Consider the following 63520-nt stretch of genomic DNA (forward strand, 5'->3'; position numbering starts at 1 on the left):
AGGACTCCTGACCTGGAGCCAGACCTCTGCCTGGCAGCTGCCCCCGGGCTCCCCAGTGCAGCCTTTGCTCCAGATGTGGGGCTCAGCTTAATTAGATCTTGTACCTACTCTTCAGGGAACTGCTGGGATCTAATGGCTCTTGGCTAATTGCAAAGGGAGTGCTGTTAGGTGGGTGTCTGTATGTGCAGTTATGTCTCCATTTGAGCCAGAGTTTGCTAAAGGCACCTCTGCCTCAGTCCTGAGGTGTCTGCAGGCCCGGTACACGGCAGACACATTCTACACCAGCGCTGGCTGCACCCTGGTGGCTCTGAACCCCTTCAAGCCCATCCCTCAGCTCTATTCACCAGAGCTGATGCAAGAGTACCATGCTGCTCCTCAGCCCCAGGTAAGACTCACCGCTGCCTGTGGCCTCAGGGCTCCCCCTCCTCCCCTAGGCTACCTTGCGGCTTCCCTGTCCTTATCCGTGTATTCACCAGCCATGTAGTCATTCAAAGGCTACTGGTGCCATGGCCCTGCCCACCAGGAGCTCACAGAAGTTTGGACATATACCAGTAGGTGCAAAGTTGGAGATAAATATTTGTTCAACTGATTTTGGAACTTAAAAGAGGGACATTGGTGATTTTTATCTTCTTTGTGAATTTATTAGTAGGAGAGAATTTACAAGGGTACATTTGTATATTTAACAAACCACTTTTTTGGGAAAAGGGTAAAATTACATGTGATGAGGATTGCCCTAGAAAATTCAGCACGTGTTCATCTCCACTGATTGGAATGCCAAGTAACTTCTTTTTTTATAAATGTATTTATTTTATCTTATTTATTTATTTTTGGCTGCGTTGGGTCTTCGTTGCTGTGCGCGGGCTTCCTCTGGTTGCGGCGAGCGGGGGCTACTCTTTGTTGCGATGCGCGGGCTTCTTACTGCGGTGGCTTCTCTTGTTGCGGAGCACGGGATCTAGGCTCGTGGGCTCAGTAGCTGTGGCTCGCGGGCTCTAGAGCGCAGGCTCAGTAGTTGTGGCGCACGGGCCATGTTGCTCCGCAGCATGTGGGATCTTCCTGGGCCAGGGCTCGAACCCGTGTCCCCTGCACTGGTGGGCGGATTCTTAACCACTGCACCACCAGGGAAGTCCGCCAAGTAACTTCTTGTGGGGGTGAGGATGCAGCTGGTGCAGGCAGGGAATAGACCAGTTGATGTTAAAGTGCAGGGAGAAGCAAGAGCAGACTTGCTGGCCAGAGGGAGGTATTGCAGAGAGAGGCAGGAGGTGAGATAAGCCAGGACTGTTGAAGGGTCTGATGCACCACAGCAGGCAGAGTGTCCACAGAGGTTCTTCATCAGGCGTGGGGGTGGGGCTGTGAACGGAGCCGACTGGGGGGATGATTACCTTGGAGGTTGGGGCAGTTGGGTTCAGGAAGGTGCGACAGGAGACAGAGAACACTTGGAGGCTTTGTAACAGTCCAGGTGGGAGGTGGATGGGGTGAGGGCAGGGGGAGAGAGGGATGGGTCTGACACCATCCAGAGTGATGTCCGCTCCCTTCGAGAAGCTGTAGGTAAGCACTCATATCTGGCCAGGTGGTGCTGCGCAGGCTGTGCATTGTGCAGGTGGCCTGGCTCACGCGTGGTTAGTGTCCGAGTGGAAACCAGGGGAGGCCTGGCCAGAGAGCCCATATCTTTCCGACTCGCTGCTTCCTCAAAGGCAAAGCCATGTCCTAGTCCCCTCTGTTTCCTCAGTGCCCAGCACACTGAGGGCAATTAATACTCGTTGATGGAAAGGAGAACAGTGACTTTGGAATTCAAATCACATGGATGCACTTATTTGCTGTGTGGACTTATTTGCTGTGTGAGAAGGTTATTGAACCTGTCTGAACCTCAGATTTCTCATCTATAAAATACAGTTAGCTATCCAACTAATGTACAGACTTCTTCTGCAATACCTTGTAAGAAAGTTCTTGCAAATTGTAAAGTACAATAACATAAAATAACACATAGCAGAATAAGACTGTTGAGGTGAGATAAGATGGAAGGATAAAGTGTTAATGTCATAGACTAGTCAAGGCCAGCACTGTTTCCAAACTGAGAGAAGAGGAATGGGTAAAGCCCACAGCTGGGCCTAACGTTGTTACTTCCAGGAAATTTTTCTAGACAAAACCTCTGCCACTGCTGTGGGCAGGCTCCCCATCTCAGCCGTCATTGGATCAACCACTCCTTGAAGACAGGTGTTTGCTCACAGGACCTTTCACCCCTTGATGTTTCAGAAACTGAAGCCCCACATCTTCACTGTGGGTGAACAGACCTACAGGAATGTCAAGAGCCTGATCGAGCCAGTCAACCAGTCTATTGTCATCAGTGGAGAGAGTGGTGCTGGAAAGGTAAGAGGGCCTCTTTCCCACCCTGTCACCTTCGTGACTGGCTGGACGGGCAGAGAGACAGAGGAGGTCACTCCCCTTGGAGTCGGTCTGCAGCCGTGGGCAGGAGCTGGGCAGGAAGTCCAGAGGCAGGGTTCCAGCCCAGGCTCTTCCCCCAGCTCTGCTGTAACCCTGGGTGAGATTCTTTTTTCTCTGAGCCTTCATTTTCTCACTGAAGGACTCTCTCAGCTCTGACACCACTGGAAACGAAAGTCAGCTGTTGGGGGTTCCAGCATAGTGCTTAAGAGCACATCAGAAAGATACTTAGCTTTTGTAAACCTCATTTCTTTCACGTGTAAAATGGCAGGGAGGAAAGACCGACACGTAACTCATGGGACTTCTGTGAGAGTTAAATGAACTAGTGCGCATAAGGCACTTGGGGGCATGCTGGGCACGTGGCCGCACTCCTCCAAAAGTAGTAGCGTTCCAATAAGGAAGTAGCCCCCCTGCATCTCTGGGTTGCCCTTGATGGCAAGGGCAGTGCATTGGGCCAGCTGTGGGGAAGGACAGAATCTCCTGATGCGGTCGTATGGTCCCTAGGTGGCAAAGTCTTAGTACGTGAGACAGAATGTTGTCCAGGGATGAGTGAGGAGTTGCACGGCTGGTCAGAGGAGGCTGCTGGCCCAGGCCTCGCCACCTCTTGTCGGGCCTCACCAGCCACCCCACCCCTTCCTCAGCATTACCTGCACAAGGGATTCTTTGGACCGTAAACCCCCTCTGCCTACACTCACATGTGAAAGCATTGCTGAGCACTGAGCACCTGCCAGGTTCTAGGCTCTGGGCTAGCCAGTAAGGAGTGGCAGGGGGAGGAACAGAGGAAAAATGCAACGTCTGGCTTTCAGGGGGCTCTTGGCTCACTGGGAAAGACAGACAAGGAAGCAGATGGAGACAGCAAACTGCAGGGATGAGGGCTAGGACTTGGGTGAAGAGGGGATCTTTGAGAGCTATATCAAGGTCGCCGGTGTAGTGGCTGATGCCCAGCTCCTGGATGAGCCCGTTGTCCTCCAGAATTGCTCTGGGCAGCTGAGGCTGGACCTGACCCTGGACCCATGCAACCGGAGCTCAGTAACCCTTTATTGAACAGCCACTGTGATCATGGGCTGGGCCTGGTATCTTTTTCAATTTTAATTTATTTTTGATAAATAGTAACAGTGACATAGCTCAAAAATCAAGCAATACTACAAGGCTTACATAAAAAAAAACAGCAACCCTGCCCCATATCTCTCAACCCTATGCTTTCACATCTTTTAGCAGTTTGTTTGGATGTCTCCATCCATATTTCTAAACAACATGCTTATATTATTAGTTATTGATTTTTCAGTTTTGACCTTATCTGTTCATTTCCTACTTTGATGAGGATTTAGCCCTGGTTCCCTACCCCCAAATACATATGTAATTATATCGCGATTTCTGGGTAAGTTAACATATAGTACTTGTAATTACAAGTATGTATGTATTGTTCCCAGCAGAGCCCTGTAACATACTATGATTATATTTCTTTTCTTGTGTAATTTTTACTTTGGCTCTACTTAATAATTGCCCCCACTTTTTCACTGTTTAGTTTCTATATACCTATTATTAATTCATTATCAAACTTGTCACCAAAACTGGAAAACACCTACCCAACAGGTGCTTTTTTTTTTTTTAATCGCACTGCTTCCAGGATCTTAGTTCCCCAAGCAGGGATCGAACCCGTGCCCCCTGCAGTGGAAGCACAGAGTCTCAACCACTGGACCGCCAGGGAATTCCCTCAGGTGCTTTGTTTTCTTGGCGCTGCCCTCCCTAGAGCTCTCACATCTCCTACTCGCATCCAGACTGGTGGCTGCCAAGGGCTGCTGCCACACAGCTATTACCTGGGAGCTGTCTGCCTCACTCTGGGGATCCAGATTGTCCTCTGTTCTATGATAAATCTCTTGTTGTTGGAGCCCAGTGGATTCCTCTTCATCCTTTACTGCCTTGTTTTTATGGAGCATATTCTTTAGTAGCTTCCCGACAAAGGTTACTTGGAGGGCGTATTTTTGACTTGTTGCACATCTGCAAATGTTTATTCTGCCTTAATTTGACATGTTGGCTGGATATTATAATTTCAAATTGGAAATCATTTTCTTTCTGGATTTATAAGTTATTTTCTTATATATTCTTTTGAGTGTTGCTCTTGAAAGTCCCAATCCATAAATGGTGATTTGTGTTTTCTTTCCAAAAGTTTTTAGGGTCGTCCTTTTTATCCGTAGGTATTGAAATTCACAGTGGCGTGTCTTTTCTCACTTGCTGTTCTGGATACTTTATGTGGGTCTTTTTAACCTTGAAACTCATGTCCTTTAGTTTGGGAAAATACTATATCTGTTGATAATAATTTAATAATTTACTCACCTTGTTTTCCCTTTCTGGAATTTGTATTAGTAGGAAGTTTGATAAATTGTCTAATATCCTGTTTTCCTCACCTATTCTTCTATCTCTTAATATTTTGTCCTGTCTTCTGGGAGATATTCTCTACCCTTCAACCCTTTTGAATTTTGAATTTTTATTAAAAATTTTAATTCTAAGAGTTCTTTCTTGTTCTCTGAATATTATTCTCCCCCCAGCATCCTGGTCTTATTTCTTCTCTTATCTTTGAGGATATTTCATGATTTTTACTTGTCTTCTGTTCCTTTCATTTCTGTTTCCAAAATTCATTTCTACTTCCTTCTAGTTCCTTTTCTTCCTTTGTTGTGATATTTGTCATTCATGTAAAAGAAGTTTACCAAATAGTTAATGATCCTTGAATTTCTGTTCATACTTCAGAATAAGGCATTAAGCAACTGATTAGAATCTCTTATGTTTATGGACAGGAGGCCTCATCATGGAAAACTTTCTAAACTGGTGGGACCCTGAATGTTCATAACTTGTCTTATGAGCTTGTCAGAATCTCCAGAAAAGATTCTTCCAATCTCTTCATGAGAGAGGTGGAAACTATAGTTAAATGGAAATGATAAAAGCATGAACAACTCTTATCAGCAGACTAGACATGCAGAAGAATACATCAGTGAACTTGAGAGTGAGTCAGTAGAAATCAAAAAATAAAGAGAAATTTGGGGAATTCCCTGGTGGTCCGGTGGTTAGGGCCCATGCTTCCACTGCAGAGGGCACGGGTTTGATCCCTGGCTGGGGAACTAAGATCCCACATGCCACATGTTGTGGCCAAAACAAAACAAAACAAAAAAGAGAGAGAAAATTGAAAAACAAAAAGAAAAGCGCATTCAGGAGCTTTGGTACAATAACAAATGGTTTACCATACTTGTAATTGATGTCCCAGGAGAAGAGAGAGAATGTGGGTCAGAAGTAATATCTTAGAAAATTAACAAAAGATAACAAGCATAGATCCTAGAAGCTCAGGAAACACTAAGTAGGATGTATACAAAGAAAACACACCTATAGGCACATTATAGTCAAATTGCTGAAACAAACATAAGGAAAAAATCTTTAAGGAAGCAGGAAAATATACATAAAGAGGAACAAAGATAAGAATGATACGGACTTCCCTGGTGGAGCAGTGGTTAAGAATCCGCCTGCCAATGCAGGGGACATGGGTTCAAGCCCCGGTCCCGGAAGATCCCACATGCTGTGGAGCAACTAAGCCTGTGCACCACAACTACTGAGCCTGTGCTCTAGAGCCCGTGAGCCACAACTACTGAAGCCCGCGCACCTAGAGCCCGTGCTCCGCAACGAGAAGCCACCGCAATGAGAAGCCCGCTCACGGCAACAAAGAGTAGCCCCCGCTCGCCGCAACTAGAGAAGGCCCGCGTGCAGCAATGAAGACCCAACGCAGCCAAAAAACTGAATGAATGAATAAATAAATTTGTTTTAAAAATCATTCATTCTAAGGTGAACATAGTAACAATTTATTGTAGAGGTACAATGGAATCATAAAAGTACTCAATTCAACCAGAGGCAATAAAAGGAGAAAAAAGTAACAAAGATCACGTGGAACAACTCAGAAAGAAATAATAAGATGGTAGATTTAAACCCAAACATAGTGATTATTAAATTAAATGTAAGTGGACTAAACTCTTCAATTAAAGACAGAGGGGCTTCCCTGGTGGCGCAGTGGTTGAGAGTCCGCCTGCCAATGCAGGGAACACAGGTTCGTGCCCCAGTCCAGGAAGGTCCCACGTGCCGCGGAGCGGCTGGGCCCGTGAGCCATGGCCGCTGAGCCTGCGCATCGGAGCCTGTGCTCCGTATCGGGAGAGGCCACAACAGTGAGGGGCCCGCGTACCGCAAAAAAAAAAAAAAAAAAAAAAAAGACAGAGAATGTCAGAGTGGCTTTCTTTAAAAAGGCAAGACTCAAATTATATAATGTCTTAAAGAAACCCACTGTAAAGATATAGATAGGTTCAAAGTAAAAGAATAGGAAAAGATATATACCATTCCAACACTAATCAAAGGAAAGCTGAAGTAATTATATTAATACACAAAGCAAAAGCAATTGAAAGAAATAAAATCAAAATTAATAGTTTGATATTTGTGCATTCTTTTCAAGTACACATGGAACTGATATGGGCTATCTTCTGAACCACAAAACAAATCTCAATTTGAAAAGATTAAAATACAAACTGTTCTCTACCCTGAGTAGAACTGAACTAGAAGTAAATAACAAAGATATCTAGAAAATCCCAAAGCATTTGGAAATTAATACCTTTCTAAATATCCTTTGGGTCAAAGAAGTAATCACAAGGGATATTAGAAAACACTTTGAACTGAGTGAAAATTAAAGCAAAACATATCAAAATTTGTGCTTAAAAAAAAAAACAGTGCCTAGTAGGAAATTTGTTGTAACGTTGAACGCTTATATTTGAAAAGAATAAACTCAAGTAAGTGACCTGAGCCTCTACCTTAAACTAAGGGAAAAAGAATAAAGGAAACCCAAAGTAAGCAGAAGGAAATAAACTTAAAAAAAATCCAGTAAAATAGAAACAAAAATAATAAAGCAAGTGAAATCAATTGTTATTTCTTTGAAAAGATTAATAAAATCTAATCAAACTTAGAAAGACAAATTACAAATGTCAGAAATGAAAGAATAGACATAACTAAAGATCCTACAGATAAGAAATTTTTATTAACTTTATTACAATAAATTCTACAATTTAATAAAATGGAGAAATATTTTGAAATACACAAACTGCTGAAGCTCACATAAGTAGAAACATATAACCTGAATATCTAAATCTATGAGACAAATTTAAGTCATCGTTAAAAATCTTTCCTCAGGGCTTCCCTGGTGGCACAGTAGTTAAGAACCCGCCTGCCATTGCAGGGGACATGGGTTCGACCCCTGGTCTGGGAAGATCCCACATGCTGCAGAGCAACTAAGCCCGTACACCACAACTACTGAGCCTGCGCTCTAGAGCCGGCGAGCCACAACTACTGAAGCCCGTGTGCCTGGAGTCCGTGCTCCACAACGAAGAGTAGCCCCCACTTACAACTAGAGAAAGCCCGCGTGCAGCAATGAAGAGCCAACACAGCCAAAAATAAATAAGGGAATAAGACACAAACACAAAGAGAACAGGAGAGACATGAGGAGTGAGAAGTAACACAGCATGGATATCCAGGGGGCCCTGAGTCTTTAAAAAAAAAAAAAAAAAATTTCCTCATAGAAAGCTCCAGGCCCAGGTGCCTTCACTTTATGGATTCTACCAAGTATTTAAGGAATTAATGTTACCAGTTCTATACACATTCTTTCAGAAAATAGCAGAGAGGGAGCACCTCCCACCTCAAAGGGAGACCTAAAAGAATTTACCAAAAAAAAAAAAGAAAAAGAATTTACCAAAAAAGCTACCAAAAAGACCCAAAACCAAACAAAAACAAAGCTAAAAACTTGTAGTGAGGTGTAGGGAGTTTATCAAGGTGACAGGATAGTCAGTATATTAAAATCTATTGTTTCTCTGTCCTAGCAATGAACAAATGGAAATTAAAATGAAAACAGACCTCATCTCAGGTGATTAAAAACAAAACAGTGAGAATTTTGTAACTAGGTTGCCTGGGTATAAATCAGAGCCCTATCATTTACTAGATATGTACTCTTCAATAAAGTTTAAATTTTTTCTATGCCTGAGTTTCATCATTTTGAAAACAGGTAGTATGTAATTGCATCTGCGTCTGTAGGGTTGGCAAGAAAATGCATGGAAAGTCTCAGGTCAGTAGCCTGCTCAGGTCAGGGTGGGTTGTCCTCCTCTGCCCCAGCCCCCCTCATTTCTTAAATGCATCCTCAGGAGCTAGGAGAAGCAGAAGTAAGTGTCCCCATTTCACAGACGGGGAAGTGCCTTGCCCAAGGATACAGCTGAACTCAGCATTCACCCTTTGGTCAGCCACATACATGGTGGAAAAGAGGGCTGTAGCAGACAGGCTCAGAAGTGGGAGGGAACGTGGACACAGCTCCCACAGGGCTGTTTCTGCCACAGACATGGACGTCCCGCTGCCTGATGAAGTTCTACGCTGTGGTGGCCGCGTCACCCACATCCTGGGAAAACCACAAGATTGCAGAGAGGATCGAACAGCGAATCTTGAACTCCAACCCTGTCATGGAAGCTTTCGGTGAGCTTGGTGTCCTCGGCACAGTACCTCAGTCCCATTTCCTCTGGGATTTGCCACCTTCCAGGGAAAGGAGCAGTGTTCTCTTTAGGAGAGGGGTGGAGGATAGTTTATCATTCACCGCCATGGATCCCCAGCTTCCTCCCAGGTACCCTTAGCCTCCTTCCGGTAGAGGTGACGTCACTCTGTCGTCCCCTCCCTCTAGCCTAAGCAGGTGTAGCAGTGGTGCTGGAGAGGACCTTCCGGCTCACCCAGTCCAAACCCCCTCCTTCCAAACAGCTTCCTGAGCTTGTCTGAGGATGCGCAACAATTAGTGTCCACGTTGGCACTCTAGATGTTGTGCCTTCCAGTCTGCCTCAATAGTAACAGCTTGTGTTTGATCCTTCTCCTTCAAAGAAAATAGTCCCTGACTGCCTAGATTGGCTCTTTCCACTTCATTGCCAGGAAGTTCTAACTCAGCTGGATCGCATTTGCTAAAGCCCGAGTGCCCAGTCCATAGTCCTGTCCCTTGTGACATAGAGACCAACAAAGGGGCCTTTAGGTGACTTGAGGATAGAGACCTGGCCCCAGCAGACCTGAGGCCACCTTAGCCCCTGGGGACTCTGTAAACATAAGGTGTGATCTGTAGGGAACGCGTGCACACTGAGGAATAAGAACAGTAGCCGCTTTGGGAAGTTCATCCAGCTCCAGCTGAACAGGTAATCTCTGCTGCCCGTCTCTGTGCCGGTCTGGCTGCTGGGGGCGGGGGAGTGTGAAAGTGGCTGGGGCAGTGCCCAGCCTGGGCCACCCCTGTAGGCAGAACTCAGCTCCTCCTGGCATGTTTTTATGTGTGATAAGTGAACCTGAGGGTGACCTTTGAACCTGGAGAACCCTAACTACTCCCGCCTGAGGGACCCTGGGGCAGTATGCTTGTGCAGCCCATGTGTTCTGACGTCTACCCTCGCTCGGAGACTTCTAGCTAAACTGCCACCTCTTGGCCACACCTCTGAGCTTGAAGCTGGGGCTCTGTTCCTGCCTCGGGATGGGGCAAAATAAAGTACAGAGGCCCTGGTCCTGCCCCTGAGCTGGTTGGAGGGCAATGTCCCAGACCCCCAACCAAGGACTTGCTGAGTGGTCGGTCCCTAGTCCTCACAACCCCCATTGCCTAAGTGGAAGAGTTGGGGGAGGTTACAGTCTGGCACTCAGTAAGTGCCCAATGAATGTCCATGGAATGAACAGGCAACTAATGGGCTGCAGCCTGCTTGTACCCAGGGCCCAGCAGATGAGTGGAGCTGCAGTTCAGACCTACTTGCTGGAGAAGACTCGAGTGGCCAGCCAGGCCTCCAGCGAGAGGAACTTCCACATCTTCTATCAGGTCTGTACCGGGTGGCGCCCACAGCTGCCCAGATGCAGGGCAGAGATGGGTCTGTGCCCCTAAACCTTCCCCTCCCTGCCTTGCTTCATGCCTGCCTGTTCACCTGGTTTCAGCAACGCCACCACTTACTCCTGCAAACTTCATGTAACACTTCTGCCACACGCTGGATCTCGGCTCCCGGGCTGGTTTTGGCATGGGAACGCGCTTGCCTTCTCTGTCAGGTCAGAAGGTCCTTGAGGCTGGGACTGTCCCCGCAATGGAAACTCTCACTCTCAGATAGAGGGTTGTCCTCGAATGGCAACTGGGAACAAGGACTTCCCTAGACTGTGCCTCCTCCATCAGACTGGGGGACCCCCAAGGCATGGATACTACGTCTCCCTGCTCTCAGATTGGGACTGGGGGTCCCCCAGGTGGAGTTTTGCTTTCTTCATCATACTGAAGACCCCCTCAGTGAGTTTCTTTGCATCAGGTGGAGACGCCCAGAACTGTTTGCTGCTGCTTTTGCCCCCCTGCCTGCCCTGGGCTCTCTACGGGAACCCCTCAGTCTTGTGACGTTGCTGCCGTTTCTCACTGCTCTCGTCCCAGCCCCAGGCTTACGCAGGCCTAGGCTTCCCCAGCACCCCCAGCTCAGCCCTCGTCCCCATCCCCACAGATCTGCAAAGGAGCCAGTGCGGACGAGAGGCTCCAGTGGCACCTCCCTGAGGGAGCCGTCTTCTCCTGGCTGCCCAACCCAGAGAGGACCTTGGAAGGTAGGGGGAGCCTTACCCAACACCCTGGGCCGGCCCGGCAGCACCCACCCATCCCGACAGGGCCTGCCTCCCTCACCCCTCGCTGCCTCTGCTGACCTCTGGTCCTGACACTGGGCTGTGACTTGGATTCCTTTTCAGAGGATTGTTTCGAGGTGACCAGGGAGGCCATGCTTCATTTGGGCATCGATGCCCCCACCCAGAACAACATCTTTCAGGTCAGAGGAAAAGCCACACCACTGACATGTGGCAGCAGTGGTGGGCAGCCCCTTGCATAGGGCCCTTCTCTCAACGTGTGAGACTCTTTTCCTGAGAATCTAGGACGTTAGGCCCCACTGCACAATCTCCAAGGAGTCGCCCGCCTCTCTGTGAGGCTGAGCCTGGAGACTGGGGGTCAGGGTGGACGGGGGCAGAGAGGACAGTGGCAGGGCACTTAGTTCTATAGAACAGGCCAGCACAGTGACCCACGGAGGTCAAAGGGCAAAGTGCCTGGGTCAGTTATTGCTCCATTAATCAGAATAGAGAAACGATGCTGCCATGTGGTTGTCTAGTGTGTTAAAAGTTTTTAAATCATGTTCACACCTCTTAGCTCACTTGGTTTTTTTCAACAGACCCATGGGTGTGGAGATTATTCCCATTTTAGGCTTGAGAAAACTAGAGACTTGCCCACGGCCAGACAGCACCGAGTGGTGCAGATAGAGTTTGTGCCGGACGTAGTGATTCAGACTTCCCACCCGCTTCCTCTTCCTCCTGGGACACCGCTCACCCAGAGGAACTGGGCCCCCGCTCATCCCCACGGGTGGTCTCCCTTTTCCCGTCTTTCTCCTCACTCCTGCGGAGCGGTGGGAGGGGATCTGTAGGATTGGCTGGCAGCAGAGACAGGGATGCCGCTGCAGGGAGATGGCAGTGCAGTGGAAAGAGACCTCCACCTCCAGAAGGGGGCTGCTCAGGCTGTAGGGGGAGATCACAGCCAGTATGGGCACCGCCAGCCAAGAGCTTGGCCAGAGGGACAGCACATAGGACAAGGGGACAGCACATAGGACAAGTGGACAACACTAGGAGTCTGGACAGCAGTGCTGACCTGTCCCAGCCACACTGCCCATCAGCACAGGAGTCTTCTCCTGAGGTGGGTTGTGGCCTGAAAGCCAGTAGCATGTGGGCACACCCTTTCTGGGACCGGACAGGGATGGTGGGAGAGGCCCTGCACTACCGATACCAGGTCCAAAGGTTTCCAAGTCGCTGGACCCAGGGGTCCCCTTTCTACAGCCCCGGGGGCTCATCCATGTGAGTCACTGAGTGCGAAGGCAAGGGAGCACCCACTGGACAGAGACCAAGATCACAGATCCTGCCCTAGACTGGGCTGTCAGAAGCCCAACAGTGCTGAGAAAGAGCCAGAAGGAGCCAGAGCCAAGCCCCCACCAGCCACACAGAGGTAGGGCCAGTCCATGAGGAACAGGAGCGGCCTTCCCACACAGTCTGCTCCTGGAGTCGGGGGGCAGGGGGACAGACTGGGGGTGACGGGGCGGCCCCAGTGGCTGCCCCGGGAGGGGTCTGAAGTTGGATTGCCGGGGTTCTCATCCTGCCTTTCTCCTTTACCAAGTGTGTGGCCTCGGGCTTGTGATTTAACCTCTCCCCGTCTCATCTCTATCATGGGCACCGCCATAGCACATGCTTCATTGGTTGTTGAAAAGATTACCGGAAGTGATGCATGTAACTTGTGTAGAATTGGGCCTGGCCTAGTCGTGGAGTAAGTGGGCAGTAATTGAGAGCTGTTATTATTCTGTTATCATAATTATCATATTCAGCAGGAGAGAGACCCTTCCCAGGCTGGGCTCCAGCCCTTGAGAAGGGGCCCACTTCGTGTCCTCTCCTGCCCCCCCAGGCCCTAGCGGGACTGCTGCACCTTGGCAACACCCGGTTTGCTGACTCCGGGAACGAAGCCCAGCCCTGCCCACTGATGGACGATGCTAAGTGTGAGTGCAAGGATGGGGGGCCTGCACCTCAGGCTTTGGTCAGACGCCCAGGGAGCAAGGCAGGCCCTGCCGGAAATGAGGCAACATTTGGTGGCACCGGGTGGGAGGGAGGCCAGAAGGTGAAATTTGGAATCAGTGCCCTTGAAGCCATAAGCTCTAAGGCTCTGCCCTGGAGAAGTTACTCCTGACCCCACCTCTGCTGCAGCAAGTAGCATCACCCGCATCTTACAGATGGGAAGACGAGAGTCGGAGGGTTTACAGAGTGGTTTATCCCACTCGTGGCCGTGTGGACTGGCACACAGAAGCCCTGGGTTCGAGTCCTTCCTCTGCCTTGGCCACGCCTCCTCACCCACCTGCACCTGGGTTCACTCTGCCCCACCGGGTGGGTCGTGGTTCCACTGTGATGACTTCACGGGGCCTTGTGCAGAGGGGTGTTTGGATGGAGGGTGTTTATGCCTCCCAGGCTCTGTCAGGACATCGGCCTCACTGCTGCGGCTCCCAGAAGACCCTCTGCTGGAGACGCTGCGGATTCGAACCATCAGGGCAGGCAGGCGGCAGCAGGTGTTCCGGAAGCCCTGCTCCCGGGCCGAGTGTGACACCCGCAGAGACTGTCTGGCCAAACTGGTGTATGCACGGTGAGCGCTCTGGGCCCTGCCCTCCTTCCAGGCCCCCCGTCTGGAGTCGGAACAGACCCATTAGGCAGTACGGCTGGGCCCAGGTTGAGGGCTGCCAGGTGAAGCAGACGGGTTCCCTGCCCCGCGCCCCAGACCCTGCGGGGCAGGAGGGAGTGGCTCCTGGGCTTTCCCCGAGCAAGGCCCTTGGCTTGATTCCGGACTACTCTGCCTGGAGAAGTTGCCACCTGGCCTAGATTCAGCATGTTATTAAAGTACAGGAGCCTGCCTTGACCTTGGCGATAGGTGAGGAAGGCCTGCCTGCCTCTGCTGGCAAGGCCGGCCCCAGAGGTGATGTGGGTCCCTCCCAGGTCCAGGTGCAGACCCAGGGTGAATAGGCTCCTCTGTCTCTGTGTGCCCTTGTACTCTTGGTAGTCACCTGGGGAATTTGATAGATGGTGGTAGAGCCAGAAGCTTTGCCCACAGTCTTGAGCAACACTGTGCAGCTAGTGGAGCCCAGAACAGGGGGAAGGCGGGGGTCCTGTGTTTTCCTGTTGGTTCTGTGGGCATCTCTACCCTTTGGTCGTGTGGTTAAGGAGTGGTTTGTTACTCTGGGTTCTGAGACCCTTTGGGGTGCCATTGAGGGTGTCTGGGGGCCCAGGATCCTCTGAAATTGTGGGACAGAACACGTATGTGTGTGTGTGTGTGCACGTGCATGTGCGTGTGCACATGCTTATAGGAACTTGAGTACCTGTGGAGAGGGTCCCCTGGTTTCACGAACTTCTCAAGAGCTAAGAGCCTGAGAAGCTCTGCTAAGGGCATAAGATCCTCTGAGTGAAAATGGCCCAGGGCAGCTGGGCCCAGACTGAACCCAGTTCAGCAAGGTACTCTGTTCTCACTCCCTAGAAGCGAATTTCAGGTCAGAATTTGAGGCCAAAGATCTTTAAAGCTTTTGTGTCATATCATTGCAAAATGAGCAGGTAAAGTGTGATGATCACAGACACAGTGAGTCTCTAATCATGGATCATTTTACACACAGCAAACAGGTCACTGTATCACTAGGTCACTCATTTTTAGTACCTCAAATGGGTATTTGAAGCCCTTGTTGCAAAAATAGGAATCATTTACTGAATTGAAAAAAAGTTGCAGAGCGATTACTTAAACGAATGGTAAGGAAGAAACCCTTATATAGTATCATATGTGTCACCACGTTATACAGCAACCATCCCGTCATCTCAGGGGCGACGGTTCCAGAGTGCAGGATGCCATTGTCCACCTCGGGTGACTCGGGGCCCCCTCGTGCAGGACGGAGTAGGGGGATGTGGTGGGGCCTTGAGCTCTGGCCTCCGCAGGCCGAGGTTTGCAGGGGAGTCCAGTGAGCTCAGTTCTTCACAGCCCCAGCCAGAGCTGCCTGTCAGCCCCTTGTCATCAAGGTGCAGCTGGGTGTCGGGCCAGGGGAATGAGGCAGACCCACTCCCTGTCTAGCCCCAGAGGCTATACTGGACCTCAGTGGTATCACAGGTTCAGTTCCAGGCCACCACAATGAAGTGAGTCACACGAATTTCTTGGTTTTGTGGTGCATAGCAATGTTATATTTACACCATACTGTAGACTGGTAAGTGTGCGATAGCTTTATGTCCAAAAGAACAATGTGCATAACTTAATTTAAAAATAATGCTGTTGGGAAAATGGCGCTGATAGACTTGCTCGACGCAGGGTTGCCACAGACCTTCAATTTGTAAAACACGCAATAAAGCAAAGCACAATAAAAAGGGATGTGCCTGCAGTTGGTCCCGTGCTCAGTCTTGCGGACAGGCCAGGTCTTCGTGTGCCCGGGAACGTGCATGACCACAGCCTGCATGTGTAGTAGGTCACGACAGGATGGGCAGGACACGAGAGGAGAGTGTTTACCCCTTGACCTGTCATGCTCAGAAGTCAGGCCCTGCAAGGTGTGGCCCCCGGGCTGGAGGGACTCCTGCCGCCCCTCGGGCACAGCCTGACGCCTCTCATCAGAGCCCACTCCCCCCGCCCCGCCCCAACAGGCTGTTTGACTGGCTGGTATCGGTGATCAACAGCAGCATCTGTGCGGACCCCGACTCCTGGACCACTTTCATAGGTAGCAGGGGCTCACCCTCCTTCAGGAAAAGGACAGGAGGGCCCGGCGCAGGGCGCAGAGCCCCGGGTCCACTGCGGGGCTCCGGGCAGCTCCTCTCCCTCCTCTGCACCCGTCTCCTCACCCTCCGCCAGTGTGTGGGCGAGGTCTCTGCCCTCCGGTGCCCGCATCTGACCGTCCCTAGCTCTCCAGGCAGGCTCAGCTGGCGGCCAGGCCACGAGGGCCCCTCCTCTCCCCGGAGACCCAGCTCCGGTCTCAGGAGAGTAGTGGGGGACGGTGAAGGAGCTAGATTAGAAGGGACATGGGGGACGTGGTAACATCATGGGCACCTGCTAGGGGAGGAAGTAAAGCTCAGAAGCGTCGGTGAAGTTTGCTCACAGAACGGTGGAATTCTAGGCACCGACTGAGCGCGTGAGACTCAGGCCGTCCAGACCGGGCTGGACACACGGCGTTCCCCGGGACCTGGTCCCCTGACGCCTCATCCGGCCTCTTCCTGCTCTGAGCTCTGAGGGGACAGGAGGCTGCCCTGGGAGCCACGCTGGGGGGGAGGTGCTGTGCTCACCGCTGGGTACCGTGCTCGCCCCGCCTCAGCTCCGGGCTGCCAGGCCTGAGGCTTCACCCCGGGCTCCTGCCGTCCCGCGGGCCCCGCCGCCTCCTGCACCGGCCCCACGGGGTGTGCCCTTCCTGCCAGGCCTGCTGGACGTGTACGGGTTCGAGTCGTTCCCCACCAACAGTCTGGAACAGCTGTGCATCAACTACGCCAACGAGAAGCTGCAGCAGCACTTCGTGGCTCACTACCTCAGGGCCCAGCAGGTGAGCGGTAGGGTGTCCTGCGTCCTCTCTTTGTCCCTGGCCCCCAGCCCCAGCCCTGGGTCTGACCAGGCGTCTCCGGTTCCCTCTTTCACACCACTCTGGAACGCGCTGTGGTGCCGAGGCCAGCCGTGGGGTGGCCAGCTGGACCTCAGACCGCAGTTGCCTTCTGCCACCCGACTCCCCCTCTGCCCCCAGGAGGAGTACACAGCTGAGGGCCTGGAGTGGTCGGCTGTCAGCTACCAGGACAACCAGCCCTGCTTGGATCTCATCGAGGGGAGCCCCGTTAGCATCTGCTCCCTCCTAAACGAGGTGGGGGGTCAGCTAGTGTGCGGAACACCCGAGTGGGGCTTTGGGCTTCTCTGGGACCTTGAAGACCACCCTGTGCCCTCTGTGTGCCTCTTTCTCTCCATCTGCATAATGGGTTTGCTAGCCCTATCACCCCTCCTTTTCAGGGTCACTGTGATGCTCCCATGGGCCCACAGGGTGGGGACTGTGAGGGTTGTGAGCCCCTCTCACTGTGTGCTGACCACCTGTCCCGTCCCGGCCCACACAGGAATGCCGCCTGAATCGGCCAAGCAGTGCGGCCCAGCTGCAGACACGCATTGAGAGTGCCCTGGCGGGCAGCCCCTGCCTGGGCCACGACAGGCTCAGCCGGGAGCCCAGCTTCATCGTGGTGCACTACGCGGGGTCCGTGCGGTACCACACCGCAGGCCTGGTGGAGAAGAACAAGGTGCGGGCTGGGCCGTGGCCTGTGGGCCCCTGCGTGAAATGAGATGCTGAGTCATCGCTGCATGTGTGTGGAAGCTTCTATCGTGCGTGCGTCCTCCCCTCCTGAACGTCCTCCCGGATCCAGGGTCGCCTCTTGGGCCCTCCTGTCTGAGGTCTCTGCTCATCAGGCACAACCTGCCCAGAAGTGACTGCATTTCCTGGCTTCTAGGCACCCAGTAGACCAGCTCTGAGTCTCTTGGGCTCAGGCCCTGCCCTTCTGGGGCCTGGGTGAGCAGGGCTGGCAGCCCGTGGGCAGCACCACGCCTGCTCTCACCCTTGTCCTTTCCCCCATAGGACCCCATCCCCCCTGAGCTGACCAGGCTCCTGCAGCAATCCCAGGACCCCCTGCTCAAGGTGCTGTTTCCTGCTGACCCTGAAGAGAAGTCCCAGGAGGAGCCCTCTGGCCAGAGCAGGGCCCCTGTGTTGACCGTGGTGTCCAGGTTCAAGGTGGGTCTGGTGGTGCTGATGTGACGTGCTTGGTTCACTCATCAATCTCCAGTGCTTACCAAGCACCTCCCAGGATCAGTGCTGTGTGCTGGGAGCACTGAGGAGTCAGGTAGCCGTGGTCCTGGTCCACGGAAGACAGAAACCGGAAACTGACAGAGGGACTGTGTGTGTAGTTGATGTGACAGGAAGCCTAGGGCCCATGGGTGGCAGTGCGGCCTTTCGCCCACTGCTGATGGGGTGATCATGGAAGAGCAGTAGTTACCTGAACCTCTGTGACTGGCCCACTGCCAGTTCCCTAGCTTCCTGCTCAAACTCTGTCCTCGGCCAGAGCAGACTTGTCCCCTCCTGCCGTCTCTCCGCCCTTGCACGTACCCCTCGGCTCCACCCTCACTCCCGCCCTCCACGCCCCTTCTCTTAGTTTATTCCTCGTCCTCCTTCCAACCGCAGCCTTCTCATCACCTCCCACAGGAGGCAACCAGGGGAGCCCAGGTTTGGTTAGCCCTTTCCTGCCCAGCCTCAGACACACCACTGAGAGAGCCCATCCCACGTCTGCAAGGCCTGTTAGGCCCTGAGCTGTGAGGCGACGACAGACGGCCATGTCGTAGCCCTGGCAAGGCTTCCAGCACACAGGACGGGCTTAGTCGCCCGAACAGCTGTCGCCCGAACAAATGGCAGGGGGTTCTGAGATGCTTCTGGAGAGGTTACTCTGGTGGGGGGCGGCTGAGACCAGATGCAGGGAGACCAACTCGGTGGGGAGGGCCACAGGTCAAGAAGGGTCCCTGGAGGCGGAGGTGAGGAGTGGAGTGTGCTTTGGGCACACCCAGTGAGAGCCGCCAGGAGTCATTCAGGGCGTGTGAGGATCCAGGTCTCGGGGCTGGGAGGGCTGCTTGGAGGTGTCACTAACCAGGGCCCAGCCGGTGCCCCCCCAGCAGCCTGACCCATGGTCTCTCCCCTCTGCAGGCCTCCCTGGAGCAGCTTCTGCAGGTCCTGCATAGCACCACACCCCACTACATTCGCTGCATCAAGCCCAACAGCCAGGGCCGGGCGCAGGTGTTCCACCAGGAGGAGGTAATTCACACTGGGCCAGAGCTGCTTTGTGGAGGGTCCCATTCAGCCAAGACCCTGGAGGGGTAAGGGGCAGGACGTCTGCTCCAAATGGAGTGACATTAGGGAGGGCTTATCTCCCCAGCCGTGGCAGGACAGTCATGTACAGTTGTGTGGTCTGTGTACTGCACGGTGGCCCAACCACAGGAGGCAGATAGGGGCTACGCTGCATCTTGCTCTCTGCTCACCAAGCCATGTGCCCTGACAAGATACTGAGGCTGCCCAGAGGAATGGGTGTCTTCTGTGATTAGCTGAAAGTCTGTGTCACCTTACAGACCAGACACAGTGCACTGTTTCTGATGGAAGGATAGTTTCTAAAATTTGCACAAAAGCACTCTGTGGCCAGCAGCCGCTCTTTGCCCTTTGGAGGGATGTGGTAGAGATATGAGAGCTGGACGATGCTGGAGAGTGTCCCACAGTCGACTGGCAGGTAGGACCTTAGGGTTCAGTCAGGACCCTGCTCCGTGGTAAAGACCTTGGTTGGGTCCCGGAAGCATCTTCACAGTATAACCTCCCCCGCCTCTTAGCTGTGACTCACTCTGTTGACTGCAGAATATAAAATAAATAAAAAAGAGGAATTGGATTGGGCTGCATTGTGAGGCAAAGACAGGAGCAGTGAGATAGCCAGGATTAGCATTGGCCTCAGTTGTACCAGAAGCCAGGCTTCAGATAAGGGGACCTGGGGCCACCAGGACCCTTTCTAACAGGGAGATTTTCTCAAGGTCCCTTGGTTTCTCACTGCCCCAAAGACTGTCTGCCCATCAGGAGAGCCTGCAGATCCACACCAGCAGGGCCATAGGAAGGGTGGCATTTGGGACCTGCTGGCCCCATGCTGCAGCCCTGTCTCCCCACCCCTGCAGGTCCTGAGCCAGCTGGAGGCCTGTGGCCTCGTGGAGACCATCCACATCAGTGCCGCCGGCTTCCCCATCCGGTGAGTGGGCCGGTCCATCCAGTGCAGGGGGCAGGGCCAATGCCAGGGTGGAGCTCAGGGCGCAGGTCAGACGAGATCCTAACCAGCCCAGAGCAGGATGTGGAGATGAAGAGAAAGAGGCAGGTCCACAGAAGTTGGCCTGGAGCTCTAGGGCTGTGCTCACTTTCTGTGGCCTGTTTTGTGGAGGCACCGTGTCTGGTGTGTATCAGTGAATGAGAAAGGTGAGTCTTGCCCTCTTGAGGTGTACATCACTGTGGAAAGGAACAAAAAGTGCCGTTCGGGGCTTCCCTGGTGGTGCAGTGGTTGAGAGTCCGCCTGCCGATGCAGGGGACACGGGTTCGTGCCCCGGTCTGGGAAGATCCCACATGCCGCGGAGCGGCTGGGCCCGTGAGCCATGGCTGCTGAGCCTGCGCGTCTGGAGCCTGTGCTCCGCAACGGGAGAGGCCACAACAGTGAGAGGCACGCGTACCGCAAAAAAAAAAAAAAAAGTGGCATTAGGTGGACAAATGGGGAAGGGGTCAGGACTGCTCAGGGAGGGGCCCTCTGAGCAGGCCTAAGGAAGCGAAGCCAAGGGGCCGGCCTGGGAAGACTTGGAGGAGGGGAGAGTATTCGAGACCCAGGGAACAGCAACCCCAAAGCTCCCAGGTTAGGACCTGAGAGACGCTAAAGTGACCGGAGCGCACACAACAGACGGGGCGAAGCGGGGAGGCTCTAGGCCACGTGGAGACTGCGGTCTTCCTGAGGCCTGTGGGAGCCGCTGGGCGTTGTAAGCAGGGCGCGCTGCGCGCTCGTTCGTGTTCCCTGGCTGCTGTGTGGAGGCTGCCCTGGGGTCAGGAGAGGAGGGAGATGAGCGGGCGGCTGTTGCAGGTAGAACAGGTGTGATGGTGGCCCGGTGAAAATGGAGAGAAGTGGGTAAAAGTGGAGTGTGGCTTGCCACAGAGATGGGACTGTGAGTGGATAGACCGTGGCGTACCGGGCAGGGGAGCAGCTGACTTCCAGGCTGCAGAAGCGACGTCCAGGCTTCCATGTGAGGCAGGTGGGTGAATCGGGACACAGGATGGTCTGGGGAGAGGGGAGAGTCCGGTTCGAGACGCAGGGGCACGGGAGGGCCTCTCCTCGGTGACCGAACACCGTGAGCAGATGGAGATCACGGGGGGAGAGGGAGGTCCGAGGCCATGCCCTGAGGAGCGCTCACGGTTAGAGAGGGTGGAAGACGAGAAGCCAGCAACAACTTGGAGGGCGTCGGGGTGAAGGAGGAAGCCAGGACCGTGGGTGTCCTGGAGGCTGAGAGCGAGCTCTACAAGGGAGAGGGCTCAGCTGGGCACCTGCTGCCTAGAGGCTGGTCAGAGCACTGACCCCTGGAGTTGGTGGCCACGCTGGTGCAGTTGTGGGGACAGAAGCCAGACTCAGGAGGAGGAAGTACCGCTGTGTTGAGAAGCGCTGCCGTGACGGGGAGCCGAGACCCCGGGAGGCAGTGGAGGGGGCCGTGGCCTCAGAGGGGAGACGTGCTGAGCCCCTGTGCACAGCAGGAGTGACCCAGGTGTCTGGGGAGAGGCTGGCGAGCCCCTTCGGGAGGGGGCGGGCTGCAAATCCCCTCCTAAAAGAGCGAGGCTCCGTCTGGGTAGGACCAAGGCTGCAGCAGCAGGAGGCCCAGCACACAGTGGTCTCCACGGGCTTCCCGCCAGGGCCTAGTAATGCCATCCGCTCAGTGGGCACAGTCAGGGCAGCACCTCGCTGGGGGTTGAGCAGATGAAACAGTGACTCCTGGCTCACGTCCAAAGTCACTTCATCTCTCCTTCCACCTGCTTTGGCTTCCAGGGTCTCTCACCGGAACTTCCTGGAGCGGTACGAGTTACTGAGAAGGCTCTGTCCTGGCGCAGCCCCCAGCCCCCATGGCCCACCTCCAGATGAAGGGTGCTCAGGTGAGGCGCCCATCTGCCAGTCGCTTGTTCACCCAGTGTCCCGAGCACCTACCTGGGCCATCTCAGGGCGGGGGGCTGGGGCTTCAGAGGTGAATAAAACACAGCCCTGCCCTCATGGCTCTTGGCTCAGTGCAGGAAACAGACTAAAAGAAGACAAACAATGGGGAAAGTGGAGACACAGAGTTAGGAACAGGATGCTGTGGGTGGTGCTAGAGAGGTATGAATCGGGAAGGCTTCCTGAAGGAGGTGGTGTCTGAGGCTAGATGGGATTAGCCAGGTGAGGGGCAATCCACAGGCAGGGACAGCAGTGTGTGTGCGAGCAGCTCCAGGCTGTTCAGTGTTGCTGGCTCATGAGGGCAGAGAACAGTAGGCGGTGAGGCTGGTGGGGGACAGGCAGGCCCACTCGTAGAAGCTGGACCTTCCCCTCCAGGCAGATGGGAGGCACTTCGGGGGAGGAAGGGAGTGGCGTCAGCCTCATGCTTTCTGGAGGTCACCGTGGGGCGCCCCGTGGTTGGCCAGAGGGGAGAGAAGCTAGAGATGTGGGCACAGCCGGGAAATGTTGGAAAGAAATTGGCCAGACTTGGCAAGTGTGTGATTCGATGTAGAGGGAGCGGAGAGGAGAGAATTAGCCACGTCCGGCTGGTGGGGAAGAGAGGTCGGGGGAGGCTGCCGGGCCCTGCCCGGCCAGTGGAGACATCCGCAAGGTACCGGCCGGCTCCACCCCAGGAGAAAGGCCTGGTCTGCTGGGGTTGTTGCATGTGGCGTCACTGAGGCTGTGGGAGTCGGTGAGAAGGCCTGGGCACAGGTGGAGGGAGAAGAGGCCAAGGACAGGGGACACAGACACACACACACACACACACACACAAACATGCACACACACAGAGGATAAGAGGCCAAGGACAGGACACACACACGCAAACACACAAGGAGGGAGAAGACGCCAAGGACAGGACAAACACGCACGCACACGGAGGGAGAAAACACCAAGGACACGACATACACACACACACACAGAGGGGGAAGAGGCCAAGGATAGGACACACACACAGGCACACACACATGGAGGGAGGCCAAGGACAGGACACACACACACACGGAGGGAGAAGAGGTCAAGGACAGGACACGCACACGCACGCGCACACACACACACACACACGGTGGTAGAAGAGGCCACGGACAGGAGACACACACACACACACACGCACACCGAGGGAGAAGACGCCAAGGGGACACACACACGCACACACCACCCCACACCCAGGCCCAGCAGGGCCCAGGCCCAGTACTGCTTTTACTTCCCGCTGTTGGGCACGATCTTGGCACTTTCCTGTCGTCCTCTCCCCCTCCTCTCTCGCCCCCTCTCTCCATGGTGTGCTCTTCTGTTCTGTCTCTTGCCCGAAGCCCCTGGCCCCTGGCCCCTGGGTGATTTTGCTGCTGTTTCTCGTCTGCGGCGTTTCCTTTGGCAGCCTCCAGAGAGGCACTGGGCAGCTAAAGGTGGTCAGAGCCCTCAGGTAAATCCTCCCTCTCCAGGAGCCGGCCCTGCCAGGTGTGGGAGGGCAGGCAGGGGGACCCGGCGGGCCTCCGTGGGGCTGGGATTTGTTCCCCCTTTTCCCATCAGTGGCGGGAGGGCTCAGGGGCAGAGGGAGTGGCCCGGCTGCCCTGTTTGGTCCTCAGCATGTTTGGGGCCGTAGAAACAGATGCTGGCTCAGCAGCCTGGGAGTCCACGTGGGAGTCAAGGCACCCGGTGCCCTCTGCCACCCTGCCCAAAGGGACCCACAGGAATGGAGGCTGCAGGCCAGTCCAGGGCACAGCCTCAAGTGGGATTTGGAGATTCCTCAGAACAGCCAGGGACCTGAGGGACAGTGGGAGGCCACCTCTGGCCTCCTCTCGAAAGGAAGGAGGTAGAAATGGTTAGAGGCAAGAACAGCAGGAAAGAATCCTGTGGAATGTTCGGGAGACCAGACCGGTTTCTTAAGGCCACAGAAGTGTGTAGACAGCGAAGCACTGATGGGACCTCTGTCTCCGTCCCCCAGAATGGTCTCCACACTCGGAGCAGGCCTCGCTGCAAGCCCTCCTCCAGGACATCCTCCACACTCTGCCCGCCCTGGCTCAGGCACCAGCTGAGGCCACGCCGGCCCCCGTGCACTGTGGCAGGACCAAGGTGTTCATGACTGACTGCACGGTAAGCTGGCCTGGGATGAGGAGCGGCCACAGCCACGTGCTGTCCTTGCAGGACAGGGTCTGGGCCCTCCTGAGGGCAGGGGGAGGACCTCAGTGGATGCCCCTTCTCCCAGCTGGAGCTTCTGGAACGCGGGCGTGCCCAGGTGCTGGAGCAGTGTGCCCGCCGCATCCAGGGTGGCTGGAGGCGACACCGGGGCCGCAAGCAGGAGAAGCAGAGGCGGGCCGCCGTGCTCATCCAGGCAGGTAGGACAGGTGGGGCCTGGGCCGGCGGTCTTCGCTCCTGGCCGGCAGGTGGGCCTAGATGCGGCCACTGTCTGCAGCTGCACATAATCCAGCCCACGTGATACCTGTTTCTTTCGAAATGCTGCTGCTGGAGTCCCCACAGACCAAAGCTGACTGTGTCCCAACCTCAGGAGGTTAATTGCATCTCTGTGGTGCACTGGGATTCGAATTCCCTGTCCAGTTCACCCAGAGCATCTCCAGTTCAGTGCAGACCAGGCCACACCACAACTAAGGGTGCTTTGTAGGTAGCAGAGGCTCAGAAGTTGCCTTTAATTCCCCTTCGCCAGTCCTAGATGGCTGTTTGTGCCACCTTTTTCCCCTTTATGACAACTCCTACCATTACCTGGGCTCCCCAGCGTGTTGAGTTTAATTAAGAAGAAGGTAAAAACTGAGAAGATCTGATTAAGGAAGCAATGTATGAACCATGACACAGCAGCGATACCAGAAACAACCCAAATATCTGACAGTGGTGGAGTCATGGCTACATTATGGACGATCCTTATCTAGCTAAGAAGTGTTTTTGAAGAATATTTTAAATCTAATCTACTGGAAAAACATTTCCAACATGATGTTCAAATGTGAATGCTGAACTACACATCAAGGTGATGCCACCTTCATAAGGTGCGTTTGCGTGTATAGGCCTGAAAAAAAAAAAGGAAATACTGTAGAACTATCTGGGTTGGTGAGATAATAGGTGACTTTTATGCGTCTTTAAACGTTTTAGTTTTTCAGAATCCAAATGTGTTTGTTAGTATTTAGTCGAATAGCCCATTTTCTGAATATGATTGTACCAAAAAGAATCAGAAAATGCTGAAATTTCAAAAGAAGAAAATGAAAATTGCCCCATGATCAGCTCCCCATCCAGTAGTTATTACCTTCTCCAGTGTGTGGCTGTATGCTGGTGTCGTTTGTGGATTCATAATGCAGGCAAGCAAATTCAATTAAGAGTTTCCAAAAAGACGGGTAAAAGATGCAGACAATTCAGACCGCTCTTGTTCCCTGGGCATTACCTCAGACTGAGTCCGAGGTGGGAGGTGACCCCATGGCAGCTGCCCGTTTGATGTGTAGGTATCTATCTCCAAGTCTGGGCAGTCTGAGCTGTGGTTTGCAGAGCCAGGTCTGCTTCACGTGTTGACTTAGTCCCTCACCTCGTGCAGTGGCACAGGTGGCCATTCATTCAAACGTTTACGGCTGCTCTGGTGTTGCTGCAGCCTGGTTCCCGAGAGCTCTGACGAACGTTTACTCTTATTTCCTGTTTCTGGACAAACCCCTCAGCTGTTCGTTCCTGGTTGACCCGGAAGCACATCCAGAGGCTGCACGCAGCGGCCACGGTCATCAAACGCATGTGGCAGGAGTGGAGAGTGAGTACTGACCCGAGAAGTCAGGGTGGGCAGTGATGGACCCAGGCTGGAGTGCTGGCCCCGCCACTGCAAAGCGGGCGGCCTCGTGTCCTCATGAATGAAGTGGACACGCCGCCACCTACACCGCAGGACGGTTATGACACGGTAGAGTGGCACAAACAACTTTGGGAATATGCTAAAAACCATGGAACTCTATGCTTTAAAAGCATGAATCTTATGGTATTTCAGTTAGATCTCAATAAGGCTATTATTTTTTTTCGATTAATTTCTGCTTTTATTTGCCAGTATAACTACAGTAACCTGCAAACTTTTTCATTCTAAAAAGCACATTTTACATCACAGTCCAACAAACACATACATAATGTGTATACATATATAAAAGTGAAACAAAGGTTTTGCCAAAAACGTCTACCCTGAGTGTTAATTCTTTTTAAGACTTTTTTTTTAAACTAAGGCTGAACTTCAGCACTGACACATCATAATCACCAAAGTCCATAGTTCATCTTAGGGTTCGCTTTATGAAGTGAATAGTGTTGCACGTTCTATGGGTTTGGACAAAAGTATGACGACAAAATCATTATAATGTCATACAAAGTATTTTCACCGCTCATAAAAACTTCTGTATTCTATGTATTCATCACCTCCCCTCCCCCACAAACTCCTGGCAACCACTGATCTTTTCATTGTCTCCATTGTTTTGCCTTTTCCAGAATGGCATATACATGGAATCTTTTTTTTTTTTTTCCCTTGAAGAGAGGGGTTCAAAGCCTTTATGCCTATAACACCACTCATGGCCCAGCCACACGTGGACCGGACAGGCTCCAGGCGGCAAACACCCCACTAAATACTGTCGCTTTCCTTCCAGTACTGAGCCCTGTCCCACTGGCCCTGCCCAGCAGCCACGTGCAGGTGAAGGGGGGATACGTGTTGGGTATCTGTTCATAGGAAGGCCACAAGTTTTGTGCCCCTTGTCACAATGAACCCTGATTCCTGTTGGGTGTGTTGTATACAGACGAGCCATTTCTTCAGACCCCCTGCTCGGAGCACACCCCAAAGACTTATTTTTTTTAAAGCAGCGTATGTAAGGCCTCAGCACAGCTGCCCTGGGTATAAAGTTGTGCCACATCAAACCAGGTGCCCTTCAGTTCACCTTGTTAAGCTGAATTATTAAAGAGACTTTTGGATTCTGTTTTGCATTAAGAGAAAGCTATAAAGTTGTGTTCTCTTTTTAAGATTAGAATGGCCTTCCTTGCTTCTAAAGAACTGGATGGTGTGGAAGAACAACACTCGTCTCAAGTCACCTGTTCCCCGAGCTCCTTGCCACTTCCCCAGGCACAGACCAGGCTCCTGGAGGCAGTAACCCGCTTCTGGCCCCTGGGACTGGTCCTGGCCAACGCCGCTGTGGGTGCTCGTGGCTTCCGGAGGAAGCTGGTGGTCTTTGCCTGCCTCCCGCTCCCCGTGGGCAGCCCCAGCAGCTACACTGTCCAGACAGCACAAGAACAAGCTGGAGTCACGTCCATCCGAGCGCTGCCTCAGGTGAGCCGTGTGACGGGCTGGCCGTCCTGCCGGGACGGCTCGAGATCCCTCACGCCCCACTGTGGAGGGCGGGGGGCAGAGCCCGGGAGTCACAGCAGGAGCAGGACTGAGGCTGCGAGGAGAGCCTCCTCACCCTGCTGGGGAGACCAGAAGCCTGCACGTCCCAGCCGGCCGCAGGCTGGATTGTTCGCAGCGTGACGAGGAGTTTTCCAGAGCCCTTTCACTTTTTAAAAGCTGCCTCTAAATGATCTAGCGTCTCCTCTGAATCATCTTTAAATTAGCCCAACTTCCAAAACATTGTGGTTGTGATGACAGCAGCTTTTTTCCCTCCAATGGCGCTGGATTTGGCACCACGTTCTCCCCAAGTTGTAGTCTTTGGTTTATCCTATTCCAGCCGAGGAAATGACAAGCACGTAAGTCAGTGGTCCAAGAATTTATATTATGAGCATCCAGGGAAAGAGCCAGCCAGCACAGAAAAGGGCCAATACCAACCTTTTACAAGGATTAGGTGACACTGACAAGGCAGAAGGAAGGAAACACTGAATTTCCTGCCAGAGGAATTCCTATAGGACATAATCTAGATAATATCTCCACGACAACAGACAGGCCAGCCAGAGTGTAAGGGAGTGCAGTTCTTTGATCTTTGATCTTCCAGCTCTAAGCAGGCATAAGGACGTGACAGGCCAACTCCTCGTAGGGGGAGCTCCCTCCTAGCGTTTCCTCATCTGTCTCGCCTTGAATGGATGTGAAATTTTATATTTTAATACTGTTGTGGACTTTGCCACTGTTTTAGAATAAGGAGACACAACAGCACTGACTCACTCAACCCTGCTACTGCTGTGACTCTCACTTGGGTGCTTACTCACCTGTCCCCGCCTCCCTGCATTTCTAGCGTTCACTCCGGCAGGTACCTTTGGCCCTGGCACTCCTGGGAGCTGGGGTTAAGCTGCGTCTCTTTCCCCAGGGCTCGGTAAAGTTTCACTGCAGAAAGTCTCCGCTGCGCTATGCTGACATCTACCCTGAACCTTCGCCCAGCAGTGTTACTGGCTTTAATCAGATCCTGCTGGAAAGACACAGGCTGGGCCACGTGTGATCTCTCCTCACGTTCCATCCTCACCTGGCTGGGCCCTCCCTGGTGCCTTTGTTTCTCCAAGGCCTTTTCCTGCCAGCTGCCTTGCCAAAGACATCTAATCAACACACAGCTGCCAAACAACTCCCACAGCGACTCGGAGCACACGTCGGGGAGCCACGGCTCCAGCCTGCAGGCCAGGCCGGGGCGGCAGCTACACCAGTGGCCTGGGGCGCCGATCTACGCCTCCAGCCCTGACAGGGCTGGTAGCTACCAAACCTGGATTAAGAAACTTCAGGGCCTTCACAGACCCCACTCGGTGGTGCTGGACAGTGGACAGCAGGCACCCCGCTCCTCCAACCCCACAGGCTAAGTCAGCTTGCAATGAGCTCTAAATTTTGGCTGGCAGAAATTTTGCCTTTAGTTCCTTTAAAAGGAACAAAGCCTTACTATTTAAATATTTGTTGTTTAATGTAATTTCAAGCAACTAGATTATGAATCAAGAATGATGAGCAATGCAATGCACCACAGAACCACCACACTTTAATTTTATTTTGAAACACTGATCAAGTTTTAACTCAAATGGGTGTGAAAACCGTATCATTTATGTCTTAATTGTACCGAAAATAAAACATTTAAAAACAACCATCTGAATGTCAAGTTCTCTCTCCATGAAGGGTTTGCCACCTGGAGCACCTCCATCCGCCTGCACCCCAGCCTGTAGCAATGGACATAAGCATGTGCAGGACCTACCCGAAGTCAGCCGCTCAACGTCCTGGAAAGCGCCGCCCCTGCTTAGGGCCCCACGCGAGCTGGCCTCCTGGGAGGAGCAGGCAGCACAATAATCCACCTTAAGAATCCTCGTTCGGGGACGGTTCCACGATCCTTAAACAGCAGTCAGCAAACTCCAAAAACAAAGGCTCCTGCATGCAGGCTCGCATGAGCTTTGCCTTGTCGTCTGCCTGATCGAGGCTGACCATCAACTGTCTAAGGTGTGGACTGAGCAGTAAGCTCCTCAGCGCTGCAGACTCCCCTTAAAAATGAACAGGGATAGAGCCAAGCTGAGTTCAAGTGGGAACAGGCAGAGAGAGCTGAAAGCCAAATGTTTCAAATGTAATAAATACCAAGGACGTGGCTTCCCCTTAACCCTTTAAACCCACAAGTTAGCCCAGCACTTCACATAAGGTGAGATCAGCGTATCAGATGATTTCCAACTTAAACGCTATGAGATTCTTATTCTTTGTATCTCTGTAAATATTTTAACTTAATTTTTTCTTAGCTGAAATGGCATTATTTTACCAGCACAAATACAAACAATAGCAGCATGCTGGCATGTTTTCTCTCTATAAGCATGAAGGTTCTCAGCGACAAGGACAGTTACACCAAATCTCTGAATGGTGTTTAAGTGTGTGCTTGATCCAGCATAAAGCAGGATGAGTAGCAGTGAACTGACACTAACGTGTATGGTGCTTTACAGTTTACAAAATCATTCACACGTACACCCAGCTCAGCTCCTACCTCAGTCTAACTAATCACTCCCGTGGGACTGGGTACAAAGCACCACCTCTGTGAAATAGGAAAAATGAAAATAACACCACTTTTAGGAATTACACTGGCCTGTTAATTATACACATAATAGAAATGCAGTCCTACAAAAATGCTGGGCATTATTAACACCGTGTCCCTCTGAAAAGTCAAATCCTGGGATGACCCAGTCTGCATGAATGACTGGACTGTAAAGTGAGCACTGGGATTGGGAATAAACGGAGGCCCCTGATTGGTGTGAGAGAGACAAACCACCACAGAACGTGGGGGGTGGTGTATTATTACAGGGCACCAGGGGAAGCTGAAAAAGTACCTAATTCTGAGAGTAAGACAAAAGGTCAAGAAAAGTTAAGCTGAGGAAAGGAAATTTGAACCAAGCCTTGAAAGAGAAGCAGAATTGGGCTTCCCTGGTGGCGCAGTGGTCGAGAATCCATCTGCCAATGCAGGGGACACGGGTTCAAGCCCTGGTCTGGGAAGATCCCACATGACGCGGAGCAACTAAGCTCGTGCGCCACAAATACTGAGCCTGCGCTCTAGAGCCCATGAGCCACAACTACTGAGCCCGCATGTTGCAACTACTGAACCTGCACGCCTAGAGCCCGTGCTCAGCAACAAGAGAAGCCACCACAACGAGAAGCCCGCGCACTGCAACAAAGAGTAGCCCCCGCTCGCCGCAACTAGAGAAACCCCATGCACAGCAACGAAGACCCAATGCAGCCAAAAATAAATAAATAAATTTATTAAAAAAACAGAGAGAGGAGCAGAATTTTTGCCAACCCACAAAGTTGGTAGGATTCCAGGCCAGAGAAAGGCCTTATAGGCAGGCTGGGAGGTGTAGAAGGCCTGTGTGCCTACAGAATCACGTGGCCGGAGGAAGGGCTCTGCCCGCCATACTAAGGCATTTAATAGCTTTAAAAAATCACATTCTGGACTTCCCTGGTGGCGCAGTGGTTAAGAATCCACCTGATAATGCAGGGGACACGGGTTCGAGCCCTGGTCTGGGAAGATCCCACATGCCGCGGAGCAACTAAGCCCGAGCACCACAACTACTGAGCCTGCGCTCTAGAGCCCGTGAGCCAGAACTACTGAGCCTGCGTGCCACAACTGCTGAAGCCCGTACGCCTAGAGCCCGTGCTCAGCAACAAGAGAAGCCACCACAATGAAAAGCCTGCGCACCGTAACGAAGAGTAGCCCCCGCTTGCTGCAACTAGAGAAAGCCTGCGTGTAGCAACGCAGACCCAATGCAACCAAAAATAAATAAATAAATAAATTTATTTAAAATCACATTCTATACAATCCAATGTATCTCAATGGTTGACAAAGTAAACAAGCACAGCACTTACCTAAATTCTTTAAATTCTGCAAAGAAACTCTGTCCTCTTCCTCATCACTATTGAGAAAATCAGCTACAGAGTCGTCATCATCATCTGAGGAATATAACACAACTGCTTACGACTGAAAAAGAAACCTAGGTGCCAGGTTTTAATAACTCCTCCAATAGATAAAAAATATATGTGCACACATGCGACAGCAACAGAGATATGCAAGTGGGTACAGAGAAAAGTAACCTCTTCTCTGGAATTTGTGACTAAACCAACACTCCTTTTAGGAAAGCAAAGAACTGGTGACTAACGAACGCATCCTAGTGTTCACACGCTTACTCTGTTTCCCTGTGGTCTGGGGGCTTCAGGGCCTTATTTTCCAGTTCTTGCCACCCCATCCCCCCTCACCATGGCGGCTCCAGCCCTGCCATGGCCAAAAAATTAGATGCTCTGGAAAAACCCACTGACATGATTCCCCTGTGATTTCAGCATGGGCAGAAATTTCTGAACCCAACAACAGTTTCTCAAAGGGCAGAAATGGGCCATCCCCTGGCTGTGAATGTTCAATGCCTCTTTGGTGGCGCTGGGAGGGGCTGCTTCCAGAGCCTGGCATGGTGCATCGCCTGCAGGAGGCATTAAAGAAAGGCCAGATGAATGCAGAGGATGACAGCCCACTCCCGCTGTGAGCTGTGAGGGCCCCAGCAGCAGCGAGACCAAAGGCAGCACCCCGCCTAGGCCCAGCTCAGGTGAACCTACAGCCCCAGCCAGGCCCAGGGACGGGGACCCGAAGCCATGACTGGAGGCGGCTCCCGCCAGCAGTGTCCACCACTCACCCCCAAACCATGGCGATGGCCTTTCTCCCCCTCTGCCTCCTGACCCCATCTTGCTTCTCTTGAACCGTCAGGCGGCTCTGTAACATCACCCGTGGTGACGTGTGCCCCCAGCCCCAGTGCTCAGGGCTGAGGAAGCTGCTGCTCCCTAATGAACTTGACCCCTGGCCCCAGCCCAGTCTCCTCTCCTCTCTCCTTTCGACATATTCTATTTGAAACCCTTCTCTAGGTTTGTTTGTTTGCAATCAACCAACCCACCTGTGTTTTCCACAGGCTTTTTAGTTTTTGCAGTAACATGCGATCTTATTTCTTTCTCGACAGGACGAGTTTCAGGGTTGCACTGCTCTGAAAAAGACACAAATCTCAGGTGCACATCACCTCCACTTGAGGGACAAGGCTGCACACGCCACCACCAAGCCAGCCTCTAGGGGGAAGCATATGCATGGGCTAAGGGACTTAGGTGGGGGTGGGGATGAAGGAGAGGAAGTGAGATATCCAGTCAAGGGCCAGTAAAAGCCTGAGCCCGGCAGGAAGGCTGAGGAAGCAGGCCTCGTGCACCCCCTAGGGCCTGACTCCAACCTCCCTGCTGGCCGAATCGCACAGGGCTTTCACCACGATTCAGTAGCACACTGACTTCAATCAGCATCAAACTGGGTTCTCAGCAGTTTCCGATACCAAATTTGCATGTACCACATGCCACTGGGGACACAGAGATGAAAGCCATCAGCCCCTTGGAGGGGTTTAGTCGCACCGATGACAGAGATATGGACAAGATAAGGAGAGTCTGATCCAGTCACCTGAAAGGGCGGGGAGATGAGTGGGGAAGGTGCTGCCAGGTGGAAAGGGCATGTGGGGCCGAGGGAAAGGTCCATGGCTGGACCGGACCCTTGGAAGAGTACGCAGGTGCAAGGAGATGGTGATGAGCAACCGGCAGCTGATGGGCAGGGCAGGCCTGGCATGTGGCCAGGGCACAAGAGGAGGATGCCACACACAGGTCTGCCTGTCTTCCCCAGACCAGTGTCCCTCAGAGAGGGCGCTACTGTATTCAGGTTGGAAAGATCTTTAATGGTGTGGGATGACCTCACACACCCCAGGCTGTTTCTGTGAGTCAACACCAATTACCAGAAGTACCACCATCGCCACTACTGTGAGAACAAAAATACTGTGACCACGTGTCTCTAGGGAGAGCAATACCCAGGTTAAGAACCACTGCCAAAAGACCTAAATAGACAGTCCTCCAAAGAAGACATACAGATGGCCAACAGGCACATGAGAAGATGCTCAACACTGATAATTATTAGAGAAATGCAAACCAAAACCACAACAAAGTATCACCTCTCACTGGTCAGAATAGCTATCATCAAAAAGTCTACAGGGCTTCCCTGGTGGTGCAGTGGTTGAGAGTCCACCTGCCGATGCAGGGGACATGGGTTCGTGCCCCGGTCCGGGAAGATCCCACATGCCGCGGAGCAGCTGGGCCTGTGAGCCATGGCTGCTGAGCCTGCGCGTCCGGAGCCTGTGCTCTGCAACGGGAGAGGCCACAACAGTGAGAGGCCCACATACCGCAAAAAAAAAAAAGTTCTACAAATAACATGCTGGAGAGGGTGTGGAGAAAAGGGAATCCTTCTACACTGTTGGTAGGAATGTAAGTTGGTGCAGCCACAATGGAAAACACTATGGAGGTTCCTCAGAAAACTAAAAACAGAATTACCATATGATCTAGCAATCCCACTCCTGGGCATATATCCAGACAAAACTGTAATTCAGAAAGATACACGCACCCCTATGTTCACAGCAGCACTATTCACAATAGCCAAGACGTGGAAACAACCTAAATGTCCATCGAGAGATGAATGGATAAAGAAGATGTGGTATGTATATACAATGGAATACTACTCAGCCATTAAAAAGAATTATTCCACTTGCAGCAACATGAATGCAACCAGAGATTATCATACTAAGTGAAGTAAGTCAGAAAAACGAATACCGTATGATACCACTTACATGTGGAATCTAAAATATGGCACAAATGAACCTATCTGCAAAACAGAAACGGACTCACAGACATAGAGAACGACTTGCAGTTGCCAAGGAGGATGGGGTTGGGGGAGGGATGGAGTGGGAGATTGGGGTTAGCAGATGTAAGCTATTATATATAGAACGGATAAACAACAAGGCCAGACTGTATAGCACAGGGAACTATATTCAATACCCTGTGATAAACCATAATGGAAAAGAATATAAAGAAAAAAGAATTTTATATATACATATATATATGTGTATAACTGAATCACTCTGCTGTACAGCAGAAGTTAACACATTGTAAATCACTATACTTCAATAAAAAAAAACATAAAGACCACCAGACATTATGCACCTTCTATAGTCATGCCTAAGACCACCTGTAGTTTTGCCAGAGAGATTGACCCTGAGCTCTGATCCAATCTCTGATCTGTCAATTTCTAAGAAACAGAGGATTGAGTATGCCTAACTGCACCATGAGCTCGCAATCAGCAAAACCCAGACTGTGGGTAACTGTACAAGTCAAATGGCTTGAATTCTTCAACAGAGAAATTGTAAAGAAAAAAAACAAAAAACAAAAAAAAAGGATGGGGGAGGAATTTACAGATTAAAAGAGACTTAAAACAAATATCAGGGGCTTCCCTGGCGGCGCAGTGGTTAAGAATCTGCCTGCCAATGTACAGGACATGGGTTTGAGCCGTGGTCCAGGAGGATCCCACATGCCACGGAGCAACTAAGCCCATGCTCCACAACTATTAAGGCTGCGCTCTAGAGCCAGCATGCCACAACTACTGAGCCCGCGTGCTGTAACTACTGAAGCCCGGGTGCCTAGAGCCCACGCTCGGCAACAAGAGAAGCCACCACAATGAGAAGCCCGTACACCGCAACTAAGAGTAGCCCATGCTCTCCGCAGCTAGAGAGAGCCCACGCGCAGCAACGAAGACCCAATGCAGCCAAAAATAAAATAAATAAATAAATATCACATTTTTGGGGAATTCCCTGGTGGTCCAGTGGTTAGGACTCGGCACTTTCACTGCTGGGGCCAGGGTTCAATCCCTATCCCTGGTCAGGGAACTGAGGTCCTGCAAGCTGAGCAGCATGGCCCAAAAACAACAAAAAAGAAAGAAAGAAAGAAATATCACCTTTTTTTAATGGGCAAGACTAAATGATACGCTTTCAGGACACATACTTACATAATGAAACTAAAAAAGCAAAGAAGTGATTACTATAAAAGTCAGGACAGTGGTTACTTTTTTTTTTAAGACTTTATTTTTTTGATGTGAACCGTTTTTTAAAGTCTTTATTGAATATGTTACAATATTGCTTCTGTTTTATGTTTTGGTTTTTTGGCCCCGAGGCATGTAGGATCTTAGCTCCCTGAGCAGGGATTGAACCTGCACCCCCTGCATTGGAAGGCAAAGTCTAACTACTGGACCGCCAAGGAAGTCCCAGGGAGTGGTTATTTATAGGAAGCGAGCGCACTGGATCAGGACAGGCGTGTGGAGGGGTTTCTGGAGTGGATGGCAAAGTTCTATTTTCTTCATCTGGGTGGTGTTTGCCTTGTAATAAATAATTCAGTAAGCCAAAAAAAAAAAAAAGTCTACAAATAATAAATGCTGGAGATGGTGTGGAGAAAAGGGAACCCTCCTACCACTGTTGGTGGGACTGTAAACTGGCGCAGCCACTATGGTGAATAGTGTGGAGGTTCCTTAAAAAACTAAAAATAGAGTTGCCATATGATCCTGCAATCCCACTCCTGGACATATATCCAGAGAAAACTCTTAATTCAAAAAGATACATACACCTCAGTGTTCATAGCAGCCCTATTTACAATAGCCAAGACATGGAAGCAACCTAAATATCCACAGACAGATGAATGGATAAAGAATATGAGGTATATATACACAATGGAATACTACTCAGCCAATAAAAAAGAATGAAATAATGCCATTTGCAGCAACATGGATGGACCAAGAGATTATCGTACTGAGTGAAGTAGGTCAGAGAAAGACAAATATCATGATACCTCTTATATGTGGAATCCAAAAAAAATGATACAAGTGAATTTATTTACAAAACAGAAACAGACTGACATAGAAAACAAATTTATGGTTACCAAAGGGGAAGGGGTGGGGGAGAATAAATTAGGAATTTGGGATTAACAGAAACACATATATAAAATAAACAATACAGACCTACTGTATAGCATAGGAAACTATATACATTATCTTGTAATAACTTATAATGGAAAAAACTGAAAAAGGAATATATATATATCGCTGAATCACTTTGCTGTACACCTGAAACATTGTAAATCAACTATATTTCACTTAAAAACAACAACAACAACACTACTGCCAGAGAGACTGGAGTGTTCACCAAGGGAGTGAACTGCTCAAATCTGCATTTCAGAAAAACTACCCAGGCAGCTGCCAGGTCTCACAGTTAAGAGCTCCAGACTGCCCTAGGGGGTCTTGGTGAGGCCTTACTGGGCTGCAGGACTAGAGGGAAGCGTTCCACACCCAGCTCCCCAACCCTGTTGCAGCAAAGCATTTCTACTTCTTTCCTGTCTATCTTGAGCTGAAAGGTTTCTTTTGAAAATACTCCAGAGACATTAGGGTTAAGATAAAAAGGGGGGCGGGGGAGGCGGGGAGCGGAGAGGGTGGTGCTTGAAACACACAGCTGTAAATCAGAGACTGGAGGGATGAAACTACAGGCAAACCACCAATGAGCAACTTTAACCGAACAGTCATTGCGAGAGGTCGTGGGAAAGAGTCCCTAAGGACTAAGAGGCGCGGATGAAGAGACTTAAAAAATGCAGACTTGGGGCTTCCCTGGTGGCACAGTGGTTGAGAGTCCGCCTGCCGATGCAGGGAACACGGGTTCGTGCCCCGGTCCGGGAGGATCCCACATGCCGCGGAGCGGCTAGGCCCGTGAGCCATGGCAGCTGAGCCTGCGCGTCCGGAGCCTGTGCTCCGCAACGGGAGAGGCCTCAACAGTGAGAGGCCCACGTACCGCAAGGAAAAAAAAAAAAAAGCATACTTGACAAAGACCTTTGCTCCTTATTGTAAACTGATCTACCTCCACGTTTCTATCAAGATATTATTTAAAAGAAAGAAAACGTCGTTAACCTCAGCCAGCGCAGCAAATGATGCGCAGCTGCGTCAGAACACTAAGAGGAAGGAACAGCTAGAGGAGACTTCTACGGCAAAACTGGCCGACTATTTTTAAAGAAGAAAAAGAGGATGGGGACTTCCCTGGCGGTTCAGTGGTTAAGACTGCGCTTCCAATGCAGTGGGCAGGGGTTCCATCCCTGGTCAGGGAACTAGGATCCCACATGCCACGCAGCACATGCCAAAAAAAAAAAAAAAAAAAAAAAAGAGAGAGAATGGTACGTAGAAGGAAAGGCAGGGCAGAAGAAAGGGTTTTCTGGTTTTTTGGTTTTTTGGGCTTTTTTGCGGTACGCGGGCCTCTCACTGTTGTGGCCTCTCCCGTTGCGGACCACAGGCTCCGGACGCGCAGGCTCAGCGGCCATGGCTCACGGGCCCAGCCGCTCCGCGGCATGTGGGGTCTTCCCAGACCGGGGCACGAACCCGTGTCCCCTGCCTCGGCAGGCGGACTCCCAACCACTGCGCCACCAGGGAAGCCCCAGAAGAAAAGGTTTTGATTGTCCAAAATGTGGAGAGACATTCGCAGGTAGAGGTATCCGCCCACCCCCCACCCCGCCCGGGAAGGGGAGCTCCCACAGGATCAGGCGTTGCAAGGGCGGGAGGGAGCAGAGGACGGCGACGGGACGTAGGGGCTGCCGTGCACGAGGAGGGGGGCCTTACCTTTGTGCTCCCGGAAGCAGGTCAACGAGCAGCTGTAAAAACAAAACCACAGGCCGCGTCAGCCCCGAAGGCCGCGCGGACCCTCTCGCCACCCCGCCACCCGTCCGCAGCCCACAACCCCGCACTCACTAGGGCACGCGGCAGGCGGGGCAGCGGTATTTGGGTTTCTCCAAACAGATAACGCAGACAGCGGTGCTGCAATTGAGCGACGCCATGGTCTCGCCCCGGCGCCCAGGCCTCTCCCCGCAGGTCCCACGTGAAAGCCTTTTCTTCCGTTTCCTTAACCAGAACCAATCAGCGCGCAGCACTTTTGGCAGTCAAAAGCAATGGATTGATCTAGCTCATTGTTTCAGGCCTGAGAAGTAGAAAGTCGATGCACTCGATGCGCAACCAGTACCCCCATCAGAGGTTCTCTCTGATTAGGTAACGGCGTCGAAGAACTTGTTACGTAGCCCTGTCCCTGTCCCTACGCGGCCATGTGACTTGCAGCAAGTCACTGTCACTCTCCAGCTCTGTTGCCCTGTATGTATGTAAAAAGAATACTTGGGATTAAATGTCCTTTACCTTCTGGCTTGGACTTTCTCAGTCTTGCACCAGCACTGGGTTCTCCCCGCACATCTCATTTGCTTTTTTTTAGCACATGAGAAGTCCACACACTGGCCGTTAAATCACATGACACACATGTGCCCTTCCCAGCCATCTTTCGCACAGGAAAGGAAGATGAGGCTTGGCCGCTGATAGATGTTTATTGAGCTCCAACTGTGAGCCCCGCACTGCCCAGATGCTGGGCTGGGGACACCCAGGGATTAGCAGGCACGGTCTCTGGGACCTTAAGGCTTAGAGTGAAGGCAGGAGGGAGAACCCCTGGGTGGGATTGATTAGCCAGGGAACAGATGAGTTACCTCTGGCCCAAAGGTGGGGATCCTGGTCCAGAGAGGTGAACTGTGATGGGCCTTGAATGCCACCGCAGGCTTTAGAAATAAACAAAGTCACATTTTTTGGGGAGCCCTGCTCCTCCTCAAAGCCCTGAGCATTGTCCAGCCTAACCAGGGTTCCCAGCCCACACGTGTGGGGTGCCTTCTTAGGGCCATAAGTCACCCTCACCCCCAAGAGCCTCCCCTTTGTGTTGGTCCATCAGCCCTCAGGATCTCACTACTATAAAAGCCCCGAACCACTGTCACAGTCTGTGGGGATGAATCTGTTACAACCAAAGCAGTCATTCAAGTCTTAGCTCCAAGCCCTCTCTGGCTGTGTGACTTGGACAATTGTCTACCCTACATCTATTAGAGTGGATGTTCAGGCCTACTTTCCTGAGCTATTTAAAGCAGAGAGGAGACTGTAAAAAGGTTTGTGATCTGAAGTGCTACAAAAGGTTATTTATGGGATATCTAGGAAGAGTCTGCAACTCTCCTGAAGCCCTGGTCCCTACCCCATGAGCATGGGCTCCAGGCCCCAAGTCCCTGGAGCCCAGGTTGCTGGACCTCAGGCCCCTCTAAAAGGGTTTCACTGTCAGCCTCAGTGACCCATGCTGGGGTTGGGCTTGAGTGACCGTCCATCACTCCTTTGGCTTTGCCAGACTGTCCTGAGGGCACTGTCCAGTCCTCAGTGCTGAAGTGGCACCGGCCCCTCCGGTTGCCTACCTGCCCCAGCATGCAGCTGCCCGTGCCTCCAGCCTCCAAACAGAACTCAGGCCAAAATCCAACGTTTCCACACCGACCTAATAATCTGCAGCATTCCTTGTATTCCTCAACAGTTGTGACCACTGCTGGTTTGACCCAGAAGTATTCCAGAGAGCCCATGCTTAACAGGGAAGGCCAGAGGTCAGTGACTTGTCCAGGCCACATTTGAACCCCATGCCCTGTCTGGCACCAGCACAAATTCTCCTATTAGGTACATCACCACTGCCCACACAGACTTTTCCTGTGAGTTGTGTTTGGGGGCTGAGGCCATGGAGAGTCTCCACAATCTTCAGGGGCTCAACCTGACCCCACCCACACCCATACCACGCTGACTCTCCTACCTTTGGGTCCAGAGATGGTGACTCCAGCAAAAAGAAAATTCCTGGAATTCCTCTCATGCACATTGCATTCAGTAAAAATACCTCTTCCTCTACTCTGGGTGACCTCCAGCTTCCCTGGAAAGACGTACCCCTCTTGCTCCAATATCCAGGAAAGAAGGTGGCTCATCTCTGATGGTGATGAGGTTGGGGAACACCAAGAAGTGAGGACGCCGAGAAGTGAGGACGCCGAGTACAGCTCCTCTGGGCAATGGGTAGTTCAGAGAAGAAAGACGGGTATGACTCTGGGCCCAGCAATCAGATGTCCGCACTGATGTGGCCTGGCTCTCCCTGGTCCCCCATCACGCTCTCCTAGCGGCTGTCTAAGGCTGCCTCACGCCTTCTCAGCGTCAGCCGAGAAGCAGGGCCAGACCTGGAGAGAGGCGAGGTAATGATCGAGGCAGAACGGTTTCCAGAGCTCCGCTGCTTGGCAGGCGCTGTCCAGCAAATTCCAGGCGGGCCGAGCCCGGCGCCAACGCCGAAGTCTGGGGACGCGCGTGGAGTCCCAGGCCCGGCACTCAGCACCGCCAGAGGGCGCTCCAGATCGAGATTTGCCCTGGCGTAGCCTGAGCTGGACTGGAGCACCGCTCGCACCGACCTTGCGTGGGAGGCCATACTGTCTGGCCATTCAGAGAAGAGTAAATACAGGCCTGCCCGGCGCCTCGATCATCGCCAAGTGGCGGGAGAGAGGGTCGAGAGGGCGGGGCTGAAGGAGGCGACCGGATGGGCAGCGGTGTCTCTTCCATGAAAGTAAGGCCCACGCAAGGCCAGCCAAGAGCTCCAAATGCGCCTGGCTGTCCAGGGGCAGTTCCCGCGGTGCCCATCGCCCTGCGCTTCTCGGCAACCCCTGGGGTGGATATCCAGCTGGAAGGTGGCCACCCCACATGGCCTGGTGAAAGCTTAATAGTACTTCGGGAGTTTTCAGGTTACTAACTCGGGTGCACCACTGCCCGGCGCCTTCCCTGACGCCATGATGGGGCGGGCACACGGGCTGCATGTTGCCCTTATCTGAGGCCAGATGTTGATAAGGCTGGGCTCTCTGTGTAGCGAAATCTCAGCTTCTTTCTGCAGCCCTAACATCTCTATCCCCCTGCCCTCTTGGCGGCAGCAAGAGAAGTGTCTAGGATGGTATCTTTAGAGGACCTATACTGCCCGGTTCTCACCTCCTCCCCTCCACTTACTCTCTGGTATCTAAGAGAATAGTTCAGATGTTAAAGGGGGTGAGGTTGCTGGTGCGAATCAAATAAAGGAGGCCTGAGGTTCTGCTGGAGTGGTTTCCAAGTCATCCATTTCCAACTCTCTACGTGTTATTTTATCTTGAAAATGACATTCATTCCCCAACTCTAGACAATGACAGTCTGACCTTCAGTTAGACTCCAAGGAGAACTTCCAAACAACAAACGAAAAATAATTGCATTATCTACAGCAGAACGGATGGGAGAGCACAGACCTTAAAGGTCACCATTGTTTCATGAATACACCCTACTGCCCACAACCCCACACTTTTCTCCCACCCTCTCCCATTTGCAAATCAACATATATCTCCCAACGTACACTTCCTAGGGCAGAGATCAAAGGAATCAGGACTTCCCAGACAGATTATCCACGAAACCTCTTAAGGTCCCATATGGAGTGGGAGTGGGGCTTGCACAAACCTCCTAACTCACCTCTATCTCCCACATGGCAGATGTCAGGGAGGGAGAATTTCCCCCTCTATGCTTCTTGAGTTCTTGTGGTTGCTGCTAATAATAAATAGTGCACTAATAGTAATTAGTGCACTAATAATAAAATTGACACAAGACAAGAGAAAAAGAAACAAAATTTAACTCATACGCATGGAGGTCCCATAGAAATGAAACCTAAGAATAGGCCAAAGCAGGAAGCTTTTATACTTTCTAGACAAAGAAACAATAAATTTGTGAGGAATTGACGTGACAAAGAAACAGATTTTGGGTGCCCAACTAGTGAAGAATTAGAACAGAGTTTGGGCTTGGGATAGTAAATTGAAGTAACAAGGATTGTGTATATAGGCTTCTCGGCCCGAATTCCCTATCTGTGGCAATAAGGGGGTCCTTCTACCTGCAGCTGCAGGGAGTGCATCTTTCACATGCAAGGTTTTTTTCCCTGCTTTCAAGGAGACAGCAAGGAGGGTCAGAGCATCCCTCTTGCACTGGCCATTTCTTAAGCAACTTTAATTCAAAATAATCAATATACCATTGAGGCACATTTTGCGGTGGCCTACTCTGGGTCCCAACACAGAAATGCATAGGAACTCTGCTCAGTGGGGGGCAGGGAAAAGGAAGCAAGGTCCCGTTTCCTTCCCCATCTTTTAAAACTAAATACAAAATAACAACTTTTCAGACAAATAAAAGCCATGAGAATTCTTCATCAGCAGATCCGCACAAGAAAGTTATTCAGGCAATAGGAAAATGATACCAGATGGAAATTAAAATCACAATTCAACACCACACACCTACTAGAATAACTAAAATTACAAACACTGGCAATACCAAGTGCCTGCGAGGAGGCTGCTATGAACTGGATGTTTGTGTCCCCTCAAAATTCATACACTGAAATCCTAACCCCCAATGTGATAGTATTAGGAGGTGGGGCCTTTGGGAGGTGATAAGGTCATGAGGATGGAACCCTTGTGAATGGCACTAGTGCTCTTATAAAAGATGCCCCAGGGGGCTCCCCTGGTGGCGCAGTGGTTGGAAGTCCACCTGCCGATGCAGGGGACACGGGTTCGTGCCCCGGTCCGGGAAGATCCCACATGCTGCGGAGCGGCTGGGCCCGTGAGCCATGGCCACTGAGCCTGCGTGTCCGGAGCCTGTGCTCCGCAACGGGAGAGGCCACAACAGTGAGAGGCCCGCGTACCGCAAAAAAAAAAAAAAAAAAAAAAAGATACCCCAGAGAGTTCTCGTGCCCTCCTTCCACCATGTGAAGACACAGTGTGAAGATGACAGTCTGTGAAGCAGGAAGCGGGTTCTCACCTGACACCAAATCTGCTGGCACTGTGATCTTGGACTTCTCAGCCTCCAGAACTGTGAGAAAAAAATGTTTGTTGTTTAAATCACCCATTTTATAGTATTTTTGGTACAGCAGCCCAAGTGGACTAAGACAGAAATTGGTACCAAGAAGTAGGGTACTGCTGTAATAAACCTAAAAATGTGAAAGTGGCTTTGGAACTGCATAATGGGTAGAGGCCAGAAGAGTTTTGAGATGCATGCTAGAAAAAGCCTACATCGCCATGAAGGGACCTTCAAAGGTGATTTGAGTGAAGGCTCAGAAGAGGAGGAGAGCTATATCTTAGAGAATACCTAAGTGGTGGTGAACAGAATGTTGGTACAAATACAGATGGTAAAGGCCGTTCTGATGAGGTCTCAGAAGGAACTAAAGAACATTGGAAATTGGAGGAAAGGTGATCCTTAGTATAAAGTGGCAAAGAACTTGGCTGAACGATGTTCCTGTTTCAGAGTTCTGTGGAAGGCCGATCTTGCAAGTGACGACACTGGATGTTTAGCTGAAATTTCTAAGCAAAGCGTTTGAAGGTCTGGCCTGGCTCCTCTTGACTGCATCCAATAAAATGTGAGAAGAGAGAAATGACTTAAAGGAGGAAATGCTAAGCAAAAAAGAGCAGAACTTAAAGATTCTCAGCCTATGCATATTGAAAAAAATGAAAACACTAACGGTGTGGCCAAGCAACCATCTGCAGGAGAATTGTTTGGATCAGCCCTCTCTGTAGAAACTAGGCACTATTCTTCAAAACAGCCTGTGGAAAACAAACATGGGTTGGTTGACTTAAACTGCAATGAACATAGGGATGCATCTACTACAAATCCTTACTTCCTCCTCCTTCGGCCAAAATTTCCAGCCACATTTCGTTCTGACTTTGCCTGGATAGTCATACCCTTCTCTTCCAAATTGCTCATGGGGAATCCATAAAAACGCTATCATAAAATGTTGTGAAGGAAGTTATACAACAATTAGAAAAACTTTAAAGAGAACCTAAGTAGTGGAATGCTAATCTTCTGTACTAAAAACGCTAATTACCCCCTAATTCATCTAAACATTCAAGGAAATTCTAATTTATTTTTTAATTTTTGCTTCATTTTATTTTTTTATTTTTGGCTGCATTGGGTCTTCGTTGCTGCCCGCGGGCTTTCTCTAGTTGCGGTGAGCGGGGGCTACTCTTTGTTGCGGTGTGCGGGCTTCTCATTGTGGTGGCTTCTCTTGTTGTGGAGCATGGGCTCTAGGCGCCCGGGCTTCAGTAGTTGCAGCATGCAGGCTCAGTAGTTGTGGCATGCTGGCTCTAGAGCGCAGTCTTAGTAGTTGTGGAGCACGGGTTTAGTTGCTCCGTGGCATGTGGGATCCTCCTGGACCATGGCTCGAACCCATGTCCCATACATTGGCAGGTGGATTCTTAACCACTGTGCCACCGGGGAAGTCCCAGAAATTCTAATTTAAATGCCCCCATAAGAAGTCTTTGGCTAGGAGGGATCATGGTTGAATGGGCCTGTGTTTTACAAGCAGGATTTCTTTTGAGTAAATCCAGCCACACACCTTAAGCCTTGAGCTCAGGGACAGTGTGGGTGAACACGTGGACATGTCCTATAATGGACAGAGGCTAGGAAGAAAGAGATGCAGCCTTAGCCCTGGTCTGGGAGCACCAGGGCCTGAGATACCTCCCAGAGGGAAAGCTGCAGTGTGGGTGGTGTCACCCGCACCTCACACACGAGGAACCTGAGGCCCAAAAGCGTTTCATGACTTGCCCGAGCCACCCATGCAGCAGCGGCGGAGCCGGCCTTCCAACCCAGCTCTGTCTGCTGCCTGGTCACCCTCCTCTGCCCTCCTCGCCCCCTCAGGCCTGACGGTCAGACACTCCCCACTCCGCCATGCGCACTTGGTGAGGGAAGCAGTTACCTGCGGCCTCCGGGCATGTTTCTGAGCTGACCAAGAGCTAGTTGCTAATAATTTCAGCCTCTAATAGAAAAAGGAGAAAAACAAGTGTCATTAGAGCTATTAGCAACCTGTTCCTACAGGGATGCCAGCACTGCTGTAAAGGTTTGAATATATTAGAGTCCTTCATAAAGGTTAGGTCCTAAGGTCAGCACAAAAGTCAGAAAGTACTTGTAAGAACAACCCTGGAACAAACCATAGCTTGGAGAAATCCCTAAGCTTTTAAGAGGCAGCGGGAGCTGAGGCCGTCTGAGGCCCCAGCCGCCTCTCAGTCTCCGTTCAGGACACTCACTCGGAGCAGTAGGGAGTCGGGAGCCCGATGTACCTGCGCCTTTTGAAATTCTTCTTCAGTCTCTGTCTCTCTTCCCCCATCTCTTCTTTGTTTCTCTTTACTTTCAAAGCCCTCGGCTGAGTTGGTCCATAACCTCTCGCGGCCCCAGTGGGCAGCAAGGCAGCACCCCCGGGGGCCACAGCCCCACACCCCCCTGAGCCCCTGTCCCCATCCCCGTGCCCCGGGAGCGCTGTGCCTGAGCCCGCAGCTGTCCTCATGCCTGTCTGCTTCCCGGGTGACTCAGACATTTCCCACACAGACACTGGTGAACTCCCGGGTGGTGTCACAGTGCACTGGGGCAGGAGTGGTTTCATCTGGGTGGCAGGTGTGGCTACTGCTCTAGCTGGAGAATGTTCTGGAAGAGAGGTTGCAGCCTGACACCCCTGGGACTTGGGGGCCACCCCAAGGGCAAGAGACTAGAGCCCCTGAGTGCACTGCTGTCTGTGTCCCCGTCCCCAGCCTCAGGGGTGGCTGTGCCCCTCAACACTCCACCGGCCTCTCCTGCCGTTCCTGCCTCTCATTTCCCCGTCTGTCCCTTTGGGAAGGGGAAAGCCAGAGGTGGCTCCCAGTTTTCTGCGGAGTTCAGGGATCCGGCCATTCCGAGGAGTCTTGTAATCTCACTTGAGGCTGTGCCCTGGACTGGCCTCTATTCCTGTGGGTCTCCCTGGGCAGGGGGCAAAGACTGCTTGGTGGCCAGCAGGGTGACTCCTTCCAACCTGGAGTCCCAAGCCTCCCAGTGAGTGCCTAGGAGGGCAGCCCAACCCAGTCCTCTCACCGCCCCGTGTGCAGGAGTAAAAGGTAGATGAGACCTCCCAGCACTGTGAAGCCCGAGTGGGTCCCACTGCCGGTCCTCCTGCATTCATGGGGCCCACTCCCGTGGACTTGGAGTTTACCTGACAGCTCTGATCACCTTTAGCTGTCCAGTGCCTCCCTGGACACACAGCAGATGAGAAACAGCAGCAAGATCCACCAGGGGCCAGGGGACTTTGGGCAAGAGACACAGAACAGGAGAGCACACTGTGGAGAGAGGGCGAGAGAGGGGAGAAGAGAGAGTGAAAGGAAAGTGACAAAACTGGGCCCAAGACAGGAGGAAAACACAGCAGAACTGTCTCAACAGGGCCCACTGGGCCCCAGGTAAGGCTGTATGGGTGTCCCGCTCTGTTTAGACAGGACCCATTTCCTACTCCCAGTGCCCCACCTGTCCTCTCCCGCCAAGATTCTGGTCCCACCAAAGGGAGGGCACATAGCTGAATATGGTAGATGGTGGTCAGGAAGTGGTAGGGGGATAATTCAGTCCCCTCCCCAACGCCAGCCCCGCAATGGGAGCTTGCACACCGATTTAGGGACTACAATTGGCTTCCTCCCCTGGTTGGGCACTTCCCCTGACAGAGGCTGGGACCTTGCCTGCCTCCTTTTGAGGGATGCAACAACCCGCCCCACAGGCTCATTAAAGAGATGAGAACCATGAGATTCAGGCTCCCTCAGTGTCCCCACCGAACTTACCACTCTACCTAGATCCCCGCCTACCCCCTCCTAAGTCTCTCCATCTCGCTTAGGCTGATTCCCCACTGGGCTGTAGCTCCCAGCAATGCCGAAGACCTGGCTCCTTCACGAAGACCCCTTGTGGGTAAGAAATATACAACTTATTTACAAATGGTTCGAAAACAATAGTGATAACGACAAATGTGGGAGTCTGCTAGAGAGACAAAGACAGCGAGAGGGTGAGAGAGAGACACACACAGAGAGACAGGAAGCAGAGGATTGTGAAAAGCTGGCAAAATATTAAGGATAATTAATGAGCGACGGGTTCACTGAAGTTCTTCGTACCACCTTCTTCTGTACATTTCAAAGCAGTATTTCAAAGTAAGAAGTTTAAAAATGAACATGGCTTTAAAAAAGTGCCCGCTCTGCATCGGGGTCTCCCCTGCATCTTTCTTATCATACAAACATGCTGGAGCTGTGCTGCTCATAGGCCTTTTCTGGTGGCACAGTACCATCGACCTCTACCTGACCGCTCTTCTTCAACAGAACACCTGGAGACAGCTGATATCTGCACTTCGTCTTCCCAATCAGATCCAAACAGCTCTGGTTCTCCCGGCAGCTGGCAAGGGAGCACTCCTTCAGTCACATTCTCCGCTTACGGGGACTGGAGGGGACAGCTGTGGCCTGAGAACCAGTACCACTGCCTCACAGCCACAACAAACCCCAGAACAGTGTCCAAAACTAAAGGCTGGGACTTCCCCGGTGGCGCAGTGGTTAAGATCGCCTGCCAATATACGGGACAGGGGTTCGAGCCCCATAACCCACAACTACTGAGCCTGTGCTCTAAGAGCCCATGCGCCGCACCTACTGAAGCCGACAAGCCTAGAGCCCCTGCTCTGCACGAAGAGAAGCCACCGCAATGAGAAGCCCACGCACGGCAACGAAGAGCAGCCCCCGACTGTGGCAACTAGAGAAAGCCCCGCGCAGCAAGGAAGACCCAATGCAGCCAAAAATATAAATAAATAAATTAAAAATAAATAAATAAATAAATTTAAATTACCTAAAAAAAAAACACCCCAAAAAACAACACTTAATGCTGCCAGGACCTTGAGGGCTTGTCTGGAGTATCTAGCACAGCTGTATGTGTCGCCTTGACAAAGGCGAGAAGTGGTCACGCAGACTGAGGGTCCACAAGTCCATCGCGAGAGGTTAAGTTCGGAGCTGCCATTCGGCGGTTTTCCCGCATAGATCTGAGCTGGAACGACGTTTCCCCAGCGCTGCAGGTCCTACCCGGTGCGGCCCTTCCCCTGCCTCGCTGTGTGGCTTGGAACGATTCGCAGACCCTCTCTGGGCCAGTAGCCCGACTGCACACCCTGCGGTACGTAAGACCTGGCGGCTGGGGCCACAGGCAGCACACGTGCCCGCGGAGCCGGGTTCTCCCCGCCTACGTCATTTGCATAACAAGTCCGGGCACTGGCTTAAGGCGACTCTGCGACGCTGTCTAGGTCAGGTGACATGCCTCACAGCGCCGCCTACAAGGTTTCGCAGGAATCTGCACTTCGGGCTTGTTTTCCAGCGCCCGCCATCCTCGCCGAAGGAAGAAAGAAAGGTGAAGCTCGTCCCCTGACAAATAATTATGGAGCTGCTTTTACTTTCTTCCAGGCCCGGAGGGGGCGCTGGGGCCGCGGACAGAAGCCGATCGGGTGCCTTTCCTGGGGGTGGGGATGGGGTGGGGAGACCGAGCAGGGAGCAAACCAGTGACCCGCCCCGTGACCTCTGCACCAAGGGAGTGAAGTCCAGGATGAGGGGCCCCAGCCGGGCAGACCTTGCCCAGGAAGTTCTGGGTCCAGGAGCTTTCGGGCGGGGACTGGTCAGAAATTAGTCCCTGCAGGCGGGTTGTGACCGGCCTAGAGCAGCCAGGCTTAGGAGACCGGGCGTTACGTATACACTGAATCGCCCTTTAACAGGAGCGCTGCGCCTCATCTCAGCCCCAGCGGGGATCCCAGCCTGTTAGGGTTTCTCGTGCCACGTGCGCTCGCCCTTCCAGAGCCTTAATTCGCCACCCTCTTTGCCTTCCCTTCTTTGGTCAAATGCTGGGCCTGCGCGCGGTCAAGGATGCCTTGTCCCCTCCCTCCCCCTCCCCCTCCCCCCTCGGGGCCCGCCCCAGAAACTCCGCCGTGTCCCCTTGGTGAGAAGTTCTGACAAAGAGTTGACAGTCATTCCCATAGGGCGCCGCTCGCTGGCTCCGAAGGCGCTGTCCAGCCCACGGTGCTGAAGCGTCCCGGGCCCTGACAACTGAGAACAGAGATCATTCCCAACCTGGCAGGCTCCAGGCCTCGTCCATACTGGCCTAATAATCCACAAGGATCCTTGTCTGCCTAGCGGGTTTAAACTGGAATCGCCTCAGGGGCCCGAGCTTCCATGAGGAGGCCCAGGGAGAGTGGACAGTAGCCAATTCCTGTGCTCCATCCTGAAACCAGGAGAACTATGGGCATCTCCACTGACCCCTCCTGACTTGTCCTATGAGTCATACGGGGAGACTGGGCCCAGAGGAGGGTCCATTTACTTTCCAGGAACTCAATTCTTCCCACTTGCATCCAAACCCAGCAGGCCCTGCTACCTGAAGGGGGTGGGGTGAGACCGTCCCAGGAATTCCTCCCATACACATTCCCTGTAGTGAAGATGCCTCTCCCTCCATTCTGGATGACCCTCAACTTCCGTGGATGTTCACAACCCCTCCCCCCAACCCAACGTCCAGGCAGGCAGGGGAGATCAGGTGTCCCCAGTGAAGGGCTCTGCAACTTGGAGTCTAGAATCTTGCCCTCGAAGGAGTAAATGACACGGTTGCCCAGTGACTTGAGCATAATTGTGATGGCTGTGATACCGGGCAGCATGAAGAAGCTGGGTACAGGGCGGAAATCAGACCAGAAAAGAGGGCTGGTAAGATGCCAGAAGGAGTAGCCACTGGTGTCCAGGACCAAACCCACACTGGACCTACCATGTCTGGCTCACCCCAGGACCCCACAGAGCTATTGTGGCAGCCCAGGACCCAGTCGTACCTCCTTAGCATCAGCCGAGCCTCAATTCAGGCTTGGAGAGAGAAGTACAAGTCTAGGCAAGAGAGTTCTGTTTGTTTGTTTTTGTTTATTTCTGCAGGATCTTCCCGGACCAGGGCTCGAACCCGTGTTCCCTGCATTAGCAGGCAGATTCTTAACCAATGCACCACCAGGGAAGCCCCAAAGGGCAGAGAGTTTTAAGAGGGTGCTCCAGAGGAGCTGACTCTGTGGCCAGCACTCATTTGGCAAAAGTAAATGTCATGTCCTGGTCTCCTCAGATGCATGAAAGTACCCAAGTTCAGTGCCCATAACCGCCAGGCAACTCCAGTTTAAGGTTCTCTGGGGTATATAGTGCATTCTGGCTGGATGTGGCTCAAAGAGCCCCAGGGGACAATGCACGGTGGCAGGGTTGAGTTCACACCATGAGGAAGAGCAGGCGGCAGCCTCAGGATTGTTGAATCATCCCAGAATGAGGATTCTTAAAATTGTGCTGCATGCTGAATCAAGTTGCTTGACCCCTCTCCTTATTCAGGGTGCCTGCTGGTGCACCCTGGATGAGTGCCTGAAGATGGCCAGTGCCGCTTAGCCCCTTGAAGGGACATACGTGTGTGGGACAGCAGTGGACAGTCAACCACAGAATGAGAAGGTCTAACCCCATCCTCCAATGCATGGGACCCATACTGTAGCCCCCATGGCAATGGATTAATAACTAATGTTGCCCTGGGCATCACAGTGACCCCAAGAGAGCAAAGTGGATATTAGCAAACCCATTAGGCAGATGGGAAAACAGGGGCAGAGAAGGCATGGGACAGTCACCAAAGTCCCAGAGAAACTCCAACTTTTTTTTTTTTTTTGGATCTAGTTCCCCTGATCAGGGATTGAACCTGGAGCCATGGCAGTGTAAGCTCTGAGTCCTAACCACTGGTCTACTAGGTAATTCCCCCAACTTTCCGATGTTCAGCTTTTTGCGACACCCTCCTTCCTGTCACGTGCTCTCCACTTCATCCGTCAAGGAGCCGATGCTAATGGCGGTCCCCTCCGTCACAGCCAAACAGCTCTGGTGACCACGGTAAGTAACAAACAACCACTCCAGACTCTCAACAACAGAATCCTAGGAGGACGTGAGGAGGGCTCCTGTGGCCTGAGGGTCAACATGCCTGACCTTGGCTGGCCCCACAGCCCACGGCAAGGACATGAACAGCATCCAAAGAAGGAAGGGGGCTGCTGGGCAAACTCTGGGAGAAGGGTAGGGGGCCTGGTGCAAGTGCTGACACCTCCCGCACGGGCTGGGCCCTCAGGTGGTGAGCCAGAGTGCTGCCTAAGCTCCTTATTGCAATAGGAGAGCCACAGCTGTGCCCGGCTCTTGTTGGGGAAGAATGTGAGTCCAGACACATCCAGCAGGCCTGGCAGAGTGAGGGCAGTGGAGGGGCCACTGCAGGGGACCACCAGGAAAGAGCTTCTCTAAAGGCCAGTGTGGCAGGGATCCTGCCAAACTGAATGACTGGGCATCCATGTGAACGAGAATTCCACAGCCTGGATTACCGGGGGCGAGGCTGGGAACATCACACTGGGCAGTATACAGAGCAGTGACAACGCCCCATACACATCTCCAGGGTGGTCCCCATCCCCTCTTCTGCCCCCATCCCCAATTCTGTATACTCTCATCCCCTCAAAACAGGCAGAATCGGAGGCTAAGGTTAAGAAAAGTTTCCCAGAGAGTTACAGAATAGATTTTTAAAAACATATTAGTAGGAGTTCTAGAAAGAGAAAATGGTAGGGAGGAAATTTTTAGAACTATTTTTTTAATCCCCATAATGGAAGAGCATGAGTTGACAGGTTGAAGGGACTCATACCACATACCCACACAATGGATGAGAAATGTCACACAAGGCACAGCACTGGCAATTTTAACAGTACTTATAGATAAAGAGATCCTAAAACTTTCTGCAAAAAAAGTAGCCACACACTAGGGACTATGAATTGTTACAGCACACTAGAAGAATATAGAAGAAAACTTCAAACTTTGGAGGGAAAATTATCTCCAACATAGAATTATCTATCCATTCCAATATCAACCAAATGAGAAGGTAGAAAGAAAATATCATTAGATGTTCAAGGTCTCAAAAATTTACCTTCCATGTGCCTCTACCAGGAAACTGCCAGAGAATATGCTCCACAACAAACAGAAAGAAGTGAACTAAGAATGAGGAAGCCGGGACTTCCCTGGTGTTCCAGTGGTTAAGACTCCACGGTTCCAGTGCAGGAGGCACGGGTTCGATCCCTGGTTGGGAAATAACCATGTCTGGCCAAAAGATCTAAAAAAAAAAACCAAAAAAAAAAAAAAACAAAGAATGAGGAAGCCATGGGATCCAGATCCAGAAAAAGAGGACCTGTTATAGGAGAGGGGCCTGGGGATCCCCAGATGAAGGCGTAGGGATGCTCTTGGGTGACAGTTACATGGCAGCAGCACTAGGCAGCTCCCAATCCAAACAGGAGCATGAGGTCTGAGAGTCTCCAGGATGCCTGTAGGGGAAAGGGAGCTGGAGGGACGTGCCGTGATTGCCAGCATGATCAGTGGATGTTTGCTGGCTCTTGTGGTCAGGTCAGGAATGAATTAATAATATGTGTATAGAAACAGAGAATCCAGAAATAGGCCTATACCGTATGGTCAACTGATTTTTTTTCTTTTTTTTTTTGGCAACACCATGCGGCTTGCAGATCTTCGTTCCTCGACCAGGGATCGAACCCATGCCGCCTGCAGTGGAAGCATGGAATGCAAACCACTGGACCACCAGAGAATTCCCAGTCAACTGATTTTTGACAAATGTGCCAAAGCAATTCAATAGGGGGAAGAACAAGCTTTTCAACAAATTGCCATACGCACTAAAAAAAAAAAAAAATCAACTACAATCTTATGCTACATAGAAAAATTAACTCACAATGGATCATGGACCTAAATGTAAGGAGGGGGACTTCCCTGGTGGTCCAGTGGGTGAGACTCTGCGCTCCCAATGCAGGGGTCCCGGGTTCGATCCCTGGTTGGGGAACTAGATCCCCCATGCATGCCACAACTAAGAGTCCACATGCCGCAACTAAGAAGTCCACATGCCGTAAATAAGAAGGCTGCATGCCACAACTATGAGCTCGCATGCCGCAACTAAAAGATCCCACACGTTGCAACAAAGATCCTGTGTGATGCAACTAAGACCCAGCGCAGCCAAAAATAAATAAATAAATATTTAAAAATAAATAAATAAAAATAAACGTAAGAAGGTAAACTATAAAATTCTAGAAGAAAACAAAGGAGTGATAAAGGGTTTGGGAAAGAGTTCTTAAATATGACAAAATGTATGAGCTATAAAAGAAACTAAGCAAGTGAAAAATAAGTTAACTATTAACTACAGGAAAAAACAAAACATTTTACAACATAGGAAATTCAGTTCTACTGCATTATGAGGCTCTGCTGTGAACAACACTTACATGATCATAATAATGAAGGGAATTCCCTGGTGGTCCAGTGGTTAGGACTTGGCGCTCTCACTGCTGGGACCCAGGTTTGATCCCTGATCAGGGAACTAAGATCCTGCAAGCCGCATGGCACAGCCAAAATAATAATAATAATAATAATAAAGACATTGCAAATTAACTTAATCAGAAATTGTGATAATATCGAGACTGTAGGGAAAGAAAGTAAAGGCTAAATCCTCATCAAAGTAGGAAGTGAACAGATGTCTAAAATTTTAAACTTAGTAACAACAGAAGCATATGATTTAAAGATATGGATATACATGCTCCAAAAACCACAGAACAATCTGAAAGCAGCTGCCTCTCAAAGTAGGGAGCTGCTCTGGAGCATGTGGGAGGAGGACGCTGTTATAAGCTTCACAGTACTCTTTTTCTTTTCAACCACCTGCCTGTATTACTTAGACACAAAGTTGTGTTTTTTTTGGCTGTGCCATGCGGGGCTTGTGGGATCTTAGTTCCCCGACTAGGGATTGAACCAGTGCCCTTGGCAATGAAAGGGCAGAGTCCTAACCACTGGACTGTCAGGGAATTCCTCAAACAAATTAAATGTAAAGCCACCAGAGAACCACTGAAACTAGCTGTGTGGGCCTCAGGTCAAGTCCAGCCCTGGTCTGCTGAGCAGATCGTGGGAGGTGATCCCAGTCGCCACAGCCCACGTGCTTTGTCCAGGAGCGGAGGCCTGGGCCACTCCCCTGCTTGACACAGATCTCACAGATGCACTCTCCCGTTTCCCGTGCTTGGCATCCCCCCTCTGTCCCCACCACCCCCGGCACTGCCCTCAGTCGCGGCACTTCTCACCCTCCTGTCCCCATCTGTCTCTTTGACTGTCTCTTCCAGAGGACTGAGAGCTCTCAGAAAGCGTGAAAGATGCACTCTTCATCGCTCTCTCCCACCCTCCCACCTCCAGTGCCTGGCCCAGGGCTGGCACACTACAGGAGCTCAACACTCTTAGGCATGGATGTTGGCAGCCCAGGTCCATGGACAAAGAAGGTCTTATGAAAGCAAACGTGCTAAGTCATGAGTGAGGCCCCGGGAGGTGGTTCCCTTTGAACCATCAGGCTCTACAACATGTTCTTGTACCAACGGTGGCCCTGTGGTCACCCCAGGAGCCTCTGTCCTCCCCCTGCCGGTCTTCAACACTGCCCCTGCCCCTGTGGGAACAGATGCCAGTGATGCCAGTGAGGGGCAGGCAGGCTACCCCAGTAAACCCCTTCCCACAAGTAATCCAGCTAACTTCTGGGGCACCCTGAGCCTGTGTCAGGCATGGCACCAAGTGCTTTATATGCACTGGCTTTTTAACCTGCTCAGAGGCCATTTTACAGAGAGGTCACTGAAGACTGGGGCCTCAGGGTAGGTGTGCCAGGCTCTGTCTCCTGCACTATGCCTTGGGCCAAACCCAGGTGTTAACTCACAACCTCAAGTCAGAAACCTGTCCCTCATGGGCAGGGACCCAGCATTTCTAGAAAAAGAGCCCTTGGGTTGAGTCAGTAGGGGATAGTTGGTCTGTGTGGTCCCCAGTACAAGAGCTCAATCACCCTGTTGTCCCTGGGGACCCAGGTACAGGGCAGGGTATTCCTGGACCACCAAGACCCAGTAATGGGAGTGGGAAGCAGTGAGAGGAAGGTTACAATGGGGAGGATATATACAGACCAAATAATGTAAGATTTTTTAAAATTGAAGTATGGTTGATTTATAGCGTTTCAGGTATATAGCAAAGTGATTCAGTTATATATATAATATATATATATTCTTTTTCAGATTCTTTTCCATTATGAGTTATAAAAGATCTTGAGGGAATTCCTGGTAGTCCACTAGTTAGGACTCGGCACATTCACTGCCAGGGCCTGGGTTCAATCCCTGGTTGGGGAACTAAGATCCTGCAAGCCACGCAACTTGGCCAAAAAAAAAAAAAAAAAAAAGATATTGAATATATTTCCCTGTGCTATATAGTAGGACCTTGTTGTTTATCTATTTTACATATAATAGCATGTATCTGTTAACCCCAAGTTCCTAATTTATCCCTCCCCCGCCCCAGATAATGGAAGATTTAAATTCATTTCTGCCTGGACCCATACTGGACATGGGGAAGAAACACAGGGGAGTGAGGCGCTGCACTCCTGGTCCTGACAGCTCAGGGAAAGGCCAACAACACCCCCCCAAAGCAGAACCTTAGGCCCAGAGGTATTGAGCAGAAGAGTATCGATCAGGCTTCTAACCCAGCCAGTAGGCAGGAGATTGGGGAAGGCTTCCTGGAGGAGGTGACGACTGACCTCAGTCTTTCGAAAGGAGCAGACTTTAACCAAAGAAGGAAAGCAGGGCAATCCAAGCCCAGGGACCGGAGTGAGAGAAGGCACAGAGGTGGGGGGTACAGAGCATCTGGTGAGAGGCTGGAACACTGAGAGGTGAGGCTGGACAGGAGGTCCGTGGAGCCAGAGGCGTGAGCTTATTTGTTGGGATCACTGATTTTATAGGGGAGGAAACAGGTGAGGGGTCACTGGACCCTAAACGATGGAGCTCAACCACCTCTCTGAGTTAATAGGAGAGAAAGCCCAGAAAGCCCAGACACGAGTGGCTCTCCTTAGGAATAAGGCCTTCCGTCTCCTGCAGGAAGCGGGCAGGGCTGGAGTTCAAACCCTAGGCTTCTGCCCCCTGCTAGTGCTCCTTCCACGCCATTCCGCTGCCTTCTTCTCACTGGAAACCCAGCCCCTACTGGATCCTGTCCTCTGCATCCGCTGATGGGCAGCTGATACCAGCAAGGGTCTGCAGGGACTCTGGATACCCCTTGGTGTCTTTTGAGATAAACCCAACACAAATAAAGTTTAATCAACAGCCTGAACTCCCAGTCTGGATGTCTGCAACGGAGAGCAGGCAGAGACAGGAAGAGTCGCCTTCTCGCCAAGCCTGAGGAAGCTGCAGCCACCCTCCCGTCCCCTTCACCCCCACCCTACAAGTCCTCCCTGAGCTACTGAGGGAGTCCTGGGGGAGGAAACAGAGCAGGGACGGAGCTGGACATGGTCACTGGAGTATGTTGGGGGGCCTCCTTGGCACAGCCAGTGGGGGAAACTTCTGCCTTGAAATATTTTGAAATAGCAACAAACATAACAAGCACAAAAAATCAGGTGACACATGTTCTCTTCAGGCCTGGTGGCCCCACCTCCCAGATCCCAGGCACGGGAGCCCAGGCTCACACCAGCAGGAGGCTGGGACCAGAGCTTCTGTGGACCTTCCAAGTATGTTTATTCACATTCCTGTGGGCCCCTGGGGGACCAGCTGAGGTTCCCAGTGTCTGCTGAGGAAAAGAAAAAGCAGCCCCTGACATCCAGAACTGATCTGATGTTCACAGTTAGACCTCAGACACTCAGAGCCAGGTCATTTTCTCTTACTGTCAGACATAAACAATCACAGAATACCAACCTCAGTCAAGGTTATTCTGAGACCATGATAAAATGAGACAAAATAAGGCTCCTTCATAATTTTGTCTAAGCACAGACAAAAATAAGGTCAATGTGCTGCCACCCATAAAATATCAAACATACCCCTCTTTTGGCTAAAATGAATGACTGCTATATTTTTAGCAGCTTTATTGAGATATAATTCACATGACATCCATTTAAAGTGTACTATTCAATGCCTTTAATTATACTCACAGAGCTGTGCAACCGCCACCATGGTGAATTTAGAACATTCCCATTGCCCCAGAAAGAAGCCCTACACCCCTCAGTCATCACCTCCAAATCCATCCTTCCTCCTTGCCCTAGGCAACCACTACAGAGACTTTCTATCTATATAGATTTGCCTATTCTGGACATTTCATATAAATGGAAACATACAATATGTGGTCCTTTGTGACTGTCTTCTTTCACTTAGCATAATGTTTTCAAGTTTCATACATGTTGTAGCACGTGTCAGTTATTCACCCCCGCAATGCCTAATTTTATATGTCAACTTGACTGGGGCGTGTATATATATTGGGCATAATCTCTCCTATTACTTCTGCGGCAGTATGCACCAAGAAGCTTAATCTTCATAACTTGGGCCCCAGTAATTCTACTTCTAAGAGTGAACTAATTCCGGACTTCCCTGGTGGCGCAGTGGTTAAGAATCCGCCTGCCAATGCAGGGGACACGGGTTCGATCCCTGGTTCAGGAAGACCCCCCACACGCTACGGAGCAACCAAGCCTGTGTGCCACAACTACTGAGCCTGCGCTCTAGAGCCCGCGAGCCACAACTACTGAGCCCGTGTGCCGCAACTACTGAAGCCCGCGCACCTAGAGCCCGTGCTCCGCAACAAGAGAAGCCACTGCAATGAGAAGCCCATGCACCACAACGAAGGGTAGCCCCCACTCGCCGCAACTAGAGAAAGCTTGCATGCAGCCACAAAGACCAAAGCAGCCACAAATAAAAACAAATAAGTAAATTTTTAAAAAATAAAATAAACGAGGAAGAAAGCATTTCAAAAGGTGCAGGTAATTCACTCCTTTCCTCTCCAGGACTGAGCCTGAGGTGGGAGGCATGACTCTGCTGGGCCCTCAGCCCCTCAGCAAGTCTCAGCTCCCATCTGCCTCTTCAAAGCGTAGGTATTTCTCCAAGCTTGAGGGCAGTTTGAGGGGTTTTTTAAAAATAATTTTTTATTTGTGCTGAGTGTAGAACTAAGCCTTTATGAAGAAGCATGATATAGCTCTCATAAAAAAGTAAAATACATTTCAAACTTTCACCGTGCCGCATGGCTTGTGGGATCTTAGTTCCCCGACCAGAGATTGAACCCACACCCTCGGCACTGAATGCGCGAGTCCCAGCCACTGAACTGCCAGGGAACTCCCACATTTCAAACTTTTAAGCAAAGCTGCAGCATCAATGCAGCAACAGTGATTGCTCTAATGATACTTTCATTATTCCACCTTTTCAGTTTCAGGAGGAAATTATTAGCCACTGGTTCCTGGTTAACTTGAAAACACACCAGGGCTTCCCTGGTGGCGCAGTGGTTGAGAGTCTGCCTGCCGATGCAGGGGACACGGGTTCGTGCCCCGGTCTGGGAAGATCCCGCATGCCGCGGAGCGGCTGGGCCCGTGAGCCATGGCTGCTGAGCCTGCGCGTCCGGAGCCTGTGCTCCGCAATGGGAGAGGCCACAACAGTGAGAGGCCCATGTACCGCAAAAAAAAAAAAAAAAAAAAAAAAAAAAAGAAAACACACCAGAGGCTGGACGCGGAAAGTGAGCATCTAACTGTCTGGCCTGGGAAGGGAGGCGGGGCAATGGAGAGACTCTGACATCAGACAGACCTGAGTCAGAATACTGGCTCTGCCACTGCTAGCTGAGCGGCTTCTCAGCTGAACCTCTCTGAGCCTTGCATTCCTCATGTATAAAATGGGGTGATTCCACCCACACTGCAAGGCTGTAAGAGCGAAAAAGTGACACTGGTAGTACAAGGCCAGTGCAGTCACACTGAGCCAATCCAGTTAAAGGACTCCAGCTGTTTGCAGTCAGGTGCTGGAAAATGTTAAAACAGAGTTTTGCTTCCAAGTTTCTATTTAGAGGGCTGGAAAATCTAAAGTTATAGAGAATTTAAAAAAATTTTTATTGGAGTACAGAGAATTTTCTTTAAGGTCAAAGGACTGAAGGAGTGAAGGAGAATCCCTTCCTCCAGGCCCTCTGTTCCGTGAGCTCCTTGCCACTGCCCCCAGTGCAGACCAGGCTCCTGGGGGCAATAATCTGCCTCTGGCCTCTGGGGCTGGCCCTGGACCACACCTCCATGAATATGAGGGGCCTTCAGAGGAACCTGATGCTTCTGGCCTGCTTCCAGCTTCCCTGGGGCAGACTCGGTGATTACACTATCCATAGGGTAGGACACAGCTGGGCTGGGGTCACAGCCATCAGAGCACTGCCTCAGGGAGCTTGTGTGTGATTGTGATTCCAGGCAGCAAAGCCCAGGAATCCCCAGGGGAAGCTGGGAAAACGGCTGTCCCTAAACCGGCTGGGCCTGCACTTCTTGGATCTAGGTTTGGATTACTTATATCAGTACAGCTAGGAATTTTCCAGAGTCACCTTCCTTCCCCCTCCCCGCCCCGCTTCCAGAGAATTGAGTGTATTTTGTTGACAGCTTGTTCTCTCAAATGGCATTGTATTTAGTAACATTTTTTGTGATTTTTGTTGTCGCTGTTTTTCCAAATCTTATTACTCTAACTTGGCTCCCTTTCCAGCTGAGGAAATGGTGACCAGGTGAGTAAATGTTCCAAGACCACCGTTTTGTGTATTACGGGCAACCAAGAGAGAACGGGAATGTGCTTGAAGGCAGAACCCCAGAGGCCAGGGGTGTAGAGAGGGGTTCGCGAACTTAGATCCCCCAGCCCTGCTTTCAGCACGGGAGGGCCGCTTGCAAATGACTTCTTTCGAAAACAACTACTTTAAAATCGAGACTGAAGGATTGGTTATAAGACGGGTGAGTTTTAACGAAGGAGCCAATGGAGACTGCGAGCCTCGGAAGGGCCTCTGAGCGCGGCAAGGAGGCGCCAGATTGAGGGCGATTTAAAAGGAGGACTAGGGCTTCCCTGGTGGCGCAGTGGTTGGGAGTCCGCCTGCCGATGCAGGGGACACAGGTTCGTGCCCCGGTCCGGGAAGATCCCACATGCCACGGAGCGGCTGGGCCCGTGAGCCATGGCCGCTGAGCCTGCGCGACCGGAGCCTGTGCTCCGCAACGGGAGAGGCCCGCGTACCGCAAAATAAATAAATAAATAAATAAAAGGAGGACTAGGTGGGACTTAGACCCCATGGCGGTGAGGCGGAATGGGACCCCCGGCCCCTGCCCGGCCTCTTGCACTCACTGAGCTCCTGGCGACGGGACAGCGCTTCTGGGCTCCGAGTACCTGTTGCACAGGACTGCTCTCCTACTGCTCCAGAACCTTCAGGCTCGGCGCCAAGCCCCTCCCACCGCTCCGCCCCCGGCTCGCTCCCAGTTCCAAACCAGAGCCAATCAGTGCTCGGCGACGCCGGGCAGGGAAACCAATCGATTACTCCTGCTTCTTACTCAAGACTAGAAGTAGAGCGTCGTGCACTCGATCAGTGGCAGATCCCTGGCCCGAGGCAGAGACCTTGCTAAGTTGGAGGACCTTGCTAGGTGGTTGCCTCATGCGTGTCTGGGAGGTCGAGGTTCCTTCGCGTGGAAGGAGATAGTCCATGAACAGTTCAGATCCGAGAAGAACACTATCCCAGGCCCTCTCCCTACCTCGCGGTGTGGCTTGGGGCCGGTGATCTATTCTCTCTGGGTCTTATAAAATGTATGAGTGGGACAAAAACGGTCTCTACGGTCCCTCGTTTATCCTGGCCCAGCAAACCCGGGATCAGCGCCTGTGTGTTTCTGGATGATGTCAGTGGTCTCACCCTGGCCAGGGGCATCTGAAGCTTTTTTTGGGGGGGTGTCTATAACTTTATTGGACAATCAGCAGTAAGTTCTCATCCACGTTAACTGTGTAGATTTTTGAAAGTGGTAACAGGTACATAGGTAACCAACGTATAGAGCTTGTTTGGTGAATCTCCATCTTCATTATGTTTTCTGGACAACCACACAACAGAGATAGTATGGGGCCTTCCGTATACCTTTGGCGCAGACAGCTTTGTTGAGCCTAGTATCAATGCGTACATCTGGAGGCCCCATCTCCTTCATGGCAAATTTCCGGATTTCTTTGAGTGCCTGAGGGGCACACTTCTTGAAACCCGCTCCATGGATGTGCTTGTGAATGTTGATAGTGTATTCTCTGGCCACCACCTAGTTGATGGCAGACCAGCCCTTCTCACCACCCTTCTTTGCAGGAGCCATCCTGCCAGGCCAGGGTTGGAAAGCTGAAGCTTTTTGAGAGGTAACACACACTGCAGCCAGGTTTTCCCCAGTTCAGTTTTCTGGGGCTGGAAATTGATTTTCTCCATCTGTTCATCTTTAAAGAACCTCTGACACTGGCCCTCCCTTACCTTGCTATGTGACCTGGGACAAATTACAGCCCCGTCTCTGGGCCTGTGGCCCTATCTGTAAAATAAATTCAGAACGCCCGAGACCCTAATGTTCTCCCCCGTCATGTCATTTTCATAACACTGCCAATACATCCTACAACTGGATAAACCGAGATTGGAACCAGCGGCTGGATAAGGGGGGCAGTCATTTCACCGAGACTCTCCCCGGGGTGATCCTGAGCCACTGGCCCTCAGGAGCCCACCTTTCCTCAGTCCATGCTACCCACGCTGAGTAAAGCAAGACAAGCCTCCTTCACTGACAAATATTTGTGGAGCTCCTACTGTGGAGAAGCCAAGCCGGTTCCTGACCTGAGAAAACTCAGGGCCTTGGGGTTGAGAGAGACAGACCAGCGTAGAGAGGAGAGACCCGCAGAGCGACATCTGCCACAAGAGCAGGGAGCCTGGGCAGAGGGAGGACCCGGCACACGCTGCCCGGTTGGAGGTGTTGGAACTAGGACATTTCAGGAGAAAGGGGATCTTCAAGCCTGCCTAGGAAGGGTGTTCCGGGTGGGTGGAATCAGAAATTCGAGGAGGCCGAAACAGCGAGGAGGTGGAACCCTGGGACTGTCTGCGGAGTGGATGTGGCCAGAGATGAGTTAGTGGGGTGTGACAGGTGCCTTAAATGCAAGTTCAGGAGATGGGGCGTTGTGTCTAGATGGAGTCATGTTTAGTGGGGGCCCTGGGTTTCATCCTGGCCCTGGGATGGGGAGGGGGCACCTGTCAGCGTTCCCAAGCGCCTCCCCCTCCGCCTTTGTCCGCTCAGTCCGGGGGCTGCAGTCCGACAGGGACGCGCTATGACCGGACCCCGGAGGCGCTGGGGACGGTTCGGCTTCAGGGAGGCGTCTCTGCTCCCGTGAGGTGTGTAACCTGAACCCTATGAAGGGTCATCTATACAGTTCCTCGAAGTCTGTAACTTTACTCGCGGTCACCAGGTCAGCTCTGCCGAGTCCGCTGCCTCCCTCCCCTGGAATAGCCCTTCCACATCTCCATTTCCCTTCAAGAGATGCCCTTATCTTTCTTTTTAATCTGGGGCGTGTAGTGGAGGCTGCATACCTGGGCCTGCGAATGCCAGAGATCTGTCGCAAAGAACACCAGAGTCAGCGTCTACACTGGAATTCCAAGCGAACCGGATGGAGGCTCAAGGAGGGCTGACCAGGACTCGCCTTCAGCCGTGGGCTCCGCGGTTCTGGAACACCAGCTTTCCCAGGCTAGCTCGGCTCTGGCTCCCTCCCCGCCTCCTTCCCCCTCAGCAGGGACCTCAAACTCGGGCCCTATCCTCTGAGCACTGGCCCCAAGCCCCACACAGCCTCTGGGGCTTGAGGCCCGGGTCCTGGAGCTCAACCTCGTCCAGACCGTCCCTCCGCCTGGCTTCCCACCCTAAAGCTCGCGATGGGGGAGTTGGGCGCTCACAGCCCCTACTGCGCTTAGGCCTGCACCTCCAGGGTGCTGTCCATCCCATGGTGCTGAAGTTCCCCAAGGCCTCCGCCCCCTAGGAGAAGACGCGTCCCGTGTTCAGGATCCGACACGAACTCCAGGGCATGTTCACACTGGTCCAATAACCCGCATGGGTCATCGTCTGCCTCAACAATTCAGACCATCACCGGTTTGAACTGGAGGCACGCAGGAGCTCCGAGCTTGCCTGAGAGAATGTGCATGACCTGACCAGACCCAGGGACCGCGGGAGAGGTGGGCAAAACTCGAATCCCATACTCCGTCCTGGGGCTGGTAGGAACTCACACATTATGGACATAGTCCCTGCCCACTCCAAACCTGTCTTGTGAATTGTTGGTGAGACTGGGAAGGCTCCCTCAGTTTTCACGGACTCAACCCCCTTACAAGCATCCAAGCTCTGCAGACTCTGCTACCTGCAAGACAGGAGAGAAAAATCCCTAGAATTCCTCGCATGTACCTTTCACACAGTGAATATGCCCTCCTTCGACTCTGGGTGACCCCCAGCTCGTGTGGGCGTCCCCATTCCGTGCCTCCCAAAGACTGGGCAAGGAGGAAGGTGCCAGCTGTTCCCAATGTAAAGTACCGTATCTCCCGGTCCAGATTTTTTACCCTTGAGGGTGTAGACCGCAATGGTAGTAATTCTGGGAAGCCCGGAGAAGCTGGGGCTAGTTCAGAAATGAGGGCTCAGAAGGTACAATGAAGAGCCAGCACACCGGGCTCGTGCACTCCACCGAGCCCTGGGAGGGCCCTGCCGCACCTGCGTTTCCGCTGTGCCCCTGCATGGTCTTCCAGGACCGCACGCAGCTCGGGGCCTTCTTGCACCTTCTGATCATCAGCCCCGGGCACGGTGTGAAACCAGATAGTGGAGGCAGAAGTCTGCAGCGCAGGGCCTGCGAGTGCTGTCCAGCACGTTCCAGGAGGGCCGAGCCTGCGGAAAGC

The 63520-nt window shown here is 51.8% G+C and overlaps 2 protein-coding genes and 1 pseudogene across 5 annotated transcripts; 1 reads left to right on the plus strand and 2 right to left on the minus strand.

Moving 5' to 3' along the window:
• Positions 1-270: 270 nt before the first annotated feature.
• On the plus strand, positions 271-28199 carry MYO19 (myosin XIX; the record flags this gene model as incomplete). The annotated part of the gene is made up of 22 exons (XM_079726306.1): positions 271-385; positions 2251-2364; positions 8835-8967; positions 9593-9662; positions 10216-10318; positions 10971-11067; positions 11206-11282; positions 12947-13037; positions 13501-13672; positions 15691-15764; positions 16453-16574; positions 16770-16883; positions 17128-17304; positions 17637-17789; positions 18750-18857; positions 19754-19824; positions 21643-21746; positions 23780-23928; positions 24041-24170; positions 25485-25570; positions 26804-27106; positions 28071-28199. The coding sequence occupies exons 1-22, from the start codon at positions 353-355 to the stop codon at positions 28197-28199; spliced, it is 2610 nt and encodes an 869-aa protein (XP_079582432.1). The 5' UTR covers positions 271-352.
• A 502-nt stretch (positions 28200-28701) lies between these two features.
• ZNHIT3 (zinc finger HIT-type containing 3) lies at positions 28702-37982 on the minus strand. Of its 3 annotated transcripts, none has more exons than XM_079724785.1 (5): positions 37854-37982; positions 37725-37756; positions 32131-32217; positions 31064-31147; positions 28702-29208 (listed from the first exon to the last, which is right to left on the minus strand). In XM_079724785.1, exons 1-5 carry the CDS (start codon positions 37937-37939, stop codon positions 29027-29029), a joined length of 471 nt encoding a protein of 156 aa, XP_079580911.1. In that variant the 5' UTR covers positions 37940-37982; the 3' UTR covers positions 28702-29026. The 3 variants fall into 3 exon arrangements, with proteins under 3 accessions (XP_079580911.1, XP_079580910.1, XP_079580909.1); XM_079724783.1 differs by having other exon boundaries at positions 29026-29266; positions 37854-37964; XM_079724784.1 differs by lacking the exon at positions 32131-32217 and having other exon boundaries at positions 37854-37964.
• Positions 37983-60552: 22570 nt separating this feature from the next.
• On the minus strand, positions 60553-60944 carry LOC307067979 (large ribosomal subunit protein eL31-like; annotated as a pseudogene). Its single transcript has one exon. The product of its transcript is annotated as a large ribosomal subunit protein eL31-like (transcript).
• Between the last annotated feature and the right edge of the window lie 2576 nt (positions 60945-63520).

Source organism: Hyperoodon ampullatus (genome assembly GCF_949752795.1).
Source record: "Hyperoodon ampullatus genome assembly, chromosome: 19".
Taxonomy (NCBI): domain Eukaryota; kingdom Metazoa; phylum Chordata; class Mammalia; order Artiodactyla; family Ziphiidae; genus Hyperoodon; species Hyperoodon ampullatus.

What these genes read in the sequence shown, in the direction of transcription:
- ZNHIT3 (XM_079724785.1), bottom strand. Translation starts at nt 37,939, where the DNA reads ATGGCGTCGCTCAATTGCAGCACCGCTGTCTGCGTTATCTGTTTGGAG. An exon ending in CCCGCCTGCCGCGTGCCCTA is followed by an intron (nt 37,757 to 37,853) that starts GTGAGTGCGGGG and finishes TTGTTTTTACAG; the next exon opens with CTGCTCGTTGACCTGCTTCC. An exon ending in GCAGAATTTAAAGAATTTAG is followed by an intron (nt 29,209 to 31,063) that starts GTAAGTGCTGTG and finishes TTCATTTTTAAG; the next exon opens with GGGAGTCTGCAGCGCTGAGG.